The 72,089-nt window shown below is 43.9% G+C and overlaps 1 protein-coding gene and 1 long non-coding RNA gene across 6 annotated transcripts; one reads left to right on the forward strand and one right to left on the reverse strand.

Annotated features, from left to right (window-relative positions):
- Nucleotides 1-27,542: 27,542 nt before the first annotated feature.
- Nucleotides 27,543-29,958, reverse strand: LOC100279982 (Spermidine hydroxycinnamoyl transferase). Of its 3 annotated transcripts, none has more exons than XM_020549679.3 (3): nt 29,617-29,958; nt 28,832-29,303; nt 27,543-28,568 (listed from the first exon to the last, which is right to left on the reverse strand). In XM_020549679.3, the coding sequence occupies exons 2-3, from the start codon at nt 29,249-29,251 to the stop codon at nt 27,795-27,797; spliced, it is 1,194 nt and encodes a 397-aa protein (XP_020405268.1). In that variant the 5' UTR covers nt 29,252-29,303; nt 29,617-29,958; the 3' UTR covers nt 27,543-27,794. The 3 variants fall into 3 exon arrangements, with proteins under 3 accessions (XP_020405268.1, XP_008672738.1, NP_001146402.1); XM_008674516.4 differs by having other exon boundaries at nt 27,543-28,658; NM_001152930.1 differs by having other exon boundaries at nt 27,606-28,658; nt 29,542-29,841.
- Nucleotides 29,959-31,338: 1,380 nt separating this feature from the next.
- On the forward strand, nt 31,339-37,042 carry LOC103649768 (uncharacterized). 3 transcript variants are annotated; one of them, XR_004857083.1, is made up of 12 exons: nt 31,339-31,695; nt 32,107-32,300; nt 32,800-32,887; nt 33,000-33,265; nt 33,345-33,420; nt 33,554-33,624; nt 33,709-33,774; nt 33,867-33,954; nt 35,478-36,073; nt 36,331-36,358; nt 36,508-36,570; nt 36,677-37,025. It is a non-coding gene; the product is annotated as an uncharacterized lncRNA (long non-coding RNA). The 3 variants fall into 3 exon arrangements; XR_004857082.1 differs by having other exon boundaries at nt 36,331-36,570; nt 36,677-37,037; XR_002750263.2 differs by having other exon boundaries at nt 35,478-36,570; nt 36,677-37,042.
- Nucleotides 37,043-72,089: the final 35,047 nt, after the last annotated feature.

The raw sequence follows: 72,089 nt of genomic DNA on the forward strand, positions 1-72,089 counted from the left end.
TTCTCAACCACCGGCAAGTCCATCAAGAGTTCACGCAACCATTCTGCCTCAACGGTTGCTGTGTCAAGTGCAGCTAGCTCGGCTTCCATGGTTGACCTCGTCAAAATGGTCTGCTTGCATGACCTCCATGATACCGCACCTCCACCAATAGTAAAGACATAACCACTGGTGGCATAAAGCTCGTCTGCATCAGATATCCAGTTCGAATCACTATATCCTTCAAGTACTGCATGCTGACCAGAATAGTGAATTCCATAACTCATTGTACCTTGCAGGTAGCGCATAACCCGCTCAAGTGCATGCCAATGATCAGTCCCGGGGTTTGACATGAACCTACTCAATTTGCTCACAGCAAACGAGATATCGGGCCTTGTTGCACCAGCAAGATACATGAGTGAACCGACAATCTGAGAGTATCTCAATTGGTCTAAACCAATTCTCTTGTTCTTTCGCAGTGTCACACTGGGATCATAAGGTGTTGAAGAAGGTTTGCACTCAGAGAAGCCAAATCGCTTCAAAACCTTTTCAACATAGTGAGATTGCGAGAGAGTAATCCCACCATCTGCCTTAATCAGCTTGATGTTTAGAATCACATCAGCTTCTCCCAGATCTTTCATATCAAAACTCTTTGATAGAAAAGACTTGACTTCATTGATCACATCAATGTTTGTGCCAAATATCAATATATCATCAACATATAAGCACAATATAACTCCTTCGCCCCCACCACAGCGATAATATACACACCTGTCTGCCTCATTAATGGCAAAGCCTGCAGACGTTAGAGTAGTGTCAAACTTCTCATGCCACTGCTTTGGTGCTTGCTTCAGACCATACAAAGATTTCAATAACTTGCACACCTTGCTTTCTTGACCCTTTACTACAAATCCATCAGGCTGTTCCATATAGATTTCCTCGTCCAGCTCTCCATTAAGAAAAGCTGTCTTTACATCCATCTGATGAACAAGGAGACCATACGAGGCAGCCAAAGAAAGTAGTACTCGAATAGTGGTCATTCTAGCAACAGGTGAGTAAGTATCAAAGAAGTCTTCTCCTTCTTTCTGAGTATAGCCTTTAGCCACAAGCCTAGCCTTGTACTTTTCAATTGTACCATCAGGCTTGAGCTTCTTTTTAAACACCCACTTACAACCTATAGGTTTGCATCCATAGGGTCGATCAGTGACTTCCCACGTACCATTTGAAAGAATAGAGTCCATCTCATTATGAACTGCTTCTTTCCAATCATCTGCATCTGAAGATGCAAATGCTTCTGCAATGGTAGTAGGAGTATCGTCCACAAGGTACACAATGAAATCATCACCAAAGGATTTTTCAACCCTTTGTCTCTTGCTCCTTTTAGGAGCATCATTGTCATCCTCCTCTAGGACAATTTCATGTGGCTGTTCAAAACTCTCAATAGGTGTATTATGTTCAGGAATTATCTCAGAAGAGTATCTAGAATTGCTATGAATGTCTTTCATTGGAAATATATGCTCAAAGAAAGTAGCATCACGTGATTCCATAATAGTATCAACATACACATCAGGAACTTCAGATTTAACTACTAAAAATCTATAAGCTATGCTACACGAAGCATATCCAAGAAAGACACAATCCATTGTCCTTGGACCAAGCTTGCGCTTTTTATTAATTGGTACATTGACTTTCGCCATGCACCCCCAAGTGCGCAAGTATGAAAGTGATGGTTTTCTCCCAACCCACTTCTCATAAGGGGTTTTCTCTTCTTTGCCCATAGGAATTCTATTCAGAACATGACATGAAGTCAGGACTGCCTCCCCCCACCATGCCTTAGATAAACCAGAAGTGTCTAACATGGCATTCACCAGGTCAGTCAACGTACGGTTTTTCCTTTCAGCAATCCCGTTTGACTCGGGTGAATAGGGAGGAGTCCTCTCATGAATAATGCCATGTTCTGCACAGAAATCGTCAAAGACTTTGGGAAAGAACTCGCCACCACGATCTGATCTAAGACGTTTGATCTTTCTCTCTAGTTGGTTTTCAACTTCAGCCTTATAGATTTTAAAGTAGTCTAAAGCCTCATCTTTAGTTTTTAGCAAGTATACATAGCAAAATCTAGACGCATCATCAATCAATGTCATGAAGTATCTCTTACCACCTTTTGTCAACACACCATTCATCTCACAAAGATCAGAATGTATGAGTTCTAGTGGTGCCAGGTGTCTCTCCTCAGCAGCCTTATGAGGCTTTCGAGGTTGCTTCGACTGCACACAACTATGGCACTTAGAACCTTTGACTATGGTGATATTCGGAATTAAACTCATGGTTGCAAGCCGAGACATAGAGCCAAAATTAATATGACACAAACGAGAATGCCAAATACTCGCAAGATCATCAACATTAGCACAAATATGGTTCACAGACTTATTATTGAAATCTAACAAAGAAAAGCGGAACAAGCCTCCGCAATCATAGCCTTTACCAATAAATTGTCCAGCCTTGGACACAACTAATTTATTGGACTCCAAAACTACCTTGAACCCATCCCTACATAGAAGGGTTCCGCTAACGAGATTCTTGTGTATAGAAGGGACATGATGCACGTTCTTCAGCTGCACGATCTTTCCCGAAGTAAACTTCAGATCCACCGTGCCAGTGCCATGAACAGAAGCATGTGACCCATTCCCCATTAGCACGGAAGAATCCCGGGCGCCCTGATAAGAAGAGAACAAGTTAATGTCAGAACACACATGAACATTAGCACCAGTATCAAGCCACCAACTAGGTGATTGAAATACTGAGAAGATAAAAGGTAAATTGCCATACCCTTTGTCTTCCTCATTGCTAGCGACCACTGTGTTGACATTGCCCTTTTTGCCACGGCGATCCGCTCGATCGGGACAATCCTTGGCAAAATGACCCGCCTCGCCACATGCGAAACATGTCAATTCAGCCTTGTTCTTCTTCTTCTTGAAGTTGGTAGTTTTATTGGGCTTGTTAGATTTTGGCTTCCCTTTGCCCTTGTTGTGGTTCTTCTGAACCATGTTGGCGCTGGAGTGGCCCTCGCCTCCTTTAGATCCCGTGTCCTTAGCCCGAGCTTTCTCCTCAACATCCAGAGACGCTATCAGATTTTCGACTGATATCTCCTGTCTCTTATGTTTCAGAGCTGTGGCGAAGTTCCTCCATGTAGAAGGCAACTTTGCAATAATGCACCCGGCCACAAATCGGTCAGGAAGGACTATCTTAAGGTGGTCGAGCTCCTTGGCTATACACTGTATTTCATGAGCTTGCTCTACAATAGAGCGATTATCAACCATCTTATAATCATGAAAGCTCTCCATGATATACAGGTCACTGCCAGCATCTGATGCACCATACTTAGTAGTAAGTGCATCCCACAACTGTTTCATAGCAGTAAGCCAGACGGTCAACAAGGGCGCTAAGAACGGCTCCCGTGAACATAGTATTGGCATGGTCGTACTCTTTCTCCTGTTCAGGAGTCAGTGGACCCTCAGGTCTGCCTTTACTAACATGGAAGACATTCATAGCAGTAAGCCAGAGCGTGGCCTTGACTTGCCATCTCTTAAAGTGCATACCATTGAACTTTTCTGGCTTGAGCGCATCGGCAAAAGCAGCCATAGAAAAACTAGGAAATTGTCTACAATAAGGTTTTTGGATTGTTGAATAATTAGACAAATTCCAAATTAAATTCTGAATATAAATCATGACCAAATCAGAAGAACTGAAATAAAAGCCAAATCAGATGATGCGTACTGATTAGACTTACTGATTGTTGGCGCGCGCCAGGATCAGATGGGTTGACGAGGTCAGCAGATCACGAGCAGTCGCGTGAAGACGCTTCCCAAAAACCTTATTCGCCCTCTCCCGGTGCAGGATCTAGAAGACGAAGGGTTCCGGAGACCTGCTCTCCTGATCGCAGATGCACCTCTGCGGTCGGGACGAAGGGAACTAAAAGGCGGCTCAGCTATGAAGAGAGGCGAAAGCGAACTGGGATCTGGGATGATTTGGAGGCTGGCTGCCGGGCTCCTTTTATAGGGCCGAGTCCGCGACCCCAGTGCTTATCCGCCCACGAAAATCTCGCAATCAGTTGAGATTTTATAGGGATCGGTTAGGATAAGCGTAACAGCCAAGAAACCAAAAAATCAAACGGCAAAAGGTAGCCGCGCCCCCGCAAGGCGAGGGGCCGGATTTCGGCGGACCATTCACGCGCATGTCGTGCGCCCCCGCCCTTCGCCCCGCCCCGCCCCGGCCCGGCCCGGCCAGGCCAGGCCAGGCGAGGCGAGCGAGCGCGCGCGCGCGTGTGGCTCTCCACACTCTCTCCTCTCATCCATGACTTGGTGAGTGAGTGTGGCTTCCATATTTAAGTTAGCTCTACTCCACAAGAGCTAGCAATATGGTGCTATTGGTTCCACCTATCCCTTTGCCATCCACTTATATGGGCTTTTGAGATTTTCCTGGGATTTATTTGAATAACTTAATTGGGCCAAGCCCATAAATCCTAACAGTGGTCGCCTGGTCGAGCTCTACGCGGGGGCGAGGGGAGATGTTCTCGATCATGGCATGTGCTTGCGGGTGCGGGGACACGGACACCACCCGCCGTGGGCTATGCTGCTGCAGCGCCAGGGTCCCCGGGCGCGCGTCGTTGATCACAGGATGCACATTGAGGTCCCCATTCAGTGATAGACCTGTATAATCCTCTAGCACAAACCCCTGGAAGGACCACAAGAAACATAAAGTAATTGGACAAGTAGGCCAAATATCGAGAACCTCAACTGTCCCGAATCACTAATTTCTGGGGTGACTATTGGGTCATGCAGATTACAATTCTCAGAATAGAGCAAACAACCCTAATACATAATCCCTCTAGAAACCAACATCAGAAGTCCAAAACTACTAAATAAAGTAACACGCTCGTACCTTGCCAGCTAGCTCAAGGAGTTCCTTTGCGGTCCCACCACATGAATCAACAATGGTAGTCCATATAATCACAGAAGAAACAATAAGCATAGTTCAGGCTCTTAATAAGTAATAATAGCTGATGAACACGCTAGAGCTGAAATCTTGGTTGAACTTGTCACAGTACTGATTATATATGTTGCTATGATCAGGGAACTGAAGTTAACGATTTGCCCGGAGCTGGAAAAGTGTGAAGAAACGCAGCATGCATGCGTGTCTAGAGAAGGATCCATGCATCAGTGTATCATGTTCATGTTCGCCAGCAGCCAGCAGGTGAGGTGGGTCCAATAATGGCTACCCATCTGGAAGGTCCTGCGAGACTGGAGATAGATAGGGGAGGGAGGGATCATGCTGTTTTGTACGTTGCGTAATTGAGCTACAGAGGGAGGATTAGTTTTGACATGGACATGCTTGGGTAGTGCTAGCTTTGCCTTTGTCATGTACAAAGCATAGAAAAAGGAAGAATGTTGCTATGCCATTTGAAATTCTATGGGGCTTCCACACCGTAGATTTCTGCACACATAGAAAAGGATTAAAAAAACAAGCAAACGGAATGAACGAAGGCTTGCTGTTTCATCCACTTCGTTTCTCGATTTGTTTATCAGGACTACTGGACAATGATCTTAGAGACTAAGCGTGATCTGTTCTTGCTGGCAGGCAAGCCTAACCAGAGAAGAAGGATAGAAGATTTCTGCTCACTTTTCACTCTTCTTAATCTTGTGGCAGAAAATTAAAAAAAAAGACACACGAGCTACTACTAATGGCACACCTGGAACGTAATCTTACAGCATCAATAGATTTCCAACCTGCAAGGATCACTAACACGAGTTCAGTTGTACTCCACTGCAGGACGAAATTAAAGTACTGCTTTTAGAACCAGTCATTTGTTAAACACCCACAGGCCACAACACGCTTGCTGCTGTTGCTATGTAGCTTCGCTTCCTTTTAGCAGTAGACTACACTAACCGAGGGGCAAATAAAGTAATCTTGGCATTAATCAACACTTGATAGAACTAGTGTTCATCATAACTGGGAAAAAATGACAAATACTGAATAAACTCCAGCGGAACCCCCCCCCATGTTCTGCGTATATACAATGATTGCGACTCCGTTTGTTTAACCCCAACAGAACTGAGGGCAGGTGTTAATAATAGCTAACTTACATACCCAGTCCAACATATAGAGCTTGAAAAGCTTGGCATTTTGTTCCAATGTCTTATCCCATTGAAAGTAGCGATCAGATAAGGCAGAAACATCCTAGGCGTGCTGCTTAGTCCAAAAGAGTATGGAACTTTTGCTCAATACCTTCGCAAGCATGTCGAGAAGCACCACAGCTCGACGAACCCTCCACTGGAACATTTTACGGAACATATCCTGATGCTCTCTAAAATGCACCTACGCCAAGATCAATCCTAGTTCGAGCTATACGCTAATCCAACCCACGTCTCCTCTTTCCGGAGCCCAACTTGCGGATTGAAAAAATTATCAAAGGGTAACCGAGATGGGCACACTGAAAGTCGCCTAGAGGGGGGCTGAATAGGGCAAATCTGAAATTTATAAACTTAAGCACAACTACAAGCCGGGTTAGCGTTAGAAATATAAACGAGTCCGAGAGAGAGGGCGAAAAACAAATCGTGGGCAAATAAAAAGTGAGACACGATGATTTGTTTTACCGAGGTTCGGTTCTCGCAAACCTACTCCCCGTTGAGGTGGTCACAAAGACCGGGTCTCTTTCAACCCTTTCCCTCTCTCAAACGGTCACCTAGACCGAGTGAGCTTCTCTTCTCAATCAAACGGAACACAATGTTCCCGCAAGGACCACCACACAATTGGTGTCTCTTGCCTCGGTTACAATTGAGTTTGTCACAATAAGAATGAGAAAGAAAAGAAGCAATCCAAGCGCAAGAGCTCAAATGAACACAAATATCACTCTCTCACTATCCACTATTGATTGGAGTTGTATTTGAACTTGGGAGAGGATTTGATCTCTTTGGAGTGTCTAGAATTGAATGCTATAGCTCTTGTAATGTGTTGAAGATGGAAAACTTGGATGCCATTGAATGTGGGGTGGTTGGGGTATTTATAGCCCCAACCACCAAAATATGGCTGTTGGAAGGCTGTTGTCGCATGGCGCACCGGACAGTCCGGTGCGCCAGCCACGTCAGCAAGCCATTGGGGTTCAACCGTTGGAGCTCTGACTGGTGGGGCCTCTGGGCTGTCCGGTGGTGCACCGGACAGGTCCTGTAGACTGTCCGGTGCGCTAACTGTGCGTGCTCTGTCCTCTGCGTGTGCAGGCGCGCATTTAATGCGTTGCAGTCGACCGTTGCGCGCGAAGTAGCCGTTGCTCCGCTGGCACACCGGACAGTCCGGTGTGACACCGGACACTGTCCAGTGCTTCTCCGGACAGTCCGGTGAAATATAGCGGAGCGCCCTCTGATTTTCCCGAAGGTAGCGAGTTCAGCGTCGAGTGCCCTGGTGCACCGGACACTGTCCGGTGCGCCAGACCAGGGTGCCTTTGGGTTGTCTTTTGCTCTCTTTGTTTGAACCCTTTCTTGGTCTTTTTATTGCCCTATTGTGAACCTTTAGCACTTGTAAAACTTATAGACTAGAGCAAACTAGTTAGTCCAATTATTTGTGTTGGGCAATTCAACCACCAAAATCAATTAGGAAAAAGGTGTAAGCCTAATTCCCTTTCAATCTCCCCCTTTTTGGTGATTGATGCCAACACAAACCAAAGCAAGTATAGAAGTGCATAATTGAACTAGTTTGCATAATTGTAAGTGCAAAGTGAAAGGGAAATGTGCCCTTGGGCCATTTCTAAGTATTTTGGTGATTTAGTGACCAACACAAGTGCCTAAGTGTAAAAAGGTGAACAAAGTACAAATCAAGGATAAAGGTATGTTTCTCAAACTTAGTACATTATTTTAGAGACTAATGTATTGTGTCTAAGTGCTGGAAACAGGAAAAGACCAACTGGAAATGTCCTGGCTCGAGTAGCCAAGACTCTGCTTAGTCTGGGTGCACCGGACTGTCCGGTGATGCACCGGACAGTGTCCAGTGCGCCAGGCTGTATCGAGCGAAGTGGCTGCTCTCGGGAATTCACCGGCGACGTACGGCTATAATTCACCGGACTGTCCGGTGTGTACCGGACTGTCCGGTGAGCCAACGGTCGGTCGGGCCAACGGTCGGCCGCGCAATCCGCGCGGGACATGTGGCCGAGCCAACGGCTAGAAGGGGGCACCGGACTGTCCGGTGTGCACCGGACATGTCCGGTACACCAACGGCACCCAAATCTGCAACGGTCCGCTTCGCTATTTAAGGAAGGAAATCGGGCACCAGACAGTGTCCGGTGTGCACCGGACTGTCCGGTGCGCAAGTCGACAGAAGGCAAGATCAGCCTTCCTAGATTGCTCTCAACGGCTCCTAGCTGCCTTGGGGCTATAAAAGGGACCCCTAGGCGCATGGAGGAGGACACCAAGCATTCCTACAACATTCCTAAGCACCAAGACATCGATTTCGCGCATTCGTTTCATTGTGATAGCATATAGAGCTCTAGTGGAGTTGTGAACTCATCGAGTTGTGTTGCGAGCTCTTGTTGCGACTTGTGTGCGTGTTGACACTCTGATTCTTGTGTCTTGTGTGCGTTGCTAATCCCTCCCTTGCTCCGTGTTCTTTGTGAATTTCAAGTGTAAGGGCGAGAGGCTCCAAGTTGTGGAGATTCCTCGCAAACGGGATTGAGAAAAAGCAAGCAAAACACCGTGGTATTCAAGTGGGTCTTTGGACCACTTGAGAGGGGTTGATTGCAACCCTCGTCCATTGGGACGCCACAACGTGGAGTAGGCAAGCGTTGGTCTTGGCCGAACCACGGGATAACCACCGTGCCATCTCTATGATTGATCCTTGTTGGTTATTGTGTTTTGTCGAGACTTCTCTCTAGCCACTTGGCATTTACTGTGCTAACGCTTAACCAAGTTTTTGTGGCTTAAGTTTTTCAAGTTTTATAGGATCACCTATTCACCCCCCCCCCCCCCCTCTAGGTGCTCTCAATTGGTATCAGAGCCGTTCTCTTCACAAAGGGACTAACCGCCCGAAGAGATGGATCCTAAGGGGAAGGGAATTGTGATCAACGACAAAGAGAAGGAATCCTTTGTCAACGAGCCGAAGGACGACAAGCCTACCGACTCCGGCTCGGGCAATAGACAGAAGGAAGGGAAGAAGAAGAAGACGAGGCGCATCAAGGAGATCGTCTATTACGACGACAGCGATGAGTCTACTTCTTTCCAAAAGGACGACGACCACAACGACTACGAGAGAAGGAAACCAGTTAATTCGAACTTTTCTTTTGACTACTCTCGTATTCCGCAAAGTTCAAATTCACATTTGCTCTCCATTCCACTCGGCAAGCCCCCACACTTTGATGGGGAGGACTACGGATTTTGGAGCCACAAAATGCGTAGTCACCTATTCTCTCTCCATCCTAGTATATGGGAGATTGTAGAGAGTGGAATGCACTTTGATAGTTCGGATAGTCCCATGTTCATTAATGAGCAAATCCATAAGAATGCACAAGCTACTACTGTTCTTCTAGCTTCATTGTGCAGGGATGAATATCACAAAGTGAGCGGCTTGGATAACGCCAAGCAGATCTGGGACACCCTCAAGATTTCTCATGAGGGGAACGACGTCACCTTGCTCACCAAAATAGAGTTGGTGGAGGGCGAGCTTGGACGGTTCGCGATGATAAGGGGCGAGGAGCCGACACAAACATACAACCGGCTCAAGACCCTTATCAACAAAATAAGGAGCTACGGAAGCACGCGATGAACGGACCACGACGTCGTCCGACTGATGCTAAGGTCCTTTACCGTTCTTGATCCTCATTTGGTAAATAATATTCGTGAGAATCCCAGGTACACCAAAATGTCGCCCGAAGAAGTCCTTGGAAAATTCGTTAGCGGGTGGATGATGATCAAGGAGGCGAGGTACGTGGACGACGCCTTGAATGGTCCGATCAACGAGCCGCAACCCCTTGCTCTCAAGGCAACAAGAAGCAAGGAGGCGCTACCTAGCAAGGTGGCACAAATTGAGGCGGCCGGACTTAATGATGAAGAGATGGCTCTCATCATCAAAAGATTCAAGACGGCGCTTAAGGGTCGCAAAGGACAGCCAAGCAAGACCAAAGCCAAGGGGAAGCGCTCATGCTTCAAATGCGGTAAGCTTGGTCATTTTATTGCTAACTGTCCCGACAATGATAGTGATCAGGATCAAGGGAACAAGAGGGAGAAGAAGAAAAACTATAAGAAGGCAAAGGGCGAGGCACATCTTGGCAAGGAGTGGGATTCGGATTGCTCCTCGTCCGACTCCGACAATGAAGGACTCGCCGCCACAGCCTTCAACAAGTCATCCCTCTTCCCCAACGAGCGTCACACATGCCTTATGGCAAGGGAGAAGAAGGTATGTACTCAAAACTCTACCTATGCTTCTTCAAGTGAGGACGAATCTAGTGATGAGGATGAAATAGATTATTCATGTTTGTTTAAGGGCCTAGATAGAACCAAGGTAGATAAAATTAATGAGTTGATTGATGCCTTGAATGATAAGAATAGGCTCTTAGAAAAACAAGAGGACTTATTGTATGAAGAACATGACAAATTTTTAGAAGCACAAAAATCTCATGTCTTAGAAGTTAAGAGAAACGAAATGCTTTCTTGTGAATTATCTTCTTGCCATGAAACAATTTCTAGCTTAAGGAGCATTAATGATGATTTGAATGCTAAGTTAGAAATAGCTAGTAAATCAACAACTTGTGTAGAAAATGTTGTTATTTGCAATAGATGTAAAGAGTTTGATATCGACGCTTGTAGTGAACACATAGCTTCTATTGCAAAATTAAATGATGAAATGGCTAGTCTTAATGCCCAACTTAAGGCTAGCAAAAGTGATTTTGATAAACTAAAATTTGCTAGGGATGCCTACACGATTGGTAGACACCCCTCCATTAAGGATGGGCTTGGCTTCAAGAGGGAAGCCAAGAACTTAACAAGCCATAAGGCTCCCATATCTGCCAAGGAGAAAGGGAAGGCCCCTATGGCAAGTAGTACTAAAAAGAACCATGCTTTTATGTACAATAATAGAAGACAGTCTCATAGAAGTTGTAATGCTTTTGATTCACATGCCTATGATTCTTATGCTATGTATGCTTACAGTTCTTCCTATATGCATTGTAGAGATATGCCTAGGAAAAATATTCATCTTGTGCCTAGAAAGAATTTTGTTCATGCTCCTAGGAAAGTTATGAATGATCCCTCTACAATTTATCATGCTTTGAATGCTTCCTTTGCTATTTGTAGAAAGGATAGGAAGATAGTTGCTAGAAAGTTAGGGGCAAAATGCAAGGGCGATAAAACTTGCATTTGGGTCCCTAAGGAAATTGTGACTAACCTTGTAGGACCCAACAAGAGTTGGGTACCTAAGACCCAAGCCTAAATTTGCCTTGCAGGTTTATGCATCCGGGGGTTCAAGCTGGATTATCGACAGCGGATGCACAAACCATATGACGGGGGAGAAGAAGATGTTCACCTCCTACGTCAAAAATAAGGATTCCCAAGATTCAATCATATTCGGTGATGGGAACCAAGGCAAGGTGAAAGGTTTAGGCAAGATTGCATTATCCAATGAGCACTCTATCTCTAATGTGTTTTTAGTTGAGTCTCTTGGATATAACTTACTATCTGTCAGTCAATTATGTAATATGGGATATAATTGTCTATTTACAAATGTAGATGTGTCTGTCTTTAGAAGATGTGATGGTTCACTAGATTTTAAGGGTGTACTAGACGGCAAACTTTATTTGGTTGATTTTGCAAAAGAAGAGGCCGGTCTAGATGCATGCTTAATGGCTAAGACTTGCATGGGTTGGTTGTGGTATCGCCGCTTAGCACATGTGGGGATGAAGAACCTCCACAAGCTTCTAAAGGGAGAACACGTGATAGGTCTAACCAATGTACATTTCGAAAAAGATAGACCTTGTGCAGCTTGTCAAGCAGGGAAACAGGTGGGAGGCTCTCATCACACCAAAAATGTGATGACAACATCAAGACCCCTGGAGCTGCTACATATGGACCTCTTCGGACCCGTCGCCTATCTGAGCATAGGAGGAAGTAAGTATGGTCTAGTTATTGTTGATGACTTTTCCCGCTTCACTTGGGTGTTCTTTTTGCAGGATAAGTCTGAAACCCAAGGGACCCTCAAGCGCTTCCTCAGGAGAGCTCAAAATGAGTTTGAGCTCAAAGTGAAGAAGATAAGGAGCGACAACGGGTCCGAATTCAAGAATCTTCAAGTGGAGGAGTTCCTTGAGGAGGAGGGGATCAAGCACGAGTTCTCCGCTCCCTACACACCTCAGCAAAATGGTGTGGTAGAGAGGAAGAACAGGACGCTCATTGATATGGCGAGGACTATGCTTGGAGAATTCAAGACCCCCGAGTGCTTTTGGTCGGAAGCCGTGAACACGGCTTGCCACGCCATCAACAGGGTCTATCTTCACCGCCTCCTCAAGAAGACCTCATACGAGCTGCTAACTGGTAACAAACCCAATGTATCGTACTTTCGTGTATTTGGGAGTAAATGCTACATTCTAGTGAAGAAGGGTAGGAACTCTAAATTTGCTCCCAAAGCTGTAGAAGGGTTTTTATTAGGTTATGATTCAAATACAAAGGCATATAGGGTCTTCAATAAATCATCGGGTTTGGTTGAAGTCTCTAGCGACGTTGTATTTGATGAGACTAATGGCTCTCCAAGAGAGCAAGTTGTTGATCTTGATGATGTAGATGAAGAAGACGTTCCAACGGCCGCAATACGCACCATGGCAATTGGAGATGTACGGCCTCAGGAACATTTGGAGCAAGATCAACTGTCTTCCTCAACTATGGTGCATCCCCTAACCCAAGATGACGAACAGGTACCTCAAGTGGAGGCGCATGATCAAGGGGGAGCACAGGATGTTCAAGTTGAAGAGGAAGAAGCACCTCAGGCACCTCCAACCCAAGTTCGAGCGACGATTCAAAGGGATCATCCCGTCGACCAGATATTGGGTGATATTAGCAAGGGAGTAACTACTCGTTCAAGATTAGTTAATTTTTGTGAGCATTACTCTTTTGTCTCTTCTATTGAGCCTTTCAGGGTAGAAGAGGCCTTGCTAGATCCGGACTGGTTGTTGGCCATGCAGGAGGAACTCAACAATTTCAAGCGCAATGAAGTTTGGACACTGGTGCCTCGGCCCAAGCAAAATGTTGTGGGAACCAAGTGGGTGTTCCGCAACAAACAGGACGAGCACGGGGTGGTGACAAGGAACAAGGCTCGGCTTGTGGCAAAAGGTTATGCCCAAGTCGCAGGTTTGGACTTTGAGGAGACTTTTGCTCCTGTGGCTAGGCTAGAATCAATTCGTATCTTGCTAGCATATGCCGCTCACCATTCTTTCAGGTTGTACCAAATGGATGTGAAGAGCGCTTTCCTCAACGGGCCGATCAAGGAGGAAGTGTACGTGGAGCAACCCCCTGGCTTCGAGGATGAACGGTACCCCGACCACGTGTGTAAGCTCTCTAAGGCGCTCTATGGACTTAATCAAGCCCCAAGAGCATGGTATGAATGCCTTAGAGACTTTTTAATTGCTAATGCTTTCAAGGTTGGGAAAGCCGATCCAACTCTTTTTACTAAGACTTGCGATGGTGATCTTTTTGTGTGCCAAATTTATGTCGATGACATAATATTTGGTTCTACTAATCAAAAGTCTTGTGAAGAGTTTAGCAGGGTGATGACGCAGAAATTCGAGATGTCGATGATGGGCGAGTTGAACTACTTTCTTGGGTTCCAAGTGAAGCAACTCAAGGACGGCACCTTTATCTCCCAAACGAAGTACACGCAAGACTTGCTAAAGCGATTTGGGATGAAGGACGCCAAGCCCGCAAAGACGCCGATGGGAACCGACGGACACACCGACCTCAACAAAGGTGGTAAGTCCGTTGATCAAAAAGCATACCGGTCAATGATAGGGTCGTTACTTTACTTATGTGCTAGTAGACCGGATATTATGCTTAGCATATGCATGTGTGCTAGATTTCAATCCGATCCTAAGGAGTGTCACTTAGTGGCTGTGAAGCGAATTCTTCGATATTTAGTTGCTACGCCTTGCTTCGGGATCTGGTATCCAAAGGGGTCTAACTTTGACTTGATTGGATATTCAGATTCCGACTATGCTGGATGTAAGGTCGATAGGAAGAGTACATCGGGGACGTGCCAATTCTTAGGAAGGTCCCTGGTGTCATGGAACTCTAAGAAACAAACTTCCGTTGCCCTATCCACCGCTGAGGCCGAGTATGTTGCCACAGGACAGTGTTGCGCGCAACTACTTTGGATGAGGCAAACCCTCAGGGACTTTGGCTACAATCTGAGCAAAGTCCCACTCCTATGTGATAATGAGAGTGCTATCCGCATGGTGGAAAATCCTGTTGAGCACAGCCGCACAAAGCACATAGACATCCGGCATCACTTTTTGAGAGACCACCAGCAAAAGGGAGATATCGAAGTGTTTCATGTTAGCACCGAGAACCAGCTAGCCGATATCTTTACCAAGCCTCTAGATGAGAAGACCTTTTGCAGGTTGCGTAGTGAGCTCAATATCTTAGATTCGCGGAACTTGGATTGAATTATAGCATACATGTGTTTATGCCTTTGATCATGTTCATTCTGCATTTTGTTGCTTATTGTGGTGCTCAAGTTGTACAAACACTCTCTGGACCTCACAAGTCCTTTTTGCAAGTGATGCACATATTCAGGGGGAGCTGTGCTACAACTTGACCCTTTGAGACTAACCATGTACTTGAGTTTGGTTGCTTTAGTCTCCAAGGAGAATTGAAAGGGAAAAGGTGGGCTTGGACCATGCAAGACTTTCACTGCACTCTGATGAAAAGCGTAACTTTTCCAAGTTCATCTTTATACTCTTATTGCCTTTGTGTTCTTATTTGAAGATTTTGGTGAGGCAATGGGGTTAAAGGGCCAAGATTGATCCCGTTTTGGTGTTTGATGCCAAAGGGGGAGAAAATAAAGGCCAAAGCGATAGATGGATCAGCTACCACTTGAGAAATTTTGTAAATAGTAGATTAGAGCTTTTGGTTTGTCAAAACTCTTTTATTGTCTCTTATGTCAAAAGTTGGCCTCTTGTGGGGAGAAGTGTTGATTATGGGAAAAAGGGGGAGTTTTTGAAATCCTTGATCAAATTTCTTTGGAAAACCTCACTTTATGTCTCTACAAGTGGTTTTGACTTAGAGACAGGAATTTGAGTTTGATTTGCAAAAACAAACCAAGTGGTGGCAGTCAATTTTGAATCAAAATAATTTGAGTTCTTATTTGAAGTGATTTTGTACTTGTTCTACTTGCTTTATGTTGTGTTGGCATAAATCACCAAAAAGGGGGAGATTGAAAGGGAAATGTGCCCTTGGGCCATTTCTAAGTATTTTGGTGATTTAGTGACCAACACAAGTGCCTAAGTGTAAAAAGGTGAACAAAGTACAAATCAAGGATAAAGGTATGTTTCTCAAACTTAGTACATTATTTTAGAGACTAATGTATTGTGTCTAAGTGCTGGAAACAGGAAAAGACCAACTGGAAATGTCCTGGCTCGAGCAGCCAAGACTCTGCTCAGTCTGGGTGCACCGGACTGTCCGGTGATGCACCGGACAGTGTCCGGTGGTGCACCGGACAGTGTCCGGTGCGCAAGGCTGTATCGAGTGAAGTGGCTGCTCTCGGGAATTCACCGGCGACGTACGACTATAATTCACCGGACTGTCCGGTGTGCACCGGACTGTCCGGTGAGCCAACGGTCGGCCGCGCAATCCGCGCGGGACATGTGGCCGAGCCAACGGCTAGAAGGGGGCACCGGACACGGCACCCAAATCTACAACGGTCGGCTTCGCTATTTAAGGAAGGAAATCGTGCACCGGACTGTCCGGTGCGCCAGTCGACAGAAGGCAAGATCAGCCTTCCTAGATTGCTCTCAACGGCTCCTAGCTGCCTTGGGGTTATAAAAGGGACCCCTAGGCACATGGAGGAGGACACCAAGCATTCCTACAACATTCCTAAGCACCAAGACATCGATTTCGCGCATTCGTTTCATTGTGATAGCATATAGAACTCTAGTGGAGTTGTGAACTCATCGAGTTGTGTTGCGAGCTCTTGTTGCGACTTGTGTGCGTGTTGACACTCTGATTCTTGTGTCTTGTGTGCGTTGCTAATCCCTCCCTTGCTCCGTGTTCTTTGTGAATTTCAAGTGTAAGGGCGAGAGGCTCCAAGTTGTGGAGATTCCTCGCAAACGGGATTGAGAAAAAGCAAGCAAAACACCGTGGTATTCAAGTGGGTCTTTGGACCACTTGAGAGGGGTTGATTGCAACCCTCGTCCATTGGGACGCCACAACGTGGAGTAGGCAAGCGTTGGTCTTGGCCGAACCACGGGATAACCACCGTGCCATCTCTGTGATTGATCCTTGTTGGTTATTGTGTTTTGTCGAGACTTCTCTCTAGCCACTTGGCATTTACTGTGCTAACGCTTAACCAAGTTTTTGTGGCTTAAGTTTTTCAAGTTTTACAGGATCACCTATTCACCCCCCCCCTCTAGGTGCTCTCACAAAGGTTGCTTGGAATGAAACCAATATGTTCTCATAAGATACGCATGGATTGTTGCTTTATATTCTTTAAAATTTTGGACCACGCTTGCACCACATGTTTTGTTTTTGCAAATTCTTTTGTAGATTCTTTTCAAAGTCCTTTTGCAAATAGTCAAAGGTAAATGAATAAGATTTTGAGAAGCATTTTGAAGATTTGAAATTTTCTCACCCTGTTTCAAATGCTTTTCCTTTGACTAAAACAAAACTCCCCCTTAATAATATCCTCCTCTTAGTGTTCAAGAGGGTTTTAAGATACCAATTTTGAAAATACTACTTTCTCCCCCCTTTGATTACAATAAGATATCAATTGAAAAATTCATCATTTCAAGACTTTTTCTCAACTCAAATTTTGAAAATTGGTGGTGGTGCGGTCCTTTTGCTTTGGGCTAATACTTTCTCCCCCTTTGGCATGAATCGCCAAAAACGGATACTTGAGTGAAATATAAGCCCTTTTAAACTACTTTCTCCCCCTTTGGTAAATAACATATGAGTGAAGATTATACCAAAGACAAAGAGTTGCTCGGAGCGACGGCGAGGGGTGAGTAAGTTGATGGAGTGGAGTGGAAGCCTTTGTCTTCGCCGAAGACTCCAATTCCCTTTCAATCTATGACTTGGGTTGAGATATACTTGAAAACACATTAGTCATAGCATATAAAAGAGATATGATCGAAGGTATATTAAAGAGCTATGGATGCAAGACATCAAAAGAAATTCCTAGAATCAAGAATATTTAGCTCATGCCTAAGTTTGTTAAAAGTTTGTTCATCTAGTGGCTTGGTGAAGATATCGGCTAATTGTTCCTTGGTGCTAATATATGCAATCTCGATATCCCCCTTTTGTTGGTGATCCCTTAGAAAATGATACCGAATGGCTATGTGTTTAGTGTGGCTATGCTCAACGGGATTATCCGCCATGCGGATTGCACTCTCATTATCACATAGAAGAGGAACTTTGGTTAATTTGTAACCATAGTCCCTAAGGGTTTGCCATATCCAAAGTAATTGCGCGCAACAATGGCCTGCGGCAATATACTCGGCTTCGGCGGTAGAAAGAGCTACAGAATTTTGTTTCTTTGAAGCCCAAGACACCAGAGATCTTCCCAAGAACTGGCAAGTCCCCGATGTGCTCTTTCTATTAATTTTACACCCTGCCCAATCGGCATCCGAATAACCAATCAAATCAAATGTGGATCCTCGAGGGTACCAAAGCCCAAACTTAGGAGTATGAACTAAATATCTCAAGATTTGTTTTACGGTCGTAAGGTGAGCTTCCTTAGGGTCGGCTTGGAATCTTGCACACATGCATACGGAAAGCATTATGTCCGGTCGAGATGCACATAAATAGAGTAAAGAGCCTATCATCGACCGGTATACCTTTTGATCGACGGATTTACCTCCCGTGTTGAGGTCGAGATGCCCATTGGTTCCCATGGGTGTCTTGATGGGTTTGGCATCCTTCATCCCAAACTTGTTTAGAATGTCTTGAATATACTTCGTTTGGCTAATGAAGGTGCCCTCTTGGAGTTGCTTCACTTGAAATCCCAAGAAGTACTTCAACTCCCCCATCATTGACATCTCGAATTTCTGTGTCATGATCCTACTAAATTCTTCACATGTAGATTCGTTAGTAGACCCAAATATGATATCATCAACATAAATTTGGCATACAAACAAATCATTGTCAAGAGTTTTAGTGAATAGAGTAGGATCGACCTTTCCGACTTTGAAGCCATTAGTGATAAGAAAATCTCTTAGGCATTCATACCATGCTCTTGGGGCTTGCTTGAGCCCATAAAGCGCCTTAGAGAGTTTATATACATAGTTAGGGTACTCACTATCTTCAAAGCCGGGAGGTTGCTCAACATAGACCTCCTCCTTGATTGGTCCATTGAGGAAAGCACTTTTCACGTCCATTTGGTAAAGCTTAAAGCCATGGTAAGTAGCATAGGCAAGTAAAATGCGAATTGATTCTAGCCTAGCTACGGGTGCATAGGTTTCACCGAAATCCAAACCTTCAACTTGTGAATACCCCTTGGCCACAAGTCGGGCTTTGTTCCTTGTCACCACACCATGCTCATCTTGCTTGTTGCGCAAGACCCACTTGGTTCCTACAACATTTTGGTTAGGACGTGGAACTAGATGACATACCTCGTTCCTAGTGAAGATGTTGAGCTCCTCTTGCATCGCCACCACCCAATCCAAATCTTGTAGTGCTTCCTCTACCCTTTGTGGCTCAATAGAGGAAACAAAAGAGTAATGTTCACAAAAATGAGCAACACGAGATCGAGTAGTTACCCCCTTTTGAATGTCACCGAGGATGGTGTCGACGGGGTGATCTCGTTGGATTGCTTAGTGGACTCTTGGGTGTGGCGGCCTTGGAACTTGTTCATCTTCCTCATCTGGATCATGGGCATCTCCCCCTTGATCATTGCTCTCCTCTTGAGGTGGCTCAACTTCTTGATCTTCTCCTTCATCATTTTGGGCCTTATCCTCATCTTGAGTTGGTGGAGATGCTTGTGTGGAGGAAGACGGTTGATCTTGTGCATGTGGTGGCTCTTCGGATTCCTTAGGACACACATCCCCAATGGACATGTTCCTTAGTGCGACGCACGGAGCCTCTTCATCACCTATCTCATCAAGATCAACTTGCTCTACTTGAGAGCCGTTAGTCTCATCAAACACAATGTCATAAGAAACTTCAACTAGTCCGGAGGACTTGTTAAAGACTCTATATGCCCTTGTGTTTGAGTCATATCCTAGTAAAAAGCCTTCTACATCCTTAGGAGCAAATTTAGATTTTCTACCTCTTTTAACAAGAATAAAGCATTTGCTACCAAAGACTCTAAAATATGAAACATTTGGCTTTTTACCGGTTAGGAGTTCGTATGATGTCTTCTTGAGGATTCGGTGTAGATATAACCGGTTGATGGCGTAGCAAGCGCTGTTGACCGCCTCGGCCCAAAACCGATCTGAAGTCTTGTACTCATCAAGCATGGTTCTTGCCATGTCCAATAGAGTTTGATTCTTCCTCTCCACTACACCATTTTGTTGTGGGGTGTAGGGAGAAGAGAACTCATGCTTGATGCCCTCCTCCTCAAGAAAGCCTTCGCTTTGAGAATTCTTGAACTATGTCCCGTTGTCGCTTCTTATTTTCTTGATCCTTAAGCCGAACTCGTTTTGAGCCCGTCTCAAGAATCCCTTTAAGGTCTCTTGGGTAATAGATTTTTCCTGCAAAAAGAACACCCAAGTGAAGCGAGAATAGTCATCCACAATAACTAGACAGTACTTACTCTCGCCGATGCTTATGTAAGCAATCAGGCCGAATAGGTCCATGTGTAGGAGCTCGAGTGGCCTGTCGGTCGTCATGATGTTCTTGTGTGGATGATGAACACCAACTTGCTTCCCTGCCTGACATGCGCTACAAATCTTGTCTTTCTCAAAATGAACATCTGTTAGTCCCAAAATGTGTTCTCCCTTTAGAAGCTTGTGAAGATTCTTCATTCCAACATGTGCTAGTCGGCGATGCCAGAGCCAGCCCATGTTAGTCTTAGCAATTAAGCAAGTGTCGAGTTCAGCTCTATTAAAATCTACTAAGTATAGCTGACCCTCTAACACTCCCTTAAATGTTATTGAATCATTACTTCTTCTAAAGACAGTAACACCTGTATCCGTAAAAAGACAGTTGTAACCCATTTTACATAATTGCGAAACTGAAAGCAAGTTGTAATCTAAAGAATCTACAAGAAAAACATTGGAAATGGAATGGTCAGGTGATATAGCAATTTTACCCAATCCTTTGACCAAACCTTGATTTCCATCCCCGAATGTGATCGCTCGTTGGGGATCTTGGTTTTTCTCGTAGGAGGAGAACATCTTCTTCTCCCCTATCATATGGTTTGTGCACCCGCTATCAATGATCCAACTTGAGCCCCCGGATGCATAAACCTTCTTCTTTTTGCCGTCCTTTGCCATGAGGCACTTGTGGCCGACGTTGGGGAAGAGGAGGCCCTTGGTGACGGCGATGTTGGCGGCGTCCTCGTCGGAGGAGGAGTCGGAGGAGCTCTCGTCGGAGTCCCACTCGCGGCACACATGGGCATCGCCGCCCTTCTTCTTGTAGTACCTCTTCTTTTCTCTCCTCTTGCACTTCTTGTCGTTATCCCTGTCACTGTCACTAGATAGTGGACATTTTGCAATAAAGTGACCGGGCTTATCACACTTGTAGCAAACCTTCTTGGAGCGGGGCTTGTAATCCTTCCCCCTCATTTGCTTGAGGATTTGGCGGAAGCTCTTGATGATGAGCGCCATCTCCTCATTGTCGAGCTTAGAGGCGTCGATGGGTTGTCTACTTGATTTAGACTCCTCCTTTTTCTCCTCCGTTGCCTTGAATGCGACCGGTTGTGCTTCGGGCGTGGAGGGGCCATCTAGCTCGATGATTTTCTTTGAGCCTTTGATCATAAACTCAAAGCTCACAAAGTTTCCTATTACTTCCTCGGGAGACATTAGTGTATATCTAGGATTACCTCGAATTAATTGAACTTGCGTAGGGTTAAGGAAAACGAGGGATCTTAGAATAACCTCAACCATTTCATGGTCATCCCATTTTGTGCTCCCGAGGTTGCGCACTTGGTTCACCAAGGTCTTCAAACGGTTGTACATGGCTTGAGGGTCCTCGCCTTGGTTGAGTCGGAAGCGACCGAGCTCCCCCTCGATCGTTTCCCGCTTGGTGATTTTGGTCACCTCATCTCCTTCGTGCGCGGTCTTGAGTACGTCCCAAATCTCCTTGGCGCTCTTTAATCATTGCACCTTATTATACTCCTCTCGACTTAGAGAGGCGAGGAGTATAGTGGTGGCTTAAGAGTTGAAGTGTCGGATTTGGGTGACCTCGTCCGAATCATAGTCTTCATCCCCCGGTGATGATACCTGTACTCCAATTTCAACAACATCCCAAATGCTAGTGTGGAGTGAGGTTAGGTGATGCCTCATTTTATCACTCCACATATTATAATCTTCACCATCAAACATAGGTGGCTTGCCTAATGGGACGGAAAGTAAAAGAGTACGTTTGGAAATGCGAGGGTAGCGTAGGGGAATCTTACTAAACTTCTTGCGCTCATGGCGCTTAGAAGTTACGGACGGTGTGTCGGAGCCGGAGGTGGATGGCGACGAAGAGTCGGTCTCGTAGTAGACCACCTTCCTCATCTTCTTCTTCTTGTCACCGCTCCGACCCGACTTGTTGTGTGAAGGGGATCCCTTCACCTTGTTGCCGGACTCTCCGGATGGATCCTTCCCATGGCTTGTAGCGGGCTTCTCGCTTGTCCCGATCTCCCTCTTGGCGGATGCTCCCGACATCACTTCGAGCGGTTAGGCTCTAATGAAGCACCGGGCTTTGATACCAATTGAAAGTCACCTAGAGGGGGGTGAATAGGGCGAATCTGAAATTTATAAACTTAAGCACAACTACAAGCCGGGTTAGCGTTAGAAATATAAACGAGTCCGAGAGAGAGGGCGAAAAACAAATCGTGGGCAAATAAAGAGTGAGACACGATGTTTTGTTTTACCGAGGTTTGGTTCTCGCAAACCTAATCCCCGTTGAGGTGGTCACAAAGACTGGGTCTCTTTCAACCCTTTCCCTCTCTCAAACGGTCACCTAGACCGAGTGAGCTTCTCTTCTCAATCAAACGGAACACAATGTTCCCGCAAGGACCACCACACAATTGGTGTCTCTTTCCTTGGTTACAATTGAGTTTGTCACAAGAAGAATGAGAAAGAAAAGAAGCAATCCAAGCGCAAGAGCTCAAATGAACACAAATATCACTCTCTCACTATCCACTATTGATTGAAGTTGTATTTGGACTTGGGAGAGGATTTGATCTCTTTGGAGTGTCTAGAATTGAATGCTATAGCTCTTGTAATGTGTTGAAGATGGAAAACTTGGATGCCATTGAATGTGGGGTGGTTGGGGTATTTATAGCCCCAACCACCAAAATATGGTCGTTGGAAGGCTGCTGTCGCATGGCGCACCGGACAGTCCGGTGCGCCACCGGACAGTCCGGTGCGCCAGCCACATCAGCAAGTCATTGGGGTTCGACCGTTGGAGCTCTGACTGGTGGGGCCTCTGGGCTGTCCAGTGGTGCACCGGACAGGTCCTGTAGACTGTCTGGTACGCTAACTGCGCGTGCTCTGTCCTCTACGCGCGCAGGCGCACATTTAATGCATTGCAGTCGACCGTTGCGCGCGAAGTAGCTGTTGCTCCACTGGAAAACCAGACAGTCCGGTGTGACACCGAACACTGTCCGGTGCTTCACCGGACAGTCCGGTAAATTATAGCGAAGCGCCCTCTGATTTTCCCAAAGGTAGCGAGTTCAGCGTCGAGTGCCCTGGTGCACCAGACACTGTCCGGTGGTGCACCAGACACTGTCCGGTGCGCCAGACCAGGGTGTCTTTGGGTTGTCTTTTGCTCTCTTTGTTTGAACCCTTTCTTGGTCTTTTTATTGCCCTATTGTGAACCTTTGGCACTTGTAAAACTTATAGACTAGAGCAAACTAGTTAGTCCAATTATTTGTGTTAGGCAATTCAACCACCAAAATCAATTAGGAAAATTGTGTAAGCCTAATTCCCTTTCACACACGCTCTGGGAACATAAGAAGCAGCACGAGGAGAGGGAAGGAACGAACGGAACCAAGAGCAAAAAGGCGCACCTCCTCCTTCTTCCTGGCGAGGTTTCAGATCCTCCAGGTCATGTTCTCCAAGCGCGTGTTCTTCTCCTGCAGGCTCCGCATCGCGTTCGCCTGCGCGCACCCACCGCGTGTGCACGCGGCCGCGCGCACACACACACAGAGATCGATCAGCACATCCCGCGGATCACCAGTGAGGAAGAAGGTAAGCGGGAAGAGATTCGGAGCGCTCGCTCGCTCGCCGTCGAGCGGAGCAGGAGCACGTTACGTACCCGGAGCCAGGTCTTGTAGAGGTCGGTCTCGTCGTAGCCGGTGATGACCTCCTCGACGAAGTAGCGCGCCGGGGAGAAGTGGCCGAGCTCGCGCAAGAGCAGCGATGTACGACAATGACAACTGGATCAACAGCTACCTCGACGCCATCCTCGATGCCTGCAAGGGCGCCGGCCCCGCCACGGGCCGGGGAGGAGGAGGCGGCGGGGACCGGCCCTCGCACAAGATCTGTCATCGCAAGCATGGGGGAGCAGCGGCGGCAACATACCTTGCGGTAGGTGGTGCCGTCGAGCTCGACGACCCAGCCGGATGGGTATCGTGAGGTGGAGTGGCTGGTGTGTGCGCGGCGGTTGCAGTCGAGCGTGGAGCACAGCTGGGATGAGGGGCAGGGCCGAAGATGTAGTCCCTGCCGGCGGCAGAAATCCGGATCTCGAGCAGGCAGGGAAGGTGCTGAGGACGGGGGTGAGATCCGGATCTAGGGTGCATGAGGGTGGGGGCGACATCGACGTTGGAGCTTGCGTGATTGACGGGAGAGGGGGTGCGATGTCGTGGTCGGAGGTGCGAGCGCGAGGATCCTTGGGTGGTGGTGTCGCGGGCACGGCGGCGAAAATGGCGGAGGCGCGACGCGAGATTCCTAGGAGGCGGAGGCGCGCAGTAGACGGGGATCGGGCACGCGAATCACGCGAGCGGAGCCACGGTGAAGCTGTGGACGCCTACTTTTCTTTCTTATAGAGTAGTAAATATTTTCATACCTATTCATCATTTATCTATTTTTCTTCAACTAACAACTCTCAACATGCACTACGTGTTGTGAGATTGCCACAACTATGTTTCTAAGGGGCTCCCACGAGAAATTACTTCATTGGCATGTGGAAATAAGGCGACGATAAACAATGATTCGTCACCACAGCGACGTTGGGTCAACGTCTACAGGGTGAAGGCATCGAGTCCCAGCGAGCGCGTCCACGACAGCTCTGGGTCTGCTCATAAGAGGGGCTTGAGCGAGGATAGAGCATAAGGATGGGGAAAAGAGAACCAAAGGTGCGCACTAGGTGTGCCACATCCAGACAAAGCTCACCGGCACGAGGGGAATGACATGGAGGCTGTGATGGTGGCGGAACGCAGTGATGCACCGGGGACAGGGTCGACGACAGAGCCATATGGTGGTCTTTGGGTTAATAGTGAGCATGTCACAGTGATTAACAGGAGCATTATTAGGAAAAGAAGACTGATCAAGGGCACAACTTGCCTGTGACTTGAGATTCCAGGTACTTTACCTAGTTGGTATTTGGGTTTCTCGTGACCTCGCTGCTACTCGTAGCAATACATACAAATAGACAAGGAGTACATAAAAATAACATTACACCAAACATGAGAATAAATTGCGTAGGAATATTTTGCGCGCTACTACGAGATCGTAGGTTCGAGAACCACTAAAATCGGAGTTACGGTTCGTAAGATATGATTTTCAGAAGATTTTTGTGATTAAATAATAAAACTAAATTCCATGTTGATTAATGTAAATCATATGATAAAAGATATTAAAGAAATAACTAATTCAAGTTTAATGTAAGTTATAACTTGAGTAAAGATCATATCTTATTGAGATTATAATTATAGCTAGGTTGACTTTGACTAGAATGATTAATTAACTAACATAGGTTAAATATATATCTAATTATAAAAGTATGTGGAATGATACAAGTAATGTTTTTTCTGAGTGGGAAATTTTATTACGAAGCTAACGCGACTCGAATGGGTCAAATCGGAGTTAAAATGAGAGAGTTATGGATCTTAAGTTATTGGAATTATTTTTATATTGATAATCATTATCTCGAATTTATTTTACTTAATTCAATGAACTGTGGACTGCGGATACCTTTTTTAGGAAGAATATAGTTCAATCTAAAAAGTCTGGGACCAATTTGCAACAATCTTCACACAATCTTGGACGGTTGGTTGGTTTCTTAGAAAGGCGGGGTCTCTTTTGCAAAACTATTCGGCCAGAGAGGTACGCAGCCACCTCAACCACCCGATCTAACCCGAATGGACCGGATTAGATTTTAAACTCATGTGAACCGGTACACATCCACCACCGTTGGATCACTGATCAACGGTCCGAAACGACCCATACCAAGATGAAATCTTCTCCTCTCGTCTCTGATCCAACGAACCAAATCAACAATGTGAAGGGGGGATCTTTTAATCCTGGCCGCACACAGCGCGATCCACGGTCCACACGCCAGTACGCCACCCACCGAAACGTTATCTCATAGCCTCAATCTCCACCGTCGATCCAAGGACAAACGACCACAACTCATCTACCTCATCCCTGCTCTCTAAATGGCGGCGCACAAGATCCAGCACGGCGGTGCCATAGCCATAGGCCATAGCCCCCAAAACCCATGACCCAGTGCACGAATCTTTAATTCAAACGTCACTACTCGAAGTATAGATGTGCGTGAACCCAGAGAAGGGAGTCTCACCGCGTGTAGGGATGAAGGCGAGGTCGATCGACGGTGTAGTGCGGAGCCACGGCGGAGGGAGCACTCCGGTGACAAATTATCGACGATCTGCTTGCCCTTGCGCCCTAAGTTTCTGCCGCTCATCTTCCTTACGGCCCCGTGAAGCACCCAGGCACGAACCCGGACCTCGAATGGTGGCGATCTTCAATCTCGCCCGCGACGGCGGTGTTTTTCCTTCGGCGTGCTCCACGACCCCCCCCCCCCCCCCCCCCCCCGGCGCCCTCGGTTTGCGTGCTCTCAACGTTTGGGGTGGCCGAGGAGGAGACGGGGAGATCCTACCTCAAAGCCATTCCAGACTTTAGATCTCTTCCTTGAGGCATCGACACCACTGCTACTACCAATACCAGTACTGCTTCCATCAGCAGCAGGGGGCTAGTTGAGCCTATCCCTGTTCCAGTACCGGCACTAGGAGCATCATCGTTGACGATGTCGATATAGGCCTGTGCATCCTGCTCCTTGTTATGTTCCTCAAGTCGGTATTCCTCCTCAGCGGTCGGATCCATATCCATGGCGACACCGGCTCCTCAACGGCTGCGCGGTACCGGAATAAGATCAATACCTCCATACAAACATCAAACACAATAAGGATGAGCTCAACATACAAACATCAATCACCAGAACATACATTTAGAGACCTACCAAACGTAACCGGAGCATCAGAGTCACCGACTGCCCGCCAGTCGATGAGGATGAGGAACACCAGAGCGTATGAGGTAGCAACCGAGGAGGGGAGGCAAGAATCAGGGAGTACTATAGAATATAGATTTAGGGTTAGGTAGGAATAGGATGGCGACATCGGCTCCTCGACAGCTACATGGGAGGGAGAGGCAGGCAACATGATAGAAAGAGGTCGGGAGGGAGCGAAACTGTCGGAACACCGTACGCTCATAGCTCAATTCGATTTGATGAAAATTTCAGGTTCGAAGACCCAAAACATGAAGGAACATGCTGAGTCTGATCTGGTGTGGCACGTCCTCGTGCGACCAAACCCGAATGTGTTTCAATATAAGAGATTGAGTATCTATATTTACATTAGGGTGCTGTCTGGTTTGGTATTAAATCATATTTGTTTAAATCTAACCTTAATCAGATATCACACCAGAAACCGATGTTGTTCTATTTAAACTTAGTACCGCTGTTACTAGAGTGTAAATCGTTGTCGTTGTTATTTACATTACATTTCGTAAACCAAACAACACCTAGATCTAGTATGAGGATCTACGGTCCATAAGGGCACTCATAACCATGAAATTATATTGTTTTAATTCATTAACTAGGATGTGAACTAAGAAAAAAATATGACACTACAATAAAAAAAGAGGAGAAAACATATAATTAGATAAAAAAATATTTTGTTGTTTATCACAAACAAGTTTTTATTTGTAGTGCGGAGACATAAAGTAATAGTCACAGGAATTACATACGGATTTCATTATTGAAACTGCCATAACAAAAAAAAACTGTAGTATTACAAACAAGTTTTTATTTCTAGCGTGGACGCATAAATTAATTGTCACAGGAATTACAAATGGTTTTCATTATTGAAACTGCCATAATAATAATAAATCGCGAGGGAAAAAGTATGGTTCCCCTTAAGCATAGTAACAAACCTTATTATTAATATTATTATTTTTAGAGCATAGCACTAGCAGCTTGCTAGAGCTTTGCATAAAGCAGCCGTCCTAGCTCCTTTATATTTTCAGCCTCCAAGCACACGAGCACGCGGACGTCGCCGGTACCACCGTCGTCGTTCATCAAGTGCATAGAGCCGCCGCGGACAGACTCCGCCCGCGACATGGATTGCGGCTTTCCCCAGCCAAAATCTGCGTCGTGCTGTGGCCTACCCAACCAGCTGGTAATATTCAGGTCCGTCCGTGGTAAGATGCCTGTCCCAGTCCGTCTCTTGTTCGTCTCGGCCATCTCGTAGTAGTCAATCGCGGACCGCACCAGCTCGTCATCCATCCGCTCGACGGCGCCCTTGATGCGGGCAGCGACGGATGCCAACGCCGCCGTGCCAATGTCCCCTGCCGGGCCAGCGGCGTATAGCCTGATCACTGCGTTGCCGAAGTAGTGGGTCGGGAGGGGCGGCCTCATCCGGCGGCGGACGTCGGCCGGGAACATCACGCGCACCTGAGAGTCCGGTGGGATCCGTCGTGCAACGCACGCGCACTGCCAGATGAGAGCGCTGACGGCGCAAAAGGTGCTCGTGCCACCGCAGAGCTGCTTCAGGGAGGCGACATGGTCCCTGGAAATGGTGAAGATTTCGATGGCAAGAGGCCCCTCGGGTTCAGTGAGGACGAGCCGAGGCTGCAATGTCGAGAGCGCGTCGGGGTGGACTGTGGGCGGGGACCGTGCGCGGAGTAGGGTGCGGTCGTGGCACGGGAGCTCCACGGCAGCACTGTCACCATGCTTGCAGAACGCCGACCATGTCTGAAAAAAGTGGAACGCGCTTGAAACGTCTGTGGCGGCGTGGTGGATAGCTGTTCCTAACACCACACCTCCACACTTCAAGAAAGTCACCTGCCATCATAAGCACGCCAATTGCTATATAATTTATAAAATAGAAGGGAAAAAATCCTCCTGGAAACCAACAGGAGGACCCAGTTTATCTACTCTTAACAGACAGACTACACCGTGAGAATCGAAAGTTGAAAATTTTAAAAGGCATGGAGGCAGAGAAAGTAGCGGACGACCTGTATGGCCATTATGATGGACGATGGCTCGATGAGTGGAATAAACAGCCTCCTCAACTCTGGCGATGGCTTGAATTTCTTGACTTCATCGATAGTGAGATCACCATCCGCGCGAGCGACAACAAAGAGTGCACCTTCGCCGTTGCAGCTGATCTCCTTCCTACCATCGTCGCTGTCGACGAGGCGGCCGGCGAGGGGGTAGAAGGCCACCAAGGCTTTGGCCGTAGCCTTCTTGAGTCTGCCCAGGTCGAAAAAATCAGCCGCCGCAGCATCGTTGGAGCTGTACAAGTGGATCGTTGGGGTGTGGGCTTTGTTGGACTGAACCATGTCCAAGCAAGAGAGCCAGAGCGCCTTCGTTGGCGTCGGCTCGCTCGGCACTACAAATGATGACTCTACCACCTGCACCTTCAAATAATCCATCTTCTTCCTCCCACGACTTATTGACCAGCAAAATGGATGTTACTAGCTGCGGCTGCAAAGGCACAAAACAGTGAGTGCTCGAGATCAATGAAATACACACACAAAGACTCGCACGATTGCTCCGAGTGATTTATTGACCAGACAAATTGATGTTAATAGTATCGTAGCTGCGGCTGCAAAGGGACAAGACAGTGAATGCTCTAGATCTATGAAATACACACACAAAGACTGTCATTTCCTGAAAACAGTGTGGCGACTTATGAACTGCTCCTACAGCACAAGTACCGTACCTCCTACTGAAGGCACGACACGACGACTCACTGCGGGCATCCATACTATACTCTGCAATAAGCAAAGAACCGTACCTCAGTTGTGCGATGGCAGAAAGGGGCGTGAAAGAGATCTCAATCGACAGGCAGGCGGCGTGCGCGGGTGCTTAGTGAGGACGGAGGAAGGGAGGAGCGCAGGCAGGATTGGAGTTGCGGACTTCGCTGTCGACACCAGCAACCAGCCAAGAACCTGCGCTGCGACTGCGATGGCTGAAGGGAGGAGGAAAGAACGGGGACGGAGGAGCGCTGATTGGAGTGTGGAGATGCGGATTCGCGTGGAGGAGGAAAGAACGGAAAGCTAGGGGTTGGGGATTTATGAGGGACTCCATCGCTGCAGCTTTGAGCCTTTGATGGCATGTCGCTTGTCGCACTCGTGAAGGCCATTTGTTATTTTGGATAGAAACAGAGAACGTTTTATTAGGTAATATATATTCTTGACTACAAATTTTTGTGTAAAAATATCTATTGCTGTTTCCAATGACATTTTATAATAAAAAATGGCTATGTATGCAAAAAAATACAATTAATTATTCACGCCTTGTCACTTTTAGCTCATAAATGATGTGTTACCAGCTTCAGGTTCATAGATGTCATTTTGTAGTTTGTACACAATCTAAAAAACTAATCAGGATTGCCAGATTCTTAGCTTCTCACCCCATCAGATTCCATATGCAACAACTTCTCAGGGCAGCTAGATTTTTAGAGAATCGATACTCAGAAAAGTTATACCAAAACATGTTTTTAGTAAAATAGATCGACTTATGACCTCTAAAATTGGCCTTACGGCCTTAGAACCGGGTCAACCTATTCCCATATTTAATAGCCTGTTTGGCACGGTTTTGGCTCTAGTTTTTCTCTAGAAAAAAGCCAGAGTCTTACCAAACACTCTTTTTCAAAACGCCTTCATGCGAAAAAACCTAAAAGCCAGATTCATTTTTGTACTACGGTGAAGAAACTATAAATAGTAGTTTCACTGACTTCCGCTCTGATTCTGGAACTTTAATAAATGGAAATGGCTCTGGCTTTAGAATAAACCGCTAAACGATTTACTAAATGGTTTTAGCTCTAACAAAAAAGCTGCTTTTTAAGAAAAGTCAGTGCTGCTTTTGGACAGGCCAGATTCCTGACAAACGGATCTTAAATAACATCCATATCTATTTGGGTGGCATGTACCAAGTTAGAAGAGACCCACGTGAGTGTGACCCGTTAGTATCTCTACTACTCTATAAGGGTCCAGTGAGGACGTCCACACTGGTACCGTGCCCCCGCCCCCAAAAATCTCGCCCCGCCTCGCTCTCCGTCGCGCCATTCCAGGGACCCTCCATCGCCGCCCCCGCCATCATCGCGTCAGCGCCCGCTCCGTCGATGGAAGGCGCCATTCCAGGGACCCACCCCAACCCTGCGATCCTCACCCTTCCAAGGATGCCCCGCACCCATCTCGCCCAATCCCTCCTCCCGCCTCACCCGCTCACAAGGTCGACGACGACGAATCTAAGGACGCCAACGCCACCCCTCTCCGAGCTCCCTATGGCCGCTGCGGGTGAGTGCCTCTGGGTTGCATTGTGGGCGTCCACACCGGCATCACCATGCCCCCGCCTGCCCTACCCGCGTGCCACCCTCCCCGCTTACGATCTGCTCGGCGAACCCTAACAGCCCGACCGCGCCTTCCCCCGCCGCGCGATGCCCGCCCCACCGCCCCGCCGCGATCCCCTCCCTACCCCCACCCCTCCCAAATGATTGCCCCCACCGTGATCTCCTCCCCACGTGCTCGGGACAACCGCGTGGTTCCATGCCTGTCGCAAACCTCCAGATCAGCGTCCGTCGTAGCCGCGAGCGTGGAGCCATGGAGAAGGATGACAGACTACAACACCAAGCTATGGAGCTCAAGTCACGCGTCAGCACAGATAAGTCCTGATCATCTCCCCATTCTGCCCTCAACAACATTGTCCTGCTCATCTTCCCCTTTTGCCCTCAACAACGTTCCAGGCAAGAGGAGGTGCTCCACTGATTAGAGGCGTTCGCGCGGAGGTTTGATCTGCTCTGGCTGGCCCGATTAGATGGAGATGCTCATTGTACAACATGTGATCGCATTAGGTTTTAGGGTTTGTGATCCTGGTAACGTATTTTCACTTCCCTCCTCACTTAGATCTGTTTCATTTATGCCTAGATAGGTTTAGGGTTCGTATACACCACCTCCACAATGTTCTTTGTGCTGATTATTCGTTTGAACAACACCCCTGGTTTGGGCAATATGACTCGTGAATAAAATGGCCATCCAGAAAAGAAATGGTTAATCAAATGCTATTTAGAACTGCTGGTCATCGTGCTTTAGTTATAAGATGGTTTCTAGACGATCACAGTATAAGGACACTATTTTTGCTTTAGTAGCTTGCTGCCAATTAGTTATAAGATGGTTGCTAGCTGCATATGCTTACTGCTTGGTTCTCAATTACTTCTTGTGTATCATATTTTTCATTTCTTTTCTATCTTCTGATTAATTCTTCGTATACCATTAAGATGTTGCAGAGTCTGTGCGCTAGGGAGATGCAAGGCCATTTGTAGAGGAAGCTGTGCTGCAAGTATCTGACTGGGGTTTCAACTTATCTGACATCCAAATGCAGAAGAAAGAGGCTCAAAGATTATTTGAACTCATCAAGTCTCTGTTCAATCAGTCTAAAAGAGAGTGGGTGGGATTTCTGGGCCCAATCCATATATGGCAGGTTTGTACTCTCTTCTCTAAAATTAAAAGTGATCCAAGAGCATGACAAAGTTTAGTAGAAGCTAAAGAAAATTACTCCATCTATTTAACACACAGCGTGCTTGCACATAATGGCGTCGTTTAGACGGTGTTCTGTAGTTTCCTAGCATCTGAGCTCTTTAGTTTATGTTTATTTGGCCATACTGTCAGAGTCTATGTATATCAAGGTTACCACATTAGATGGCTTCAAGAAAGCTGTAACAACATAGTTGAAAGGTTGCACCAATAGTAGTTGTAGTTGATTTGTCTTGGTTTTGTATGATTTAGGAAACTTGGCGCACACATGTAGGTAGTATCGTAATTGGTTTTGTATGTATTAACAAATAGCAACTCCCAAATGGCATAAAGAATAGGGAAATGGAGACATTATAAAAGCACCATGCGTTGTCAATAGGACACACTAAATTGCTTGGTGGTTCAATTTCTCAAACTCTATGCTTTGCATGTTTGTGTCACTACAGAAGATGTTTTCGTTTAGGTTGCGAACACGCATCTGCAGAGATAAAAAAGGAGTGCCATCAATGACAGCCACAAATTGGGGCATGAAGTGTAAGTGTAACCACTATGAGATCAATGTGTTGTTTTTTCATGTTTAATAATTTGAGTTATAATATATGGTTTGCTTATAATGTTTTTAAATTTTTTTATTTTGGCGATGCAGGGGACATAACTCCTCCAACAAGGATTAGGCAGGCTATGGAGATGCAGGCTGAAGTAGAAAGGAGAAAATGCGCTCAAGTCCTTGAATCAGAAGGGAAGAAACAAGCCCAAATCCTTGAATTAGAAGGGAAGAAAACTGCCCAGATCTTTGAATCTGAAGGTGACGACTTCATAACCCTTTTTATCTTTTAGCTCAATCAGGAGGTTCACAGTGCCAGGTCTTCATTTGAGCAAGCTCATTTCAATCTGTGCAAGGCACCTAATCAGGTAGCTGATGTCATTATGCATGCATTTTTTTGTTGCATACACAAAATAAATACTGTTCTAATCCACATTCTTGACACAGGACAATCAACATGAGGCATCATCTCAGAAGATAGCTTATAATAAGCATGGAAAAAGCATGGATTCTTATGTTGAAGGTATTGCTAGAAGTATATCCTACTGCAAAATAGTTCAAGTATTTCTCTGTGCAATTTTCTGTAATATTTCTATAGTGTTATCTTATTTGAAACATGGGACTTGACTTGCTCTGGTCATGTTCCCTATTTATAGTAGTCGAGGTTGAGTGAGCTCTACGACATAAAGCAAAATTGGAAAGGCACCAACGCACAGCTGAGCGAGCGGTATACTCCAATGCTATTGCTATGTTGCCTTCTACTTGTTTGTTTGCCTAGCCTGTGGCAGTCCTCATCATTACCAATTTTCAGGCGAAAGCCCTTGCTGAAAAGAACATGCGGGATATGCTGGTGCAGAGGGAGCATGCTGAGAAACATGTAAGATAGTTGGTCATCAGGAAAGAAAAACATATTCCTCTGTTTCTAAATAACATTTGTTATCCATGAACTTTTTACTTTTGGATACAAAGACTGGCTGAATTTCTTGATCCTGAAGTCAAGAGATGGTCAAATGGAAAAGAAGGAAATCTGTGAGCATTGCTGTCCACATTGCAATATGTACGTATTTTGGCTTATATGACTTCTGTTTGAACCATGTACATCTTGGTTACTGTAGGACTTCCACTGGTTCTTATCAGAAATTTATGCCCATCATTAGATTGCCAATAAATAATACTCCTAATCATGGGTGCTCCAGTTAAAAAATGGATCGTATGTAAATTCATTTTAGACAGCGCAAGAAATGGTTAGCTACTATACACCAGATGATATTACATGCTGCGAATTCACTTTGCACCATCAAGCTTAGAGTTACCTCTGTAATGTGGCTCCCTTGTATCGGATTCATGCTTTGCAGCCCTACCAGAACCTTTTCCCTCCTTGCAGCTACCCCTTTTGTTAATATTTCCATACATGCTGTATTTGTCATCGTTATTATATTTTTCTGCTCTAGAATATTTGAGTTCTTTTGTATGATCAGCCTTCACCTCATTAACAAAGTCCTCTGTGCTGCTCTTTTCTGAATGTCTGTGACTGCTTTCCAAATCATTGTGCTTTTCGGCATTATTGCCAAAAGAGGTTTTTTTCTGTTCTGGATATATACCTCTGCATACGTATTTGCCTTCTCATCCATTCTGTCAAATGCACCCTTTGGCTCAGTACAAGTTTTGGCCTTGAAACGGAACTCCCCATTCTCTGTATCACGAATATGCATTTGTTCAGGTTCTGCATTCGCACTCCTTTGAAAGTTTTGATTATTAGATTTAAGATCTTCCCCTGATGGAGCACTTCCAAGTGAAGAATTCTGTTCATTGTGATTCCCATTCCTTTTACCAAGAGTGCTTTTATCACCTAAAATTGTATCATCCATCTAAGTTAATAATTCTGGAAAGCAATGCAATGTGAGCATTTGGTTACACCTTACCTTCAGTATTTATAGCACCAGCATTATCTTTAGAAGATAAATTTGATATTGGCATCTTATCCTTGCTGTCAGTGTCAGCATCGTCGTCATCATCTGAATCATAACTAGCCAGGCCGAGAAGAGCACCTTTAGGGGAGCTTAACCCAGTACTAATAATTTTGACACAATAGCTTACATATTTTTTTAGTGTTTTGTAAGTCATGTATTTCTCAAGTACAAGGCTTAGTAGTAGTTATGAATCGGCATTTGGAGACTGGTATAGTGGTATTCTTCAATTATAGCAACAAGGTCATGTATTACTATGTGTTGCATTTAGTTTTGTAATAATCTTGATAATTCCATTATTCTACTATGTTGAATGTCTGAAAAAAATGAGCTGAGTATAGACTGCATACTTCCACAACCCATCTAAAAAATGAGATGAGTACAGACTGCATACTTTAACGATCAATATCTGCATTGCACATAAAGACGATTTATGTTTGCAGAACCTTCAGCAATTAGCTAAATAAGAAATTAGTAATTCACATGTGTGTATAAGAACATGTTTGACACAGAAGCACAGATCTCGCTCCTCTTGTTTCGATTTTGGGGTTGGTTCTGAGTTGGCTATTTTTGTTTTTTTCGCCAATTGGTTGGAATTGGGAGTTTTGCATAGGAGGAGCATAAGGTGATCGAGGCGCAGATCAGGATGTGGCAGCAGGAGGACGATGCAGAGATGATGAAGAACAAGCGAACTGCAACTTTGGGTGACGTAGTAGCATCAGCACGAGTTGATTCGTGGAATACCCATGGTGCATCAATAGTATGTGTGTAGAACTATGGATTTTCCATGTGTTCTTTTTTCCCATGAATTCTGTTGTTTGATGTTGTTCAATCGCTGACCCTGTTTGTTTTGTTGATAGTTGCAAGCAGTTATGGTAGTTATGGCAGGATCGCTGGTCACCATCATCTAAGAAAATTATATGTGGTATCTTCTATGGGTTTGTAGGTGTAGGCATGCTTTTATGTTACCGCCAATCTAAATTTTTACCTACTTTTAATTTTATACTAATTTTATAGAGTTAAAATACTTGAGAAGGTATTGAAATCTAACCTGCACCTCTTGATATGCCCTAGATCTAACATGCACCTCTTGTGATATATAAAAACCTGACCTGTTTTGAGACCTCTTGCAGATTTTTGTGTGTAGGGCCAAGAATCGATATACATGCTTGGATTCAGGGAGTCAGTGCTACGCTGAAAGAACTTAAGGTCTGCATTCAATCCCGCAAATCTATATCCCACCTAATATCTAATTGGTGAACTTTATTATTTTTCCAAGAAACAATGAACTTAAGTGATGATTCTCTGTATTAAGGCCTTAGGACTTCTCGTTTTCTACTCTCTATGTCTAGCCGTATGGGTTCAGTGTGGGGCTGTTCGAATGGGTGATCAAGAGGTGATTTGTGTGGTTTTGTCAGTTCCGAGCTTCTATGCGTGACATTTTGTAACTCAGAGTTTTCTTGCAGGGCTTGGATGATTATCTCTACGGTAGGGGTGTGTACATCAACACTTTTAGCTCTACTGGTCCCATTGCTTTCAGATCAAATGAAGCTTTTCTGTTCTCGCCATGGAGTATTCCATGTGCCTTGTCAGTTTTGATGTTCTCGCCATGGAGTATTTCTAAAAATATTGTGTTCATTTAGGGACTAGATGACAGCCACACAAAGGGCGATAAGGAAGAGGGACCCAGTTTGGAGGGCTTAGAGGTGATTGTAGTTTCTGCTTGTTTTGTTATGCTGCGATTGTTGCTTGAAGTCCTTTCATCAAGATATTATGATCACATATTTTGTCTTTTTGAACTGTCATTGCCAGGGGTAGACAACTTTGGTGGCGCATAAGTGACCAAGAACTACATAAAGAATGGGGACAAATGGAAGAACTTTTGAAGGGCATAAACCATTTGAATGATGCTGATCATTTTGCTCTCATGAATGAACGGGTGTGACCCTAGCAACAGTGCGACTTTCTCGTACCGGTCTTCACAGAGCGCATGCGCAACCTCGGCATAGGGTAGTGGTGAAATAGTAGTGGTGATGGTAATGATGGTTGCAATGTAGTGGTGAAATAGTTAGATTAAAATAACAAAATTTATGTAAGAATAGGATCATAAATAGATTACAAAATCTTTTTACATTACAATATAACACATATTTATACACAAGTTATCATGATTATATATTTCCGTTGCAACGCACGGGCACTCACCTAGTCTATTTATTAAGGTGAATCTATATCTTCCTATAAAAAATGTTGGAATTAAAAATAGCCTTTTATCCTGATATTTTTTACTCGTTTTTATTCTTATTTCTTAGATTTATTTTTAAAATCCTGAACAAAAAATAAAAAATCTTCCACCATGATGTCACAAATGGACCCGGATATAAAACGTTTTAGAGCTAGTTTAGGAACCCCATTTTTTCAAAGTGATTTTCATTTTCTTAAGGAAAAATGAACTAATTTCCCTTGGGAAAATAGAAATCACTTGAAAAATGGGTTCCCAAACTAGCCCTTATCGTTTAATGTGTGTCTGCCTACATTCGTCTTCCCACGGCCATCTTTTTGCCTAGAGTTTTGTACCCCATCAAGATCATAGATAATATCTCAATCCTTTGCTGGAGTGACTAGAGCGCTCCGTGACAGCATTGGAACACTCGCTCGAGACTGATATGCATATTGTTGTCTTGATATCGAAACTCTAAAATGACTGAATTGCATGCTATTGTCTACTTGTCAAAACTCTAAAAAGAACACCAATAGGACAACACCTATTATATTAAGAATCCTTCATCCCTTTAAAGGAGTCAGAGGGAAGGAGGCTTAAAATATTATCTTAACCGATAAATGCTTGTAAAGTTCATTGTTTTCGAGTTTCGTCGGGGGAATATGAATCATGATATAAATCCATGCCATTCTCCTCCCTTCAAAGGTGTTAAAAGGAACATATTACTTTCGCATACATGTTCAAAGGATATTCAAAGCATAGGCATAAATTAACTGTAATCGCATAAAAGGGGACAAAAGCATGAAGCAGAGAATAATAACAGAATGAAGGACACATAACTGTTATATATGCGCAACTCAATAGAATAATTGCCTTAGATCTCAAAGAGTAAATTGCCATGAAACATTTTTATTTACTTTAATATCATTATACCTTTTAAGGTTCTCTCTTAGGGAGGCGATGCTACATACGTAGGATTACAAATGGTTGATCACTATAGCAGTGACAATATTCATATATTAATAGGGCTAATCAAATACACATCTTTGTATAAAATTATAAGTTTACCTCCCTATTCTGTGGTAACCTTATGTGATTGAAGAAATACAATTTTGGCATTTTGCACTCCTCACATGCGTGCATGACTCTTCTTCTTTGTAGGAATATCCTTTGGTTCCTTTCACTTGAAAACGAACCCAAAGGCGTTCATGCTTTGTGGCTCCTTGAAAGCTTCAACTACACCCATGGGTCTGAAGCTTCTTCATGCTTCATCCTTGACTTCAATTATTACTATGAAAAGTGTCTAAACAGTGCTCTCTATTAGTTAGAACCTTCGACCAGATACTCCATAATAGTAGCCCTCGTAGGACTAATTTGTTTTCCATAACGAGTTCAAAGCACAAAATTGTATTTCAAAGGGCCCTGTGCTAAAGGTTTGAAAACACTTTCCATTGAGTTCCTGTTTGTAAATAGAGATTCTTATTCATTCCGATCCTAATTTTATTATATGAGGCTATGTCTGTAGTATGTCCCATGGCATTCACTGCTTGGTCCTACACCATGTTGCCTTGAGCTCTACTTCCGAATCTTTCTTGTGCTTTCGTAGTTATTTTCCATCGTTGAAGCCTTTGTGAACTTTGTTCATAAGTTCCATTCCCTAGCCACCTTGTGCAAAGCTTCAACTTCGTTCATATCAGAAGGCCTGCATCAAAATGACCGCTTCAGAGCGCATTCAAAATACAAACAAAATCCAAGCTATGTGCAAGATCATGGGAAGCTTCAATGTTCCCATTCTCGAGCACTAGCAAGTGTGACCTTAACAATTTCTTCCATTTGCCAACAACAAGGTACGCACCCAACTTGCTTAGTTTGTGCATTCCTATTATTGTTTTGTTGTTGATCTCTTGTTTTCCTTGCTTTCTTTTAGGGTCTTACATTGAGCAAGGTGCTCAAAGTGCAAAGGGATCTTGAGGAAAAAAGTCACAATTTGTCTCCTAGCTTCATGAGGAGGTAATTGAATTATGAAATGATTAAGCTAAAAATCTGAGGTGTTAAATACTTTAGCTGAAGATTTTATTGAAAGTTAGAAGACAATCTAAGTTTTGACATAAGAAAAGTCATATGCAACTCGGCCATAGGCAACAACCTGACCTACATGTTCTTGATGGGTTACATGATCTAGGATGGAAACTTTCCTTATTCTCTTCCCCCAACCTGCTAATTAGTATTAAAGATTTGAAAAAAACATAAAAACTTTTTGATATCGGAACCAATGGGGAATTAGAATCTAAACTACAAAACAAAATTGTCTACACTTCTCACCTACTCTGTCCTAATCTCGAGGACAAGATTATTTTAAGGGGGTAGAGTTTGTAACACCCCAAAATCATGATTTTGGGTTTAGTAACTTTTTTCAAAAATAATCAAATTAAGTGTCTTCTAATGAAGGATTGTACCTAGGAAATTACCTTTCCTAAAATAAATAAATGATAACATTAAATTTTTAGTGCTCAAACTTAGAATTGAATTCTTAAACTTAAATTTATTTTGAAACTCGAAAAAATAAATAATAGAATGACTTTTAATTTAATTATTAGAGTGGATTAATCTTCATGAACTATATAACTAGAAACACTCTTTAAAAATATCTGAGTTAAAGTAATTTTTGATAAAGATTGTACATCACTCTCTACTAAAGTAAATAGGTAATGAATATTCATTTTGAATCAACTTTTAATTTGCTACATATTCAAATAAATTTTTTCCTAAAATAAATAATATTCTCTTATGAATCGTGTATTTAAAAAAACTTATCTAGGTAAATAAAATAATTACTAAATAAATAAATAAAATACACTTTGCATGGCGAGTCGAGCTTGTAGTTTGAATTAATTTGTAGTTTGAAATAATCTTTGAGTGGACTTCATGAATTTTTTCAAACTTCATGAATTTCAAATTTAATTATTAGAGTGGACTAATTTGTAGTTTGAAATTTGGAAAGAAAGTACGTTGAGACGAGTCGAGCTTGACTCAGCTCCCCCTTTGTATGCTTTCAAAGACAGAACATATTCATGTCGTTGATAATTCTTGGACACCGAGAGAATAAAATGGTCGTGTACATGGAGCCTTTGATTGATGAATTGGTCCGTGCTTGGGAGGAAGGGGTATGGACGTATGACCGAGCTACGAAGAAAAAATTCAAAAAGCATGTTTGGTACCAGTACTCCATGCATGACTTACTGGTGTATGAGCTATTCTGTGCCTGGTGTGTTCACGGTAAATTCTAATGCCTAGTTTGCAAGAAATCTCTTAGGTTCATTTGGTTGAAGAAAGGGTGGAAAATATTCGTCATTCGATAAACATCGACAATTTCTCCCTCCTAACCATGCATTCCGACTAGAAATCAAGAACTTTACGAAAGGTGTCATAGTGACAGACCGCCCACCTGCAATGATGACTGGTGCCAAAGTTCGTCAACGGATAGATGGTCTCGTGGTCAATGCAGAAGGTGATTATGTGGGATATGGTGAGCAACATATGTAGACCCATAAGTCGAGCTTGACTCGGCTCCCCGATTATGATGACCTTCTCCTTCCACACAACATTGACGTGATGCACACTGAAAGGAATGTCGCCGAGGCACTTTGGGCAACAATTAACGACATTCCTGATAAGTCAAAGGATAACATAAAGGTAAGAGTGGATATAGCAGCATTATGTGATAGACCAAACCAAGAGATGAAGTCGTCTAGTGGTGGAAAGACATGGAGAAGGTCTAAGGTCGATTTTGTCCTAAGCAGGGCCCAGAGGAAGGAAGTACTACAGTGGATCAAGGATGTTAATGTTCTGAAAGTCGCCTAGAGGGGGGATAAATAGGCGAAACCTAAAAATTATAAACTTTGAACACGCTCTATGCCCGTGGTTAGTGTTAGAAATAATTCGGAGTGCGGAAGATAGTTCTCCTTGCTAGGAGTTGCTCAATCAATGCGGATAACTTTGGGAGCCAACTCAAATCAATATGAGCAAGGGAACTTTAGAGAGAGGAAAGAAGGGGAAAGAAATCAAGTGAATATCAACACAAATGAACACGGTGATTTGTTCATCGAGGTTCGGTTCTAAAGAACCTAGTCCCCGTTGAGGAGGCCACAAAGGCTGGGTCTATTCCAACCCTTTCCCTCTCTCAATCGGTCACACAAACCAGTCGAGTGCTTTTCCTTAATCACTTGGGTCACTAAGACCCCGCAAGGATCACCACACACTTAGGTGTCTCTTGCTAGCTTTACAAAGAACTTAGAAAAATTAGAATGAAAAGGAGAAAGCAATCCAAGCAACAAGAGCATCAAAAGAAACACAAAACACCTTCTCTCAAGTCACTAAGCAATTGAGTTGATTTTGAGGCTTGGAGAGGATTTTATCTTTTGAATGTGTCTTGGAGTGAATGCTTTTGCTCTTGTATTGAATGTGGAGTTCAAAAAACTTGGATGACTTGAATGGTGGTGGTTGGAGGGTATTTATAGCCCCAACCACTATTCTAGTTGTTGTTGTCGATGGCACACCGGATAGTCTGGTGGTGCACCGGACATGACACTGTTCACTGTCCGGTGTCTGCCGCATCAGCAGACCGTTGGGATTTAGAGCGGTTGACCGTTGAAGTCCTTTGTGCTCTTGTGGCACCGGATAGTCCGGTGGCACACCGGACAGTCTGGCGTGTTCTGACTTCGTAGCTCTGTCTTTTGACATCTGCACTCTACACTTTCACTGTTCACCGCAGTAGACCGTTGGGCACAGTTGACCGTTGCTCCGTTGGCTCACCGGACATGTCTGGTGCACACCAGACAGTCTGTTGAATTACAACGGAGAGAAACCCGAGAGCGGCTAGTTCGCGAGGTGCTTAGCCTGGGCACCGAACAGTGTTCGGTGCGCCACTAGCAGCACCAATGCTTGTCTTTGCTCCAAACTTTGTAGAGTTCCCCAACTTATTTTATTTGTTGATTTATGTTGAACTTTATGCACCTGAGATAAATGACAACTAGGCAAACTAGTTAGTGCACGTGGTTTGTGATGGACGTCAAACACCAAAATCGATTATAGGAAATGTATAAGCCCATTTCCCTTTCAATCTCCCCCTTTTTGGTGATTGATGCCAACAAAAACCAAAGAAAATATAAAGAGTTGAAATGTAACTAGTTTGCAATTTTTGATAGATGTGCATAAGTTACTTTGGATTTAAACCAACTGAAAGTATTTCTAAGTATATGATTGATTTCTTCTTAGTTTAACATTTTGGACCACATTTGCACCACTTTGCTTGTTTTTGCAGATCTTTTGGAAAAGTCTTTTCAAATTCTTTTGCAAATAGCCAATGGTATAAGAATGAGATTTCAAAACACATTTTCAAGATTTTGAAAATTCCCCCTGTTTCAAATGCTTTTCCTTTGGCTATATAACAACTCCCCCTGAAGAAGTTCTCCCCTTAGCCATCAAGAGGGTTTTATTTTGTAATCGAAATATTTTCTCCCCCTTTGTGAAATAGTTTTTGAAAAAACAAGGTGGTGGTGCGGTCCTTTAGCTTTGGGCCTTTAATTTCTCCCTCTTTGACATTAATCGCCAAAAACGAGGAAACTTGAGATGCCTAGTAATTCTCCCCCATGAATGAAAGTTTATGAGGAGGGCAAAGGATAAATGATACCGACAGAGTTGAGTGGAAGCCTTGCCTTTGCCGAATACTCCATTTCCTTTTCAATCTAAGACTAAACATAGAGATACTCATGGAAGCTCATTAGTCTTAGCTTTGGCATAAGAAGAATAAGAAATACACATGGGTACCAATTAAAAGAGACATAATCAAAGGTATATAAATGAGTTATGTGTGTAGTGTTTAAATCAAAGTTTCGAGAATCTAGGATGTTTAGTTCATTCCTAAACTTGCTAAAAGTCTTTTCATCTAGGGGCTTGGTAAAGATATCAGCTAATTGGTTGTGGGTGCTAACATAAGCAATTTATATCCCCCTTTTGTTGGTGATCTCTCAAAAAGTGATATTGGATGTCTATGTGCTTAGTGTGACCGTGTTCAACGGGATTATCCGCCATGCGGATTGCACTCTCATTATCACATAGGAGAGGAACTTTGCTCAACTTGTAGCCATAGTCCCTAAGGGTTTGCCTCATCCAGAGTAATTGTGCACAACAATGTCCTATAGTAATATACTCGGCTTCAGCGGTGGATAGAGCTACTGAGTTTTGTTTCTTTGAAGCCCAAGACACCAAGGATCTCCCCAGAAACTGACAAGTCCCTGATGTGCTCTTCCTAGCAATTTTACATCCGGCATAATCGGCATCGGAATACCCAATCAGATCAAAGGTTGATCCCTTGGGGTACCAAAGCCCAAACTTAGGAGTGTAAACTAAATATCTCATGATTCTTTTCACGGCCCTTAGGTGAACTTTCTTAGGATTTGCTTGGAACCTTGCACACATGCATACCGAAAGCATAATATCCGGCCGTGAAGCACATAAATAGAGTAAGGATCCTATCATCGACCGGTATACCTTTTGATCTACGAATTTACCTCCCGTGTCGAGGTTGAGATGCCCATTGGTTCCCATGGGTGTCTTGATGGGTTTGGCATTATTCATTCCAAACTTCTTAAGTATATCTTGAATGTACTTAGTTTGACTGATGAAAGTGCCCTCTTGGAGTTGCTTAATTTGAAATCCAAGGAACTACTTCAACTCCCCCATCATAGACATCTCGAATTTCTGTACCATGATCTTACTAAATTCTTCACAAGATGACTTGTTAGTAGACCCAAATATAATATCATTGACATAAATTTGGCATATGAACAAGTCTTTAGTAGTTGTTTTAGTGAAGAGAGTAGGGTCAGTTTTACCAACTTTGAAGCCATTAGTGATAAGAAAGTCTATCAGGCATTCATACCATGCTCTTAGGGATTGCTTGAGCCCATAAAGCGCCTTTGAGAGCTTATAAACATGAGAAGGGTATTTACTATCTTCAAAACCGGGAGGTTGCTCAACATACACCTCTTCCTTGATAGGGCCATTGAGGAAGGCACTCTTCACGTCCATTTGATATAGCTTAAAGCCATGGTAGGTAGCATAGGCAAGTAATATATGTATTGACTCAAGCCTAGCTATAGGTGCATAGGTTTCATCAAAATCCAAACCTTCGACTTGTGAATAACCTTTGGCAACAAGTCGGGCTTTGTTCCTAGTCACCACACCATGCTCATCTTGTTTGTTGTGGAATACCCATTTGGTACCTACAACATTTTGGTTAGGACGTGGAACTAAATGCCATACCTCATTCCTCGTGAAGTTGTTGAGCTCCTCTTGCATTGCCACCACCTAATCCGGATCTCTTAACGCATCCTCTACCCTGTATGGCTCAATAGAAGACACAAAAGAGTAATGTTCACAAAAATGAGCAACTCGAGATCTAGTGGTTACCCCTTTGTGAATGTCACCAAGAATGGAGTTGATGGGGTGATCTCTCTGAATTGCTTGGTGGACTCTTAGGTGCGGTGGTCTTTGGTCTTGAATTTCTTGATCATCTTCCTTGTCTTGTTCATCTTCATCTCCCCCTTGATCAATGTCCTCATCTTGAGGTGGCTCATTGTCTTGATCTTCATCCTCTTCTTCTTGAGTCATTTCCTCATCTTGAGTTGGTGGAGATGCTTGTATGGAAGATGATGGTTGATCTTGTGCTTGTGGAGGCTCTTCGAATTCTTTTGGACACACATCTCCAATGGACATGTTCCTTAGCGCGACACACGAAGCCTCTTCATCATCTAGTTCATCAAGATCAACTTGTTCCACTTGGGAGCCATTAGTCTCATCAAACACAATGTCATAAGAAACTTTAACTAATCCAGTGGACTTGTTGAAGACTCTATATGCCTTTGTGTTTGAGTCATAACCAAGTAAAAAATCTTCTACAACTTTAGGAGCAAATTTAGAACTTCTACCTCTTTTAATAAGAATAAAGCATTTACTCTCAAAAACTCTAAAATAGGAAACATTGGGATTTTTACCGGTGAGGAGTTCATATGATGTCTTCATAAGGATTTGGTGAAGGTAAAGTCGGTTGATGGAGTGGCAACCGGTGTTAATTGTCTCCACCCAAAACCGATCTGGAGTCTTGTAGTCATCAAGCATGGTTCTTGCCATATCTAAAAGAGTTCTATTCTTCCTCTCCACTACACCATTTTGTTGATGTGTGTAGGGAGAAGAGAACTCATGCTTGATGCCCTCCTCCTCAAGAAAGTCTTCAATTTGTGAATTCTTGAACTCCGTTCCATTGTCGCTTCTAATCTTTTTGATTCTCAATCCAAACTCATTTTGAGCTCGTCTTAAGAATCTCTTTAGGGTCTATTTGGTTTGAGATTTTTCCTGCAAAAAGAAAACCCAAGTGAAGCGAGAATAATCATCCACAATAACAAGACAGTCCTTACTCACGTCGATGCTTATATAAGCGATCGGGCCGAATAGATCCATGTGGAGTAGCTCAAGCGGTCTGTCGGTCGTCATGATGTTCTTGTGTGGATGATGAACTCCAACTTGCTTCCCTACTTGACATGCGCTACAAATCTTTTCTTTCTCAAAATGAACATTTGTTAGTCCTAAAATGTGCTCTCCCATTAGAAGCTTGTGAAGATTCTTCATCCCAACATGAGTAAGTCGGCGATGCCAGAGCCATCCCATATTAGGCTTAGCAATTAAGCAAGTGTCTAGTTCAGCATTGTTATCATCAAAGTCAACTAAGTATAGCTGACCATCTAACACTCCCTTAAATGCTACTGAATCATCACTTCTTCTAAAGACAGTAACACCTACATCAGTGAATAAACAGTTGTAACCCATTTTACGTAATTGAGAAACTGAAAGCAAGTTGTAATCTAAAGAATCTACAAGAAAAATATTAGAAATGGAATGGTCAGGGGATATAGCAATTTTACCCAAACCTTGATTTCCATCTCCGAATGTAATTGCTCTTTGGGGATCATCATTTTTCTCATACGAGGAGAACATCCTTTTCTCCCCTGTCTTGTGGTTTGTACACCCGCTATCGATTATCCAACTTGTTCCACCGGATGCATAAACCTACAAAACAAATTTAAATCTTGTTCTTATGTACCCAAACGGTCTTGGACCCTTTCACATTAGAAACAGACACCTTGGGTACCCAAACACAAGTCTTGGGACTCTTGTGTTTGTCCCCAACATATTTGGCAACTACTTTGCCTGATTTGTTAGTTAGCACAAAAGATGCATCAAAAGTTTTAAATGAAATGCTATGTTCATTTGATGCATTGAGAATTTTCTTTTTAGGCATTTTGATATAAGTTGAATGCCTAGAGCTAGAAGCCTCATTACTATACATGTAAGCATGATGCGAAACAATATGAGATTTTCTAGCATGAATTTTCTTAATTTTGTGCTCAGGGTAGTTCCAGGATATAAAATATAACCCTCTCTATCCTAGACCATGGGAGCCTTACCCTTAACAAAATTAGTCAGTCTGTTCTTGGGGGCATTAAGTTTGATGTTGCTTTGGCTCCCTTGTTGGAAGTCAATGTCATCCTTAATGCCTGGGCATCTCCCATTATAAAGCATGTGAAAGTCGCCTAGACGGGGGGGGGGGGGGGTAAATAGGGCGAATCTAAAATTTACAAACTTTAAGCACAACTACAAGCCGAGGTTAATGTTAGAAATATAAACGAGTCTGAAAGAGAGGGCGAAAACAAATCACAAGCAAATAAGGCGGATGACACGGTGATTTGTTTTACCGAGGTTCGGTTCTTGCAAACCTACTCCCCGTTGAGGTGGTTACAAAGACCGGGTCTCTTTCAACCCTTTCCCTCTCTCAAACGGTCACTTAGACCGAGTGAGCTTCTCTTCTCAATCAAACGGGACACTAAGTCTCCACAACGACCACCACACAATTGGTGTCTCTTGCCTTGGTTACAATTGAGTTGGAATCAAGAAAGAATGAAGAAGAAAAGCAATCCAAGCGCAAGAGCTCAAATGAACACAAGTCTCTCTCTCACGAGTCACTATTTGATTGGAATGATCTTTGGACTTGGGAGAGGATTTGATCTCTTTGATTGTGTCTTGTATTGAATGCTATAGCTCTTGTAAGGTGTTTGAAGGCTAAAAACTTGGATTCAATGAATGGTGGGTGGTTGGGGGTATTTATAGCCCCAACCACCAAACTAGCCGTTTGGTGGAAGCTGTTGTCGCATGGCGCACCGGACAGTCCGGTGCGCCACCAGACACTGTCCGGTGCGCCAGCCACGTCACCCGGCCATTGGATTCTGACCGTTGGAGCTTCTGACATCTAGGCCACCGGACAGTCCGATGGTGCACCGGACAGGTCCTGTAGACTATCTGGTGCGCCTTCTGCCTCTGCTGTGACTCCTACGCGCACTGTAGCGCATTAACTGCTCTCTGCAGACGACCGTTGGCGCGAAGTAGCCGTTGCTCCGCTGGCACACCGAACAGTCCGGTGCTACACCAGACAGTCTGGTGAATTATAGCGGAGCGGCTCCCAGAATTCCCGAAGGTGAGTAGTTCAGACTAGAATTCCCTGGTGCACCGGACACTGTCCGGTGGCACACCGGACAGTCCTGTGCGCCAGACCAGGGCACACTTCGGTTGCCTTTTGCTCTCTTTGTTTGAACCCTTTCTTGGTCTTTTTATTGGTTTGTTGTGAACCTTTGGCACCTGTAAAACTTATAATCTAGAACAAACTAGTTAGTCCAATTATTTGTGTTGGACAATTCAACCACCAAAATCAATTAGGAAAAGGTGTAAGCATATTTCCCTTTCAATCTCCCCCTTTTTGGTGATTGATGCCAACACAAACCAAAGCAAATATAAAAGTGCATAGTTGAACTAGTATGCATAATGTAAGTTCAAAGGTTGCTTGGAATGAAACCAATAATTATTTCTACTAGATATGCATGGATGGCTTTCTTCTAATTTAAAATTTTGGACCACGCTTGCACCACTTGTTTTGTTTTTTCAAATGTTTTGGAAATTCTTTTCAAAGTCTTTTGCAAATATTCAAATGTATAAGAATAAGATTTTTGAGAAGCATTTTCAAGATTTAATATTTTCTCCTCTTGTTTCAAATGCTTTTCCTTTGACTAAACAAAACTCCCCCTTAATGAAATCCTCCTCTTAGTGTTCAAGAGGGTTTTAGATATAAATTTTGAAGAGGGTATACCAATTTGGAAAATCTATCAACAATAAGATACCAATTTGAAAACACTACTTTAAATACCAATTGAAAGAATAAATCGGTGGTGGTGCGGTCCTTTTGCTTTGGGCTAATACTCTCTCCCCCTTTGGCATGAATCGCCAAAAACGGAGTCATTAGAGCCCTTCTCGAACTATCTCCCCCTTTGGTAAATAATATATGAGTGAAGATTATACCAAAGTTGGAGAGCGGTGTGGAGCGACGGCGAAGGATGAATATTTTGATGGAGTGGAGTGGAAGCCTTGTCTTTGCCGAAGTCTCCAATTCCCTTTCAATCTATGACTTAGCATGAAATGCACTTGAAACCATATTAGTCATAGCACATGAAAGAGATATGATCAAAGGTATATAAATGAGCTATGTGTGCAAAGTATCAATCAAAATTCCTAGAATCAAGAATATTTAGCTCATGCCTAAGTTTGGTAAAAGTTTGTTCATCTAATGGCTTGGTAAAGATATCGGCTAATTGTTCTTTGGTGTTAACATATGCAATCTCGATATCCCCCTTTTGTTGGTGATCCCTTAAAAACGATACCGAATGACTATGTGTTTAGTGCGGCTATGCTCAACGGGATTATCCGCCATGCGGATTGCACTCTCATTATCACATAGAAGAGGAACTTTGGTTAATTTGTAACCATAGTCCCTGAGGGTTTGCCTCATCCAAAGCAATTGCGCGCAACAATGGCCTGCAGCAATATACTCAGCTTCGGCGGTAGAAAGAGCCATAGAATTTTGCTTCTTTGAAGCCCAAGACACCAGAGATCTTCCCAAGAACTGGCAAGTCCCTGATGTGCTCTTTCTATTAATTTTACACCCTGCCCAATCGGCATCGGAATAACCAATTAAATCAAATGTGGACCCCCTGGGGTACCAAAGGCCAAACTTAGGAGTATAAACTAAATATCTCAAGATTCATTTTACGGCCCTAAGGTGAACTTCCTTAGGATCGGCTTGGAATCTTGCACACATGCATACGGAAAGCATAATATCTGGTCGTGAAGCACATAAATAGAGTAAGGAACCTATCATCGACCGGTATACCTTTTGATCTACGGATTTACCTCCCGTGTCGAGGTCGAGATGCCCATTGGTTCCCATGGGTGTCTTGATGGGCTTGGCATCCTTCATCCCAAACTTTGTGAGTATGTCTTGAATGTACTTCGTTTGGCTAATGAAGGTGCCCTCTTGGAGTTGCTTCACTTGAAATCCGAAGAAATACTTCAACTCCCCCATCATAGACATCTCGAATTGTTGAGTCATGATCTTACTAAACTCTTCACATGTAGATTCGTTAGTAGACCCAAATATGATATCATCAACATAAATTTGGCATACAAACAAATCATTTGCAAGTGTTTTAGTAAAGAGAGTAGGATCGGCTTTTCCAACTTTGAAGCCATTAGCGATAAGAAAATCTCTTAGGCATTCATACCATGCTCTTGGGGCTTGCTTGAGCCCATAAAGCGCCTTAGAGAGTTTATAGACATGGTTAGGATACTCACTATCTTCAAAGCCGGGAGGTTGCTCAACATAGACCTCCTCCTTGATAGGTCCATTGAGGAAGGCACTTTTCACGTCCATTTGGTAAAGCTTAAAGCCATGGCAAGTAGCATAGGCAAGTAAAATGCGAATTGACTCAAGCCTAGCTACGGGTGCATAGGTTTCACCGAAATCCAAACCTTCGACTTGTGAATATCCCTTGGCCACAAGTCGGTCTTTGTTCCTTGTCACCACACCATGCTCATCTTGCTTGTTGCGGAAGACCCACTTGGTTCCTACAACATTTTGGTTAGGACGTGGAACTAAATGCCAAACCTCATTCCTCGTGAAGTTGTTGAGCTCCTCTTGCATTGCCAGCACCCAATCCTAATCTTGAAGTGCTTCATCTACCCTGTGTGGCTCAATAGAGGAGACAAAAGAGTAATGTTCACAAAAATGAGCAACACGAGATCGAGTGGTTACCCCCTTATGAATGTCGCCGAGGATGGTGTTCACGGGGTGATCTCGTTGGATTGCTTGGTGGACTCTTGGGTGTGGCGGTCTTGGACCCTCATCATCTTCCTTGTCTTGATTATTAGCATCTCCCCCTTGATCATTGTCCTCCTCTTGAGGTGGCTCATCTTGATCTTCATTATCATCATCTTGAGCTTGATCCTCATCTTGAGTTGGTGGAGATGCTTGCATGGAGGAAGATGGTTGATCTTGTGCATGTGGAGGCTCTTCGGATTCCTTTGGACACACATCCCCAATGGACATGTTCCTTAGCGCGACGCACGGAGCCTCTTCATCATCTAGCTCATCAAGATCAACTTGCTCTACTTGAGAGCCGTTAGTCTCATCAAACACAATGTCACAAGAAACTTCAACTAGTCCAGTGGACTTGTTAAAGACTCTATATGCCCATGTGTTTGAATCATAACCAAGTAAAAAGCCTTCTACAGCCTTAGGAGCAAATTTAGATTTTCTACCTCTTTTAACAAGAATAAAGCATTTGCTACCAAAGACTCTAAAATATGAAACATTGGGCTTTTTACCGGTGAGGAGTTCATATGATGTCTTCTTGAGGATTCGGTGAAGATATAACCGGTTGATGGCGTAGCAAGCGGTGTTGACCACATCGGCCCAAAACCGATCCGAAGTCTTGTACTCATCAAGCATGGTTCTTGCCATGTCCAATAGAGTCCTATTCTTCCTCTCCACTACACCATTTTGTTGTGGCGTGTAGGGAGAAGAGAACTCATGCTTGATGCCTTCCTCCTCAAGAAAGCTTTCAATTTGTGAGTTCTTGAACTCCGTCCCGTTGTCGCTTCTTATTTTCTTGATCCTCAAGCCGAACTCATTTTGAGCCCGTCTCAAGAATCCTTTTAAAGTTTCTTGGGTTTGAGATTTTTCCTGCAAAAAGAGCACCCAAGTGAAGCGAGAATAGTCATCCACAATAACTAGACCGTACTTACTCCCACCGATGCTTATGTAAGCTATCGGGCCGAATAGATCTATGTGGAGTAGCTCAAGTGGCCTAACGGTCGTCATGATGTTCTTGTGTGGATGATGAGCACCAATTTGCTTCCCTGCTTGACATGCGCTACAAACTCTGTCTTTCTCAAAATGAACATTGGTTAGTCCCAAAATATGCTCTCCCTTTAGAAGTTTATGAAGATTCTTCGTCCCAACATGGGCTAGTCGGCAGTGCTAGAGCCAACCCATGTTAGTCTTAGCAATTAAGCAAGTGTCGAGTTCAGCTCTATCAAAATCTACTAAGTATAGCTGACCCTCTAACACTCCCTTAAATGCTACTGAATCATCTCTTCTTCTAAATACAGTAACACCTATATCTGTAAAAAGATAGTTGTAGCCCATTTTGCATAATTGAGAAACAGAAAGCAAATTGTAATCTAAAGAATCTACAAGAAAAACATTGGAAATGGAGTGGTCAGGAGATATAGCAATTTTACCCAATCCTTTGACCAAACCTTGATTTCCATCCCCGAATGCGATAGCTCGTTGGGGATCTTGGTTTTTCTCATAGGAGGAGAACATCTTCTTCTCCCCTGTCATGTGGTTTGTGCACCCGCTATCGATGACCCAACTTGAGCCCCCGGATGCATAAACCTACAAAACAATTTTAGGCCTTGTTCTTAGGTACCCAAACGGTCTTGGGTCCTTTCACATTAGAAACAAGCACCTTGGGTACCCAAACACAAGTCTTTGACCCCTTGTGTTTGCCCCCAACATATTTGACAACTACTTTGCCTGATTTGTTAGTAAGCACATAGGATGCATCAAAAGTCTTAATGAAATGTTATGTTCATTTGATGCAATAGGAGTTTTCTTCTTAGGCAATTTAGCACGGGTTGATTGCCTAGAATTAGATGCCTCACTCTTATACATAAAAGCATGATTAGAGCCAGAGTGAGACTTCCTAGAGTGAATTCTCCTAATTTTGTGCTCGGGATAACCCGCGGGGTATAAAATGTAACCCTCGTTATCCTGAGGCATGGGAGCCTTGCCCTTAATAAAGTTAGATAATCTTTTAGGAGGGGCATTAAGCTTGACATTGTCTCCCTGTTGGAATCCAATGCCATCCTTAATGCCAGGGCGTCTCCCACTATAAAGCATACTACGAGCAAATTTAAATTTTTCATTTTCTAATTCATGCTCGGCAATTTTGGCATCTAATTTTTCTATATGATCATTTTGTTGTTTAATCATAGCCATGTGATCATGAATAGCATCAATGTTAACATCTCTACATCTAGTGCAAATAGTAACATGCTCAACGGTAGATGTAGAGGGTTTGCAAGTTTTTAACTCAACAATCATAGCATGTAAAATATCATTTTCATCTTTAAGATTGGAAATGGAAACATTGCAAACATCTAAGTCTTTAGCCTTAGTAATTAATTTTTCATTCTCAATCTTAAGGCTAGCAAGAGAGGCATTCAATTTATCAATCTTAGCAATTAAACTAGCATTATCATCATTAAGATTGGTAATTGAATCATCACATACATTTGAACTCTCAACCTTAGCAATTAATCTCGCATTTTCATTTCTAAGGTTTGAGATAACATCATGGCAAGTGCTTAGCTCATTAGTTAATTTTTCACATTTTTCAACTTCTAGAGCATAAGCATTTTTAGTCTTAACATGCTTTTTGTTTTCCTTAATTAGGAAGTCCTCTTGGCTATCCAAGAGTTCATCCTTCTCATGAATAGCACTAATCAATTCATTCAATTTCTCTTTTTGTTGCATGTTAAGATTAGCAAAAAGAGTAAGCAAGTTATCCTCATCATCACTAGAATTATCCTCGTCACTAGAGGTTGCATACTTAGTGCAGGATTTTGATTTTACCTTTTTCTTCTTGCCGTCCTTTGCCATGAGACTCTTGTGGCCGACGTTGGGGAAGAGAAGTCCCTTGTTGACGGCGATGTTGGCTGCGTCCTCGTCGGAGGAGGAGTCGGTGGAGCTCTCGTCGGAGTCCCAATCCCGGCAAACGTGGGCATCGCCACCCTTCTTCTTGTAGTACCTCTTCTTTTCTCTTCTCTTTCCCTTCTTGTCGTCGCCCCTGTCACTATCACTTGATAATGGACATTTTGCAATAAAATAACCGGGCTTACCACACTTGTAACAAACTTTCTTGGAGCGAGACTTGTAGTCCTTCCCCCTCCTTTGCTTGAGGATTTGGCGGAAGCTCTTGATGATGAGCGCCATTTCCTTGTTGTCGAGCTTGGAGGCGTCGATGGGGACCCTACTCAGTGTAGAGTCTTCTTTCTTCTCCTCCGTTGCCTTGAATGCAACGGGTTGTGCCTCGGGTACGGAGGAGGAGGCGTCTTGCTTGATGATCTTTTTGGAGCCTTTGATCATCAATTCAAAGCTCACAAATTTTCCTATAACTTTCTCGGGAGACATTAGCTTATATCTAGAATCACCACGAATTAATTGTACTTGAGTAGGGTTAAGAAAAACAAGTGATCTTAGAATAACCTTGACCATTTCATGGTCATCCCACTTGGAGCTCCCGAGGTTGCGCACTTGGTTCACCAAGGTTTTTAGTCGGTTGTACATGGCTTGCGGGTCTTCTCCTTGGTTGAGCATAAAGCGACCGAGCTCCCCCTCGATCGTTTCCCGCTTGGTGATTTTGGTCACCTCATCTCCTTCGTGTGCGGTCTTGAGTACATCCCAAATCTCTTTGGCGCTCTTCAACCCTTGCACCTTATTATACTCCTCTCGACTTAGAGAGGTGAGGAGTATAGTAGTTGCTTGAGAGTTGAAGTGCTCGATTTGGGCTACCTCGTCCTCATCATAATCTTCATCCCCTACGGATGGTACCTGTACTCCAAACTCAACAACATCCCATATGCTCTTGTGGAGTGAGGTTAGGTGATATCTCATCATATCACTCCACCTAGAATAATTTTCACCGTCAAACGTCGGTGGTTTGCCTAATGGGACCGAAAGTAATGGAGTATGTCTAGGAATGCGAGGGTAGCATAGGGGATCTTACTAAACTTCTTGCGCTCATGGCGCTTAGAAGTGACGGACGGCGTGTCGGAGCCGGAGGTGGATGGCGATGAAGAGTCGGTCTCGTAGTAGACCACTTTCTTCATTTTCTTTTTCTTCTCGCCGCTCCGACGCGACTTGTTGTGTGAAGGGGATCCCTTCACCTTGTTGCCGGACTCCCCGGATGGAGCCTTCCCATGGCTTGTGGCGGGCTTCTCGCCAGTCAACATCTCCTTCTTGGCGTGATCTCCCGACATCACTTCGAGCGGTTAGGCTCTAACGAAGTACCGGGCTCCGTAACCAATTGAAAGTCGCCTAGAGGGGGGTGAATAGGGCGAATCTGAACTTTACAAACTTTAAGCACAACTACAAGCTGAGGTTAGCGTTAGAAATATAAACGAGTCCAAAAGAGAGGGCGAAAACAAATCACAAGCAAATAAGGCGGATGACACGGTGATTTGTTTTACCGAGGTTCGGTTCTTGCAAACCTACTCCCCGTTGAGGTGGTCACAAAGACCGAGTCTCTTTCAACCATTTCCCTCTCTCAAACGGTCACTTAGACCGAGTGAGCTTCTCTTCTCAATCAAACGAGACACTAAGTCCCCACAAGGACCACCACACAATTGGTGTCTCTTGCCTTGGTTACAGTTGAGTTGGAATCAAGAAAGAATGAAGAAGAAAAGCAATCCAAGCGCAAGAGCTCAAATGAACACAAGTCTCTCTCTCACGAGTCACTATTTGATTGGAATGATATTTGGACTTGGGAGAGGATTTGATCTCTTTGATTGTGTCTTGTATTGAATGCTATAACTCTTGTAAGGTGTTTGAAGGCTAAAAACTTGAATTCAATGAATGGTGGGTGGTTGGGGGTATTTATAGCCCCAACCACCAAACTAGTTGTTTGGTGGAGGCTGCTGTCGCATGGCGTACCGGACAGTCCGGTGCGCCAGCCACGTCACCCGGCCATTGGATTCTGACTGTTGGAGCTTCTGACATCTGGGCCACCGGACAGGTCCTGTAGACTGTTCGGTGCGCCTTCTGCCTCTGCTCTGACTCCTGCGCGCACTGTAGCGCATTAACTGCTCTCTGTAGACGACCGTTGGCGCGAAGTAGCCGTTGCTCCGCTGGCACACCGGACAGTCCGGTGAATTATAGCAGAGCGGCTCCCAGAATTCCCGAAGGTGAGTAGTTCAGACTGGAATTCCCTGGTGCACCGGACACTGTCCGGTGGCACACCGGACAGTCCGGTGCGCCAGACCAGGGCACACTTCGGTTGCCTTTTGCTCTCTTTGTTTGAACCCTTTCCTGGTCTTTTTATTGGTTTGTTGTGAACCTTTGGCACCTGTAAAACTTATAATCTAGAGCAAACTAGTTAGTCCAATTATTTGTGTTGGACAATTCAACCACCAAAGTCAATTAGAAAAAGGTGTAAGCCTATTTCCCTTTCAGCATGCTTCGAGCAAATTTAAAATTTTCATTCTCTAACTCATGCTTGACAATTTTAGCATTTAATTTAGCTATGTGATCATTTTGTTCTTTAATCATAGCATCAATGTTAACATCTCTACATCTAATACAAATAGTGACATGCTCAATAGTAGATGTAGATGATTTGCAAACATTCAATTCTTCAATCTTAGCAATCAAATTATCATTCTCAATTCTAAGACAGGAAATTGAATCATTGCAAATACTAAGATCTTTAGATAAATTTTCACATTTTTCTATTTCAAGAGCATAAGCATTTTTTAGTTTAACAAACTTCTTATTTTCCTTAACGAGCAAGTCCTCCTGGCATTCCAAGAGATCATCCTTCTCGTTAATGGTTTCTATCAATTCATTTATCTTTTTCTTTTGATCTTTGGTAAGGTTCGCAAAAAGAGAAGTTAAATCATCTTCATTATCACTAGAGCTTCCCAAATCACGGAAGTAGTGTATTTGGGGGTATCTCTAGAATGTACCTTCTTTTTCTTGTCGTCCTTAGCCATGAAGCATTTGTGGCCGACATTGGGGAAGAGAAGGACTTTGTTGATGGTGATGTTGGCGGCATCCTTGTCCGAGGAGGAGTCGGTGGAGCTCTCGTTAGAGTCCCATTCCCGCCCCACATGCGCCTCGCCACCCTTCTTCTTGTAATATCTCTTCTTCTCCATCTTCTTCTTCCCTTTATTGTCGTCGTCCCTGTCACTGTCACTTGTATATGGACATTTAGCAATAAAGTGACCAGACTTACCACACCTATAGCAAACCCTCTTGGAGCGGGGTTTGTAGTCCCTCCCCTTCCTTTTCTTAAGGATTTGTCGGAAGCTCTTGATGATAAGAGCCATCTTCTCATTGTCAAGCTTGGAGGCATCGATTGGGAGTCTACTTGGTGTAGACTCTTCCTTCTTCTCTTCCATTGCTTTGAATGCAACGGGTTGCACCTAGGGTGTGGAGGTGGCGCCTTGCTCCAAGTTGACAATGTGTTTGGAGTCTTTGATCATTAGTTCAAAGCTCACAAACTTGCCAATTACTTCCTCGGGGGACATCTGTTTGTATCTAGGATCTCCACGAATTAATTGAACTTGAGTAGGATTACGAAAAATAAGAGATCTTAGAATAACCTTGACCATTTCATGGTCATCCCATTTGGTGCTCCCGAGGTTGCGCACTTGGTTCACCATTGTTTTGAGTCGGTTGTACATCGCTTGTGGCTCCTCTATTTTATTGAGGACAAATCGACTGAGTTCTCCCACGATCGTCTCGCGCTTAGTGATTTTGGTCACCTCGTCCCCTTCATGCGCCATCTTGAGGACATCCCAAATTTCTTTGGCATTTTCAACCCTTGCACCTTATTATACTCCTCTCGACACAAGGAGGGGTGAAGTATAGAAGTTGCTTGGGAATTAAAATGCCTTATTAGGGTGGCCTCATCGGAGTCGTAGTCCTCGCCGCCCACCTGTGGTGCCTACACTCCAAACTCAACAATATCCCATATGCTTTTGTGGAGTGAGGTTAGATGATGCCTCATTTTATCACTCCACATAGAATAATCATCACCATCAAAATATGGTGGTTTTCCTAGGGGTACGGAAAGTAAAGGAGCGTGTTTTGGAATACGAGGATAGTGAAGAGGCATCTTACTATACTTCTTGCGCTCTTGGCGCTTCGAAGTGGTAGACTCGGTGCCGGATGTGGAAGGTGATGAAGAGTCGGTCTCGTAGTAGACCACTTTCTTCATTTTCTTTTTCTTCTTGTCACCCTTCCTATGTGCCATGATGGAGTCGGTAGATTCTTCTTTGTGTTTGTCGCTGTCCTCCTTTGATGGAGTCTGTTCCTTGTTCTTCCTTCATGAGGCTTTGGGTTTTTGCCGGTGACCATCTTCCTCTTGGCGTGTTCTCTCGACATCACTTCGAGTTGTTAGACTCTAATGAAGTACCAGCCTCTGATACCAATTGAAATTCACCTAGAGGGGGGTGAATAGGCGAAACCTAAAAAATTATAAACTTTGAACACGCTCTATGCCCGGGGTTAGTGTTAGAAATAATTCGGAGTGCAGAAGATAGTTCTCCTTGCTAGGAGTTGCTTAATCAATGCGGATAACTTTGGGAGCCAACTCAAATCAATATGACCAAGGGAACTTTAGAGAGAGGAAAGAAGGGGAAACAAATCAAATGGAGATCAACACAAATGAACACGGTGATTTCTTTACCGAGGTTCGGTTCCAAGGAACCTAGTCCCCATTGAGGAGGCCACAAAGGTCGGGTCTATTCCAACCCTTTCTCTCTCTCAATCGGTCACACAAACCGGTCGAGTGCTTCTCCTTAATCACTTGGGTCACTAAGACCCCGCAAGGATCACCACACACTTAGGTGTATCTTGCTAGCTTTACAAAGTACTTAGAAGAATTAGAATGAAAAGGAGAAAGCAATCCAAGCAACAAGAGCAACAAAAGAAACACAAAACACCCTCTCTCAAGTCACTAAGCAATTGAGTTGATTTTGAGGCTTGGAGAGGATTTGATCTTTTGAATGTGTCTTGGAGTGAATGCTTTTGCTCTTGTATTGCATGTGGAGTTCAGAAAACTTGGATGGCTTGAATGGTGGTGGTTGGGGGGTATTTATAGCCCCAACCACTATCCTAGCCATTGCTGTCGATGGTACACCGGACAGTCCGGTGGTGCACCGGACATGACACTGTTCACTGTCCAGTGTCTGCCATGTCAGCAGACCATTGAGGTTTGGAGCGGTTGACCGTTGAAGTCCGTTGTCCTCTTGCGGCACCGAACAGTCCGGTGGCACACCGGACAGTCTGGTGTGTTCTGACTTCGCAACTCTAACTTCTAACTTCTGCACTGTGCACTTTCACTGTTCACCGCAGTCGACCGTTGGGCGCAGTTGACCGTTGCTCCGTTGGCTCACCGGACATGTCCGGTGCACACCAAACAGTCCGGTGAATTATAGCGGAGAGAAACCCGAGAGCGGCCAGTTCGCGAGGTGCTCGGCATCGGCACCAGACAATGTCCGGTGCACACCGGACAATGTCCGGTGCACACCGGACAGTGTCCAGTGCGCCACTGGCAACACCAATGCTTGTCTTTGCTCCAAACTTTGTAGAGTTCCCCAAATTATTTTCTTTGTTGGTTTATGTTGAACTTTATGCACCTGAGATAAATGACAACTAGGCAAACTAGTTAGTCCACGTGGTTTGTGATGGACGTCAAACACCAAAATCGATTATAGGAAATGTATAAGCCCGTTTCCCTTTCATGTTCCATGATGGGTATGCAGCTAACCTGAGTAGGAGGTGAATTTATCTACTCTATGAGTCTTAGGGATGAAGAGTCATGACTTCCACATATGCATTGAACGAATTCTTCCAGCGATGGTTCGAGGCTATGTCCCTGAGCATGTCTGGCTAGCGCTTGCAGAGTTTAGCTATTTCTTTCGCCATCTTTGTGCAAAAGAGTTATCTTGGACCGTGATTGTAAACTTGGAAAGAATGTCACTTGTGTTACTTGTAAGCTAGAGAAGATCTTTCCACCCGGCTTCTTCAATCCGATGCAGCATTTGATTCTTCATCTCCCGTATGAGGCTCGAATGGGGGCCTATGCAGGAATGTTGGTTCTATCTAATCGAGAGATGTGTAAAGACTATTCAAAAGAAATGTAGAAATAAATGCAAAATCGAGGCTTCCATTGTGGATGCATACATACTGGAGGAGGTGTCAAAATTCACAACAACTTACTATGGTGACAAACTGCCGAGCGTGCATAATCCACCCCCTCGTTACAATGATGACGAAAATGAATCGAACCTCAGCATATTTCGAGGGCAACTCGGAACCGCAAGTGGTTCGACCACTAAGACCCTAGATATAAAGAGTGGCGCCATATCATGCTATATGTATTGACCAAACTTTAATAAGTGACGCCATACATGGAGCAATTTCTTCATGAATTCTGGCGTCGATCAAGGGACCCAACTCCACAGGAATATGATACCCTTCTTAGAAGGGGTGCGGGAAATGGATTGCTCAATTTCGTTTCCTGGTTCATCTAGAAGGTACCGTGCTTAGTTTGTCATTTTAAGTTGCTCTTACGTGTGAATAATATAACAATCTAGCGTGTTTGAAATTATAGGGCCAAAGAGAACCATCTAGGGGTGCCGATTTGAGACAAGTAGCCAATGGCTTTGTCTATAAGGTCAAGAAATTTTTTGGGTATGTTGTCAGTGGATACCATTTTCGCACAACAAGGTACGACCTAAGTCGGCCCAATCGAAAAACCACGTGTGCTGGAGTCTTTACGTCCGGGCTTGACGAGGTTGGGTATTATGGAAGAATTGAAGAAATATATGAACTCAATTTTCATGGTTCCAAACCTCTTACTCCAGTGATATTCAAATGTCATTGGTTTGATCCTAAAGTGACGAGACAGACACTTTCTAATCTTGGGCTAGTCAAAATTCGATAGGATTCCACCTTTCCAGGAGATGATGTCTATATTTGTGGCCCAACAGGCCACACAAGTGTATTATCTCCCATATGCGTGCCAAACGAAAAAACATCTTAAGGTTTGGGATGTTGTGTATAAGGTATCATCGTATGGTAAATTATCTGTTCCAAACGATACAAATTATAACTTAGATCCAGACACATATGACAGAGAGTTCTTTTAAGAAGATGGGCTAGAAGGGCAATTTGAGATAGACTTAACCGAACCGATCCAAATGGAAGTAGACATTGAAATGGTTGTTGATGAGTAGGATGACAAGGTGCAAAATGTGAATGACTTAGAAATGCTTGAAGGCAATGACAATGACGAAGTTGCGTCTTCAGATGGTGTTGACTATGAAATGGTTGATAATGATGATGAGACTTATGATCCGACTAATCCGGGCACATATGAAGATTATTTTTAATCGATGTAATGCTATATTTTATTTATTTTCACATCTATTTCTATATATATATATATTTGTGCTTATTTGCTTACTCTTGTTAGACAAAGACGGTGGGCGGTGGGGCGAGGACGAGGACGAGGAGGGGAGGAGGAGCACCCGTATCACGGAAGAGGAGGCATAGCAGGACGACGCCGTACAACACTAGGTGGAGCAGCAGGCTGTTGTCGATGCGGCGCAACAGGACGATGATGACGACGCTGAGCAGGACGCCTCTAGGTCTCGCGTCTCAGGTTCGACGTACGTCTACTTACAAGGTCCCGCGAGTCTCCCTCAACAGTCGATACTTCGTGACATGTGCCAGCTTATTCGATCTGATGGTGAAAGATATGTAACTTTAGATGTTATCGCTGCTTCTTCATGTTATATGTTCAACTTTAAAATAAAAACAAATACTTTTTATTTATCACTATATGTAGAAAACTAGTCGGTCTCCATTGAAGTTTTATGATTTTATGGGAAGGACGGCTATGTTTCTACACATAGTGCATGACAACTTTCATGAAACACTATCAAATTTTAATCACAACCTCTACATATGATATCATGACATGTCGACAAGTTTTATGGTTTTCTGACTTTGTTTGTGTTTTATACAATTTTAAAACAACTAGATCGCAAGTTCGCGTTCATGTTTCATGAACATGGTGCTCAAAAATTCTGGTCTGCTCCTGAAATATGTCATATATTGTGCTAAATAACATGAATATCATTTTTGCATTCGCTGTTTTTCATTTTGCGAGTGACTTGCAGTTCAAATCTGAATTATCCGAAGAAATTCAATTAAACAAACTAAATATAATAGTTATAGTAGACAATTTGATAATTGTGCCAAAATTAAACATGTAGGTCTATATACCGTAGGAAAATAACATAAAAAGTTTGGTGAAAAAAATAAATATTCTTTGTCGAGCGTTAAGAAAAGACACTCAACAAAGTATATATTTGCCGAGTGCTTGCTAGGTGACACTCGGCAAATAAAATATTTTACCGAGTGTCAATGTCTGACACTGGGTAAAGTTAATGACCGTCAACAATAGACGCCTCTTGATGATCCTTTTACCGAGTGTCGCATTTCGTCGAGAACATGACACTTACTAAAGCCTCATTTACTAAATGACTTTTTATGCTGAGTGTTCTGCCCTCCGCAAACGAGGTATGTATCGAGAGTCTTATTTCACCGAGAGTGTCACTCGTCAAATCTCGAGTGCTCGATAAATTACGGTCGGCAAAACGCTGAAAACTCAGCAAAGAGTCAGATTTCAATTCGCTGATGTTGCCGAGGCGGCGGGCGAGGGGTTAGAAGGCCACCAAAGCCTTGGCCATAGCCTTTTTGAGCCTGCCCAAGTCGAAAAAATCAGCCGCGGCAACATCGTTGGAGCTGTACAGGTAGATCGTTGGGTGTGGCCGTAATATATGTTGGCCAGGTTGTCCAAGGAAGAGCCAGAGCCCCATACTTGTCGTCGGCTCGCTCGTCGCAATAAATGATGTATGCCACCTGCACCTTCAAATCCATGGATTTCACCTTCTCCTCCCACGGTTGAGGCGAGTGATTTATTGACCAGCAAAATGGATGTTACTAGTATTGCTGCAAAGGAACAAAAGAGACAATGCTCGAGATCTATAAAATACACACACAAAGACTGTCATCTGCTGAAAATAGCGTGGCGACTTAGAGCAACTCCAACAATACTTAAATCAGTGCGCTATTATAAAATATAGGGCTTAGATCCAACATTGCACTATTTTATATTTTTTCAAAAAAATATAGGACATACTTTTAAGACTATCTCCAACAGTGACTTAAATTAGTGTCATATCTTGAAAATATAGGGCTCAACTAATAAAAACAACTCCAACATGGATTGAATGAGATTGAAAAATTTTAGTAGAGATTTTGATTTGCTATGGATTTAAACCCACCTAATCTTCAATCTACATGGATCAGGATGAAACAGAACAAGCCCTAAAATGGTTTAGTGATCTCTATCCCCTGGCAAGTCCATGACTCCACTGCTGTAGCTTGTGCTCCTCCCTCCCGCAGGTCTACTCATCTATCCCATCGGAATCTACTCGTTACCTCTTCCTGTTACTGTATCACACAACTAAGTTAAGGTTCTAATGGTCTATTTGGTTAGATTCTTGAAAATCTGATTCTAGTTGTGAGCTGTAAGAAAGCTACTGTGAGCCGATAATTGTTAGAAAACTATTTTTTTGTTGAAACATTTATCAACTATATATTTTATAAGAGCATGGCAGATTGTAACATGAACGACAGAAATATGAAAAATTTAGGATAGGAGGTGATTCTGAATTGACATAGAGAAATCTATAGATTTTCAAAATCTATTCTACTTTTATACCCATTTGGTTGAGATTACAGATTTTTTACAGCGAATCTGGTTCAAAAGCCATTCTAGCCGCTTGGAAAGCTCACATAAACACTTTAAAAAATACAAGCATCGTAGGTCTTTGTCCAAAAGATAGTCTTACTCTTGGTATTATATGTAAAGTTTATCAACTCTTTCTAGAGCTTATTTTTGTCATTATTTTACCTCCAACGACAAGATAATCTCTTAGTGCTCGTTTGGTGAATTGAGAATTGGAGGAGATCTATGGAGAAGAATCTCATTTCTATTATTTTAGTTCGTATTTAATAATCTATAGACTAAAATAGAATTAAATGTAGTGACTAAAAATTAGTCTCTAGAAACCAAACACTACCTAAATTACGGATACCTAGCCCTCAAATTCGTTGTACATAGAAACATTTTCCAAATTACCTAAATGATATTTGTTTTTACCCTCAGACTCGTTGCAAAGATAATCGGCCATCTGAGTCAAAAGCTTAATATCCCACTTTGGAAATTTCAGGAAAGATAAAATATAAATAGGAATGCTAGTTAAGCAAGTCTTTATGAGCGTAGCTGTAGCAGCTACAGACAATACCCTGCCATTCTCCTAAAAAGCTTAAAGGTTGGATGTCTTCTCTATACAATTTAACAAAAGATATATAAAGAAACTCCCAGATATTTAATAGGAAAAGAACCTATAGGACAGTGAAAGCTATGGTAAATCTCAAGTATAGAATTGTCTTCTAGGTTCATAGGCATGCATTCGCTCTTATGGAAGCTCACGCCCTCATGCCCCGAAGTTGTTCAAACCAAAGAAGAATTTGTTCGAGGTTCACCACATGAGGAATGTGAGCACTAGAGAATAAGATAGTGCAGACATCTAACTGAACCAGCGCCAGCTGCTTTCTCTATCATCCTTTAATACATCACCAATGAAAGAGAGGCGATGGGGTCCCCCTCTGCCAGCCTCAAGCATGTCCCTTGTCTTCCCCGTTAACTATGATGCATACAGCACCCCCGGTCCCCCATGACTAACTGCTTAATCCAGTTGATCCCAAATGTTACCCAAAGACAACCCCCCCCCCCCCCCCCCCCCACACACACACACACATCGACTTTTATGATTCCTTGGGCCTGTTTGGGAACACGGTATTTTCTTAGTTCCAAGGTAATATCGTGTTATTTTAATATACCATGTTATTTTAGACCAAAGGCGTTTGAAAGCCCATACAAGGACTATGTATTTTAAACCATGGTTTTCTTAATATCACAGTATTTTTAGGTTGCATGCAGCTACAGTCTTCTCTTATTCTACACTACACCTAAAATATTATGTCTCTAAACAAGTGTTGAATTGAAATATCATAGTTGTCATGGCATATATTAAACCATGATATTATAAATTGTGGTTTTGGAAAATAAAGTTGCCAAATATACCCTAAAGATGGCATCTCTAATCTCCACCTCATTATAAGGAGCAACAAGCATCAGGTTTTCCTCCTCCCTGACCTTATCCTAGCTCCTTCCAAATAGCTTAATCCCAGGACTTAGTTCTTCAGCAAAAACGTCTTTATAGAAGTTCAAAGCAAGCTCCAGCATCCAGAGGCGGACCTATGTGTAGCCCAGTGAGGGCATAGGCCCCGCTCATTTCTCGGTTACAAGTAATACAGTCTAGATTTTCACTATTAGGTCCTCTGCTCGGTCTAATTTAAATGCCCTCGCTCTGATATTTTAGTGTTGGTTGTTGTAAATGTGCCCTCACTCCTATTTCATCCTGGGTCCGCCCCTGCCAGCATCCCTTTCTGGTCATACACATGACCGTTAGGTTCCTCTAAGAACTATATCTTCCTACTTCTTTGATTAATTGGATGTTTTCTGAATTCCTACATCTTGTACTGCTCTGACCTTGATTAAGTACCGTATAGCATAGTAGTAAGTTTGAGCTGGCCTGCTTCATTGAATTACTGTGAAAAGTTCAGTTTGCTCCAGATGGTTTTCAAAACTTCATGTATCGTGTTTTGATACATGATGATTGAAGTGAGGATGTGGAGTTAAGTGAATAGTAATATATGGCCACTGTTTGTGGAGGTTCAAATATTTACTAGTATGTTAAGAACGTAAATCTCCTTGCATTTGTCTTCCCTTTTTTCACTCGGAAAAACTGTAGATCCAAAAGAGAGAGAGAACTTCGATTATGACAGCATATAATGTCTTCAGTTATTTAAGGTGGCACCATTTCCTAATCTACCTTCAGTTGTGATCATTGCTCTTCCGAATGTTTGTTGTTAGAGTCACCTATAGCTAACAGAATAGGCAAACAAAAAATCCTCAAATGAACTAACAAAATCCTTGATCTACTCTTCATATAATGACATTCTTTGTTTATTAATTGTATTTTTTTATCAACTCCTTACCTACTACATGTGAGAAGTTGGATCGAATTTTAATAACAACTGAATGAAATAAAACTCAAATACCCGATGGTACGGTGGGATCTAGATATAGGCGAGCATCGACTTAAATACCCGAGACAGTGGGATCTAGATACATGCATGAGCATCCATATAGGAGAGCATCGGGACCATATACAGCTCTATTATATTGCTCTATTATATTGTCGGTCGGTGCGTGAGAAGAAAATGAAATCAATGGATTTCAAGATGCATGTGCTAGAGTCGTCATTTGTAGCGCCAGCGAGCCGACACCGAGTCAGGCTGGCCCTGCCTCTCATCACGTGCTCTTTTAATTTTTGTCTCTGAACAATTATATTATATCCCTAATAAATCATATCTGTATACAGTTATAGCTATTCACAATGGTGATAATTTATATTAACCAATTATAATATAGTTTAACATTTTAATCACATAAATTCTCCATAAAATCATAACTCCTTAACCGTAACTTCGATTTTAGTGGTTCTCGTTCCCGCGATCTTGTAGCAACGCGTAGATTATTATTATACAGTGTGTTCTTATGTTTGGTGCGATATTAATTTTGTCTATACCACGTTTGTTTGTATTGCTACGACTAGCAATGAGGTCACGAGGATTTGAAGAATCACCCTGGTAACTGGAATTTCAAGTGCTAGGCAAGTTGTGCCCTTGATCCACTTTTGTTACCCAATAATATTCTTTATTATCATTATTCAATGCATAGGTTTAATTTTGATGGATCCCAATAGGTCACCCTAGTCTGTTTATCCTATTTACCTTGTTTACCCGTGATTTACTTGGGTAGTTATGCTATTGCATTATTTGGTTTTGGGATTAATATTTCATTATATCCATGTTCCAATTATTATGTTATTTTATTTATGTTCATGTCAAAATCATTATATTTTTAATTGGAACATGGAGCTTAACTTGAGAAACACGTGCCACCACAAGGGTGGAATGGGACGCCATTGGCAGACTAATTACTAAGCTAGTGGAAGACTACCTTACCCGAAAGGGGCAAGGGCAGTAGGGGAGTTGCATGCAAGAAGGTTCTCGGGTTGATTTTGCTGTGATGGCGGTCAGACGGGGGATTCTTGCAAGTGCTCTTCCCATAAACTGTAGCGGGTTTTCGGAAGCTAGTGGAACTTTGTAAAGTCATCGTAGTGGATCTCTAGCCATTCACCTCATGTAACACCCTAAAGTTCAATCTTGTGAAAACGAGGAAAATTATTCAATCAAACACCTTTCCTTGAGAATATTCATAATTTCAAAGTTGCTACTCCAAAAATTAACATAATTTTGTTTTAAACTAAAATAAAAGATACCTAAATAAACTAAATTACCCTTAGAGTGAAATTATAAGAATTATGATTAAACTATTTCTAAATATATAATCTACAATATAAATTATAATTCCCTAAAAAAAAAGATGTGAACTATTCTCTGTTTCATAAATGGAATCATGTGAGAGTGCATTTCATATTTAAAAACATTATTTTCTTTGTCTACTTAGAGATAATAAACTTGCATCATGTTGGATCTTTGTTTGTGCATATTAAAGATTTGAACCTCAATCTAGACTTGAATTCAAAATAGGAATTTATATAGAAAAGAGCTGAAAAAAAAGAGAGAAAGAACCTTACACCCCCGCGTGGGCCGATTATGCCTGGTCGGCCCATCAACACTTGTCCCGCGCTTGGCCCAACCTGCGTATGGGGGTGAATTCGCTGACTTGTGTGCCCATCCGGTCAGACACTCAGGCGTGCGCTCGCGGACTCATCTCCCCGTGTCACCGTCGGGTGGACCCTTGTGGTCAGCCTCCCTCGTCGGCCAACCAGTCTGCGCGCGCATGTCCAGATTCGCGGATCGCCCTCTGCTGGTGGGACCACTCCGTCAGACCGTTCTTCTCCGCCGTAACAACCGGGAGAAGTCCGCGCGTGATCCTCGCCGCCAACTTGCCAGTCGAATTTCTCTTCCCCCCTCACGCGGACTTCGTCCGTGATGTATAAAGGTTGAGCTCCGCGACCCCCTTGACCCAGCCATCGAACCCGGTGGGCTCCTCAAGGGTGGTGAGGGAGAGAGGGTAAGAACGCCCTGTGCGGATCTTCCTCGGGCGCATGATGTGGGGGAGGAATCTGTGGCCGGGACAACGCCGGCATGCCCGGGATTATCGACCGTGGACATTCGCGGCCGCACTGGGTTGGCGTCCGTGTCTTTTCCGTGCGGGGCAATGGGGTGTGGCGCTGGGAACTCCGCGCCGCTATCGCCGCTTCACGGCGGACCCACCTTCCGCCACGATTGGGGGCATCTACGGCTGGGGGAGTAACCAGCAACCGGCGAATTTCTCAACGGAGATCAGCCATGCCGCCGTGTACCGATGCGTGAGCTCTGCGCTGCCCGAATCACGGTATGTAGACATCCATTGTAATCTCCATGCCATGCACACCGCGTTGCACTCCCTGGATTTTTGTCTGGGGCATTGGGTTGTCGGGGCAATACTTCACCGGCGTGGCTCCGCCGTGGTCTCGCGTGGGCGCCGTCGTCCAGCTCGGCTGGAGGTTGGGGATGAGTCTTGCTGACCGTAGGATCTGATTTTACCAGCTGCGATTAGAAGTTGGTGATCGACTGGTGCTGGCCGTTGATCTCCGCGTAGACAGCCAGGATTAAATGACACATAACCCCTTCGCGCGATTGATTCTGGCCGTTGATCTCGTGATCCGTGGCTCGGGTGTATTGGTGGGTTGGGATCTAATCCGAGCCCTCGGCTGGTGATCCAACGGCCGAGGTTTGCAGATACCCCTTCGGCCAGGCATTTTTGCTAAAGAAACCTCGCCCTTTGCATGAATAAACCCGCCATACTGGAACCATGTTCTCTGTGTCTGGGTTATTTTGCGCCAGAGTCCCTGCCCTTTTACAAATTTAAGGCCTAGTCCAGAAATCGTTTAAATTGAATAAATGAAATAGAAAATAGATTTTTAATAGGAAAATAATTGCTGGAACTTCAATAATTCATAGAAAATGCATATGAACTCTAAATTACTTCATTCCAGTTCCTAAAATTTTGTAATTTTATTCTCTAGCACTTAGAGTATCTGTTTTATCATAACCACAGTAATAAAATTAATCCCACACTTAATCCTATTTTAAACACATAAAACCTTTGAAAATCCATAACTTAAAATCTATAACTCCAAAATTAATGATTCATGTTCCTATAATCTTATTTTAATGTGTAGATTATTATTATGTATTTTGTTTGCATGTTTGGTGTGATGTTAATATTGCCTATACATTGCCTATTTGTATTACTACGACTAGCGTGAGGTCGCGAGTCATCTGGAGATCATCCTGGTACCTGGAATCTCAAGTCCCAGGCAAGTTGTGCCCTTGATCACTTCTTTTTACCCAGCCATGTTCTGATTAATCATAATGATCTGCATAGGTTAATTTTGATGGGACCCAATAGGTTACCCTAGTTTGATTATCTTTATACCTTGTTACCACTGAACTTTTTGGGTAGTACTTGCTAGTGCTTTATGTGGTTTTGGGTATGAAGATACATTACTCATGATTATACTTTTGTTATCCGTTGTTATTTATCGTTCATGATAAGATCATTATGTTAATTGGAACATGGAGCGACCACCCGGGAAAACAGTGCTACCACAAGGGTATAATGGGACGCCCTTGGCTGATTAATTAGGAAAGCTAGTGGAGGACTACCTTACCCGAAAGGGGCAAGGGCAGTAGGGGAGTGGTCAGTGTAGGGAGACCCTCGGGAGGATTTTGCTGCGATGGCGGTCCTGTAAGGGAATTCCTGCATTGGAGCTTCCTATAAACTGTAGCGGGTTTTCTGAAGCTAGTGGAACTTTGTAAAGGCCTCGTAGTGTTACCCTGCCTCGCCTCCTCGGTAGAGGTGTATGGGAAGTCGCGATCCCTTGGCAGATGGGTAACATGACTTGTGGGTAAAGATGCGCCACCTCTGCAGAGTGTAAAACTGGTATACTAGCCGTGCTCACGGTCATGAGCAGCTCGGACCCTCACATGATTAAATTATGGAACTAAATTCAATTTGTCATATGCATTGCATCGCAGGTGAGGTTGTTACTTTTGTTCTACTACTTAATTGGGCTGGTATTTACTTATACTTAGTAATTGCTAATAAAATTTTGACCAACTTTAAAAGCAATGCTCAGCTCTAACCATCCTCTTTGGTAAGCCTTACACTTCACGTGAGCTCCCACCTTTGGCGAGTTCATGCACATTATTCCCCACAACTTGTTGAGCGATGAACGTATGTGAGCTCACTCTTGCTGTCTCACACCCCCCCACAGGTCAAGAGCAGGTACCACAGGATGAGGCGCGTGGAGGATGCTGTGATGAGTTCGTGAGTGGTCTAGGTCGTCGTCTCCCAGTCAACTTTGGGTTGCTGGATCGTTTCCTCATATGATGTAATTATTTAATTATTTTGTATAGAACTCCTGTTATATAGTAAAGATGTGACATTCGATCCTGTGCCACTATGCATCATATGTGTGAGACTTGGTCCCAGCACACCTGGTGTTTATGTTCGCGCCCGGGCTTTGGACCCCCTAAAACCCGGGTGTTACACCTCAGTAGTGTCTAAGGGTCTAGCTAACCCTGGCGACATGGGATACACGACTTGTGGGTACAGGGTACAACCTCTGCAGAGTGTAAAACTTGTGTACTAGCCGAGCTCACGGTCATGAGCAACTCAGGACTCTCGCATGATTAATTTATGGAACTTAAATTCAATTTATCATTTGCATATGCATGGGTTTATTATTAATTTTTTTCTATTATTTTTATTATGGTTTGGTATTTACTTACACTTAGTAACTGCTAATAAAAATTTGACCAACTTATAAAAACAATGCTCAACTTCAACCTTTATATTGTTGATCAGCCTTACACATCATATGAACTCCCACCTTTGGTGAGTTCATGCACACTGGTTTCCCCACAACTTGTTGAGCTATGATCATGTGTGAGCTCACTCTTGCTGTCTCACCCCCACGGGAGAAGAACAGGTGGTTCAAGAGGAGCCACTCGACGAGGAGTTCGATTCGATCTAGGTGGCGTCTCCTAGTTGACTTTCTGGCGCTAAGGATGGATTTTAGTTTGATCCATATTTATATTTTATTTTATAAGACTTCCGCTATGTAATAAGTACTCTGATTATATTGTGACATTTATCTCTATACACTGTTATTATATATGTTATCTTCTTTGGCGCATGTATGAGATGCACCCGGCTTTGTTCCTTAAAGCCCGGGTGTGACACAGAGTTACTCGACCTTATTCCTTGATTGGCCACCACAAGTTATGGGCCTACTTTGGGTACCCCGTTCCTAGGGACCCATCATTATGCATCACAAAACTCTTCAGAATAGTGATTGGAAGTGATAGAAAATAGATTCGAAAAGAAGCTCAATTGTTGGAAGGTGAAATATCTGTCCTATGGTGGTTGTCGGCGTTTCGAGACCGGGGGGGGTCCCTGGGCCGACGAGTGAATGTCGTCGCGTGCCCCAGCCCAGATGGGTCGAGCGCGAAGGGGGGAGAGCGAGGCGGCCGGAGACCGGCGTGAGAGAGGTGGGAATCCCGCGGCCTTCGTGTTCGTCCCGCGCTCAGATCGGGTGCGCTTGCAGTAGGGGGTTACAAGCGTCCACGCGGGAGAGGGAGCGAGCGGCCCCAAGCGAGCGCCTGTCTCGTCCTCGTCCCCGCGCGGCCAACCCTCTCTAAGAGGGCCCTGGTCCTTCCTTTTATAGGCGCAAGGAGAGGATCCATGTGTATAATGGGGGGTGTAGCAGAGTGCTCCGTGTCTAGCGGAGGAGAGCTAGCGCCCTAAGTACATGCCGTTGTGGCAGCCGGAGAGATTTTGGCACCCAGCTGGTGTGATGTCGTGGCCGTCAGAGGAGCGATGGAGCCTAGCGGAGGGACAACTATCGGAGCGGTTGAGTCCTTGCTGACGTCCTCTTTCTTCCGTAAGGGGGCTGAGAGCCGCCGCCGTCACAGGGTACGCGGGGCGCCATCATTGCCTATCCGGCGGAGCTAGCCAGATGGGACGCCGGTCTCGTTCCCTGCGGCCCGAGTCAGCTCGGGGTAGGGTGATGATGGCGCCTCCTGTTGACGTGGCTGGTCTACGCCCTAGGTTGGGCGATGTGGAAGCTCCTCCGAGGCCGAGGTCGAGTCTGTCTTCCGTGGTCGAGGTCGATTCCGAGCCCCTGGGTCGGGCGAGGCGGAGTTCGTCGTCTTCTAGGGCTGAGCCCAAGTCCGAGCCCTGGGTCGAACGGAGCGGAGTTCATCGTCTTCCGGGGCTGAGCCCGAGTCCGAGCCCTGGGTTGGGCGGAGCGGAGTTCGCCGTCTTCCAGGACTTAGCCCGAGTCCGAGCCCTGGGTCGGGCGGAGCGGAGTTCGCCGTCTTCCGGGACTTAGCCCGAGTCTGAGCCCTGGGTCGGGCGGAGCGGA

This window comes from Zea mays, chromosome 3 (genome assembly GCF_902167145.1).
Source record: "Zea mays cultivar B73 chromosome 3, Zm-B73-REFERENCE-NAM-5.0, whole genome shotgun sequence".
NCBI lineage: Eukaryota > Viridiplantae > Streptophyta > Magnoliopsida > Poales > Poaceae > Zea > Zea mays.

Coding starts and splice junctions, on each gene's coding strand:
- LOC100279982 (XM_008674516.4), bottom strand. CDS start 29,251: ATGGATTATTTGAAGGTGCAGGTGGTAGAGTCATCATTTGTAGTGCCG. Junction 28,659..28,831: donor CCATCATAATGGCCATACAG/GTCGTCCGCTAC, acceptor TTATGATGGCAG/GTGACTTTCTTGAAGTGTGG.